The sequence below is a fragment of the Ischnura elegans genome, chromosome 4, assembly GCF_921293095.1.
Source record: "Ischnura elegans chromosome 4, ioIscEleg1.1, whole genome shotgun sequence".
NCBI classification, from domain to species: Eukaryota; Metazoa; Arthropoda; class Insecta; order Odonata; family Coenagrionidae; genus Ischnura; species Ischnura elegans.
Genome location: NC_060249.1, coordinates 13,026,744 through 13,098,832, shown reverse-complemented (window position 1 = coordinate 13,098,832; position 72,089 = coordinate 13,026,744). Strand labels below are relative to the sequence as shown.

Here is a 72,089-nt window from a genome sequence, read left to right as displayed (position 1 = left end):
CATTCAATTTGCGCGAGTTTTTGCAAACTGGAAGTCTCCTTGCGCCCCGCGATCGTCGTTTTTCCTCTTCCAGAGGCGAGGGCGGGTGGGAGGGACCAGTGGCAACAATACTCGCGCAAAAGGGAAGGGGGTTGTGCCAACTTCTCCCACCCCCGCCCCTCTACGCTTTCATTCCTACTATTCGCTCCATTTGTGCATTCATACGCCATGTACTTCTCTCTCCGTTTCGTTCCCCTATCCATGCGAGGCACTCGAAATCAGTTTTTGGCTTGTGAAGTAGCATGATAAAACTGACTGAGGAAGGCGAAATGCAGTGGAAAGAAGGAAATGATTGAAGAAAACAAGATAGCACTTTTTCCGCAAGTTTAACTCTGGTAAGAACGTTGGAACGAACCTTGTGGAAAAAGCGCTGCCTTGTTTTCTTCAACTAAGTTGTATGGTAATGAGTGGCAGTGAAAGACGAAGAATGTAAACCGTTATGTAGGCTGCCATTGCAGATAAGAGCTCAATGAAACTCGCTTCAATGGTGCATTGTGCTCTTTATGCTACCTTGTTGAAATCACAAGGAACTTGTAATCTATTGCATCTGAATGGCGAGATCATATGGCTGTAGTCAGTGTACTTGAAGACGGACAGGAAATCCAAGAGCCAGTTAAAGTTGGAATGAAAATATCTCCGAAACCATTTTTTCGATTGCCTTCAGCAATCATCATCATGCGGTAGGAGCACAGGTGTCAACCAACCGATGGCTAGGCTAAAAGTGTTGGGTTTGATTCCCGCCCGGGGAGGAAAACAGGTTCTCCCCCCGGTTCTCCAAGCCGGTGATGATTGCGGAAAACAATCAAAAGGCCAGTTTCGGAGATTCGAGTTGTATTCAGAAAATAATTAAGCCTTTCTAAAAAAATATTATTTATTCGCCTGCAGTAATGTTTTCGAATTCAAATTCTAGTCCCCATTAGATATTTTGCACTTGCGCCAGCGCTTCTTTAACTCCTCGATACGCTTCTCAAACTCGATTTTTGGGATAGCCTTTAGATCTATCAGCGACTTCTTTTAATGTCATCTATGCTTGTAAGACAGTCAGCCTTCATAGCGCTCTTATTTTTTGGAAATTAGAGAGATTGACACGGAGACGTTTGCGGCGAATATGTAGACTGGAGCATCGTTAAGGTATTACTCTGGACCAAACATTCACGAACAAGGACTTAATGAATACAGCTGACTATCGCGGAGCGAACACTAATCATGAAAACACGTCTAACCCTAGTGGCCACCACAGAAATGTCAACAATGAATGCAGCTGAAAATTTTATCATACTGGAGGGGAATGTAGACTAACATAATGAAAAGATTGACCGCCAGGTTCTCCAAATTTGCGAAAAATGTAAAAATTAAGTCCCGTTTTTTTGTGAAGAGATCTCATATATTTTCCAATATGCCTTAAAATGGCATTTGGATTTTCATATTTTAGGGCATAAAAACTTGAGGCAGTTATTTGTTCAAATTCATAATTCCATGCTTCTCTGGGAATCATTGAAATAAAAAAAGAGGTCCTCTATCGCATAAAGCGTGCCCTTTGTTGACCTTCTCCCCTTGCAAACCAACGGGCTCCCATTTGATGTTTTCGTCGCGAGGCATTTCCGCTGGGAGCCCGAGGTTTCTCTTTGCAGCGCTATCTGGGTCCTTAATCCGAATTTCCATCGGGGATTGGGCGAACGAAAACCTTTGAGCTAAGCCGAGGCGCTTTATCCGAGAATCGCCGATCCCTCGCGTGGGCCACCACATGAGGATTAGTCACTTACTCAGGATCAGTCGAGAAGAAGCATTCACGCTGTGTACCAGATAGAGAGGTACACAATGATAGGAATGGAGTACCCACATGTATATACTTCCCCCTTATGAGTTTCATCTGGAGAGTAGCGCGTTACAGTACGGAAACTGGACACTTCGGAAGGAGGACGAGAGAAGACAGGAGGCGTTCGAAATGCGCGTTCGGAGAAAAATAGAGAAGGTGAAGTGGTCGGAAAAGAGGAGGAACGACTAAGTACTATACATGGTGGGTGGGAGGAGCAACTTCTAGAGACAGAAGGTTTGGATGGAGGGAGTACTGAGAGGAAAGGGGATTTTGAAAACAGTGTTAGAGAGTAGAATGTTGGGTAATCGAAGGAGAGGAAGGAAGAGAATAGAAGTTTTACATAAAATAAAAGGAAATGTGTATTATTTTGAATGTAGCAGGGAAGTCAATGAAGTAGGAGAAGAATGCCAGAATACTTCTGAAAAACTACGTAGAAACCTGCCTTTGTCGGTAGAATACTTTGATGATAAAAATCTTCTGTCCCCCAAGCCACCTCAAAGGCGTGTAGCGCGGGGTGTTAGAACACCACTAGAAAACATAAAAGAAAAGAAGAGGAGTGTGTTTGAGATGTTTGATTGTTGATTCCCGCCAAAAATTGATTAGAGTGATTTAGTGTTTCAGAAAAAAAAACTAATACCTATGCCTCTCCGTCATGGCGTTAGCTGTATTGAAGCATATTAAATTTTGTTATCGGTTTCATGGCATCGTCTTGCGTATCTGAATATAGTAAGTCTGACTGAGGATTAGCAATCTTTCTATGCCGCGCCGGCATTACAGAGGCGACGGGTGGGAAGGAGGGGAATAAGATTTTGGATTGAATTTGAAACATATTCGTTCCTTCCTCGTTACTTATTCGTTTATTCCTTTTCCTCCAGCAAAAATTGAATAGAATCGATTTTATAGGAAACTGTATCTAAGTCTCAAATTTTTATTCACCACTTCAGTAACTTCCGCCAAAAAATGTTCTACTTATACAACTGTGCAAAAAAATCCACATTTTAATAAAAAAAAACGTTTCCTTGGCGGAAATTTTGTTGGCAACCTCGGAGTTAAGCAGCATTCAAAAATCATCTAGGTAACAAAAATTTCCTCTATATCGGAATTTAACAGCTACACGTTTATTTTTTTTAAGTCCTGGTTAAGGCTGTAGTAGTTTGGTATTCCGTGGCCGTGCACGCGTTGAGCCGAACGCTGTGTGTACGTAAGGAGTTCCCATTCGTGAGGGCAGTCGCCTCCTCCCCAAACTGTAGAAGTTTACCGAGATAAACGGAGGGTCATCCTCAGTGCCTTACCCATATCAAGTGATCACGATGGGAGAAGCCTCAATCAGAGCGTGCAAAGAATCTAATATTGGATACCTACTACTTCTCGTACTCACTGAGCGCCTTGGAAGCGATCACCTATAGCAGAGATTATCTGTGACTATCTCTAGAGGAGATTATGGAAGTTACGTCCATACAATGCACGTCACTTGCTTGCGTGTAATCGGCCATTCCATTAAATTTTATGCCGGTCCCTCCGACAAGTGCGGGCACAGCATCTTGGATATTTTTTTATAAAAAAAACTGTGCCCTACACGCATATGAATGATTTTAAATTGGGCACGTCTAACTTCCTAAGATAATTTTTCGTGAATTTTTCGGGTTTATAATATATACACAGAAAATGACCATTGTTAAGAGTTGAAGGAAAGCATTCAATCTTAAAATGTCTATTATTCGCTCTATAAAATTGCTAGAGTGCTGAAAATTTCTTAATTTTGAATTGTTTCTCCTTATTGAAATGTTTCTCCTTATTTTTTACTGTCATACTTCACTACTGCTATAAATTTTTATTGACCAATAGCTGTCTTTGAATATTAAATAAGAGATTTGAAAAACGGCATTCTTTGACAATTTTTTTCAGGCTTGGAAAGTTCGCGAAGAACAAAAATCTGAGTACAGCGCGTTAGCTCTGTTAGTACTATCCGAAACTATTTTGGCATCTTTATAAAGTAATGAATCTATGTTACTCTGAAGATCCCTCGCACACGATCAGAAAGATTTTAGATTTCCTTGGTGTAATTATTTGAGAAGTGTTTCTCAACTTTGTCAGGCAACCTGCATTGATTTTTTTTGGCATCAGAAAATTGCACCGGGTAGCTTTTTAGAGTTTAGTCCACTTGCCAATTCACTTCATAAAGTATTAATTTTCGAGTTACGATTTATTTTGTGGAATATGTATCTGTAATGTAGCTTCACGAACATCCATGCATATTACACATAAAATAATAGATGAAAAGAACTTTTTTCTCAAGTTCGAGATTATTTTAAGCATTTCTATCGCTCAAGTGATTTGTCTCTGTGAAAAAGGACCTTTGCTCTCTTGAACTCAGTTATGTCGAAAAAATGGGTCACATACGACACCCTTCCCAGTGATTATAGATCGTATTTTGCTCGTGCGGTCTCCATTGCAGCGATTCTTAAGTGCGATAAGCGTCGGTATGCTTTTCAGTGATGCAATTGTGGTCTCCGCCCTCCGCGTCGATAAGGGGTCGCTATGGTAACAGAACCCAACCCCCCATTCTCCTCTTGACCGACACATGGCTCTCACTTGCAATTTAATCACTCCTCCCCTGTCCGCAGGACCCCAATTGGCGCCACCAGTCTCCCTCCCACCCCCACTCCCTACTTCCTTCATTTCGGATTTTCTTGTCACCGCCTTCCCCTCCTTCATCTACGGGTGCTCATGTTATGGGTTGGGAGGTGCGTCAGAGGCGAAAAAAATCCCTTCCTTGTTTTTGCTATATCCTCTCCTCAACAACACTCCAATGCCACTCTAGGGAGGGAGGAGGATTCTTTCCATTCCTTCCTCTCCTATCCCCCCGCTGTTCGTCCTTTCTTATTGAAAACGCATTGAGGCGGTGGTATTAACAAGGTGGTGGTGGTGGGGTATCAATGGTCATGCAGTGGTATTAGTGTTGTGAATTTTCTCTTTAGCATAATTATGTTGAGATTCTAATCGCTTAAATTGAAAAGATCCGAATACAAGAAAATCGAAGTGCCTATCGTAGTTCGGAATAGTTAATATCTCCGGAACTGATTTTTCGGATGAATGAGGTTATCCTCTACGCGGATGAAAGCAATCCTCTCGCTCAAGGATAGATTAGGAGTGAAACGCGCGATTCTTTCCATTCCTTCCTCTCCTATCCCCCCGCGTTGTTCATCCTTTCTTATTGAAAACGCATTGAGGCGGTGGTATTAACAAGGTGGTGGTGGTGTGGTATCAATGGCATTATATTAGTCATGCGGTGGTATTAGTGTTGTGAATATTTCTCTTCAGAGTAATTATGTTGAGATTCTAATTGCTTAAATTGAAAAGATCCGAATACAAGAAAATCGAAGTGCCTATCGTAGTTCGGAATGGTTAATATCTCCGGAACTGATTTTTCGAATGACTGAGGTCATCCTCTACGCACACAAAAACAAGTGTTGACTCGCCGCAGGATAGGTTAGAAGTGAAACGCGGAACTCTTTGAGGGGACTCCTCCTCAATCGGAAAAGTCCAATCTCAACCCAGCCCTCAGTGGGTCTAAAACTTAACCTCCTCCCTATAGATGATGGCCCTAGTCAATCGAAACACAGGTTTCTAAAATAGTAATAATTCCTAACTGTAATTTGTGTTGGGATTTTCCATTCTACACCTCGTCTCGATAGTAGTAGGGTTTCCATTTAATGTTGTAGATATATTTCTCACTCCTGGGGTATTGGTGCTGTTAAAGTCTTTTATACATTTTCTGACTAAAATCTTATTTGGTGCGGAAACGTGGACACTCAGGAAAGAAGACGAGAGAAGGCATTCGAGATGTGGGTATGGAGAAGAATGGAGAGGGTGAAATGGACGGAGAGGAAAAGGAACGACGAAGTGCTGGAAATGGTTGGCGAGGAAAGGCAGCTTTTAGATGAGGTACGGTGGAGACAGAATGTGTGGATGGAACGAATACTTATCGGGCAGGAAATGTTGAAAAGGGTGTTAGAGGGTAGAATGTTTGGGAAACGAGGGAGGGGAAGGAAAAGAATAGGATTTTTAGATAGATTGAAAGGGAGTAGGCCTTACAGTGAATTAAAAAAGGCAGTGCTGGAAGGGAAGGGAGGCTCCCGGATCACTTCTATAGTACTCCATGGAAACCTACCTTAACCCTAGGAAGACTGAAAAAAAATTATCGCGTTGTAGCCTGACTGGGTCCAATGGACCCTTAAACATTTTTTCCACAATATTACCAGTTTATGATGAATTTAGGCTGAGTTAAGTGATGTTTTCCAACTTATTTACTTCCTCAACATATTTCTTCACGTCTTTATTATTATTAAATTATTTTGTTGGAAGCTAGTACTGCAGGAACCATATCCCTCTACCAGAAATATCACATCACATACCCCATTTTTATGAATATTCATTAGCACAATTACATTACCACAAATTACAAAATTGATTTTTTGTCAATGATAAATAAGATATGTAACAAATTTAATGAAACAAAAGTATGATGCATTTACAAATGTTTTAAAAAACTGCTATGCTACAACAAGCTTTGATTGCATAAAATTTCTGAATTCTCTTGGATTCCATGAGATTCATGAGATACCACTTTGTTAGGAAACCAAAATGGCAATTACAGACGTGAGCTCGAGTGGAATCCCTCGTTTATTTTACCTCATGATCTCTACAATCGCTAATTCTTTGGAAAGTAGTAGGCGGTCTACTTTCACATACTATGTTTCTGGCTGATTAGTCCCTCAACCATCCCTGTAACTAATCTTTTCCCTTGATTGACCTCTAACCTTTTATCAGAGTATCTACCTGTGCAGACTTGGATATTCCACTTGTATGAATCACTACTACCACTTGCAGCCGAAATTTTAATTTTATTCAAAATTTTAATTCCATACTTTCATGGTTTTCATGAAAAAAACTCTGTAAAGGTACAGCGCCCACGGAACATCAGTAACTGTTCGTCATCTGTCATCAGAATCCTGGCACGAATGCATATTTCAAATATTCATTCTGCCCATAAAATATCTCTCTAATAGTGTGCAACTTATCTTCACCTCTACTTTTCCTCATTTCTGTCGCATTATCAAATCGAATAACCCGCAGTATTATTTTGACTCTATAATACTGTTGAATAGTGGTCGCCCGTCTAGTTTACTCCAAAGTTGTGAAATATTTTCATTTTTGACTTGTAAAAACCATAAATATTAGCAATCCCAGAACCTTGTTTATTTCAGAGTCATTTTCTTAATTCTACAAAGCTTATGCCTTTCAATGGTGATCCATTTTCTAACAACATCAAAGATATTAGGACGCAAAATTAGCAAAAGAGGAGATGACAATAAATATTCCGCACGGCGTACAGGATATGACGCAAAATATTACGCCTTCGCATTCTACCCTTTTTAGTGGCATGAGGTTTTGTTTACCACTCCTCTTTCAGATTGCGTGAAGTAAAAATTTTCTCCCGATAGGAATTCCCCATTTTCGTATTTCTATCATCTTCTCAGAAAGATGAAGAAAAATCGCCCAAGGTTCAGTTCGTCTCCATCCTCATTCAACATTTTAGGCTTCATCTCCACCGGAGTCACTACTACCCTCCTCCTGTCAGCGCTGTATGTTTAGATACTGAACACGTCCTTCTGCAATCTTTAGATGAACGCACTCCAAATGTGTGTCACTATTAGCAAGCCTGTGGATAAAGTGGCAAAGAAATTGAGCGATTTTTCATTCCAAACTTCAATATAAATGGAAGATAACATTGTTCGTGCTACTCCTTAGTTATGAATTTAGGTAAACATTAGCAAAGCACTGTCTCATATTATGTTTCTGATATCATCAAGCAATTCAAAGAGCTCAATAATTTTACTAGAACAGCTAATTTTTACAATAATTATAAACAATCCTTTTTTATAATTACCTCAAAAATATCTTGATAGTTATTTTAACTGTAATATCCAAAGGGCGACGCCGACTTCTTAGCTCCTCAACTACACAGTAAGTATATATATAGTCCCTCTATGAATTCAGTCACATCAATACCTAACCACACAAAATTTGGTGCCACTAAGCATCCGGTAAAGGTAGGAATTATAAAATTGCTGTATATCATAGTAGATAAAAATCAATACACCACTAATATATATCTAACTAATCCATCTGAGGAGTAAACGATTTGGTAAATGAGGTAAATACTGAAATATTACATTAGAATGAAGGAGTAGAATGAATGGAGGAGAATGTTTTATATAATCCATAAAGGTTTTTACTTGCCATGTACGGCATCAAAACGCAATGATGGTATTCAAATTCTTCAATGCCTTCAGTTAGATAGTTGGAATGACAGCAAATGTAGGTAAGCAGCAAGACCACTCCAGCTTGCGAGCGTAACTTCTGAATTACCACCACGAAAGCACCGCAGACGCTAGATGAACGGTCTCTCATGTAAAACTAACAGATTTTGGGACTGAATGTAGATAATTCACGCTGTGTATGCGTCAAACCAGAGAAAGTTTCAAATACTACCCATGACGAAACTATGTGGATACATGTTTCTGACCGTATCACTCTTAATGTGGCATTGTAAGATCATATGAAAGGCTTCAAGCCAATCCATAAAAATTGCCCACTAATTGGTAATTGGTATCGCTAACGACTTTGTTTATAACTCCATAGACATTGAATCTCCCGAAAATACAAAGTAAATAAGAAAATTGCTGATAAGTTGAAATGAATTACCCGTAGCATTGAAAATAGTCGACTGGATCCAATGGACCCAGTCCGTCCACTATGTAACTTTGTAGTATACTATAAAATGTAATGAGCCCATTCTAGTTATTTCTTGCTATGTTTTAGAGGACATACATTTAGGAAAAGTCACGGCGTCAAAATGAGTTTCGTGCATTTTTGACATAATTATAAAATTTCAAAACTACCAACTGGGTCCATTGGACCCAGTCCGTCGTTCTAGGGTTAATTGGTAGAATGCTATAATAATAATAATCTTATTAGAATCTGCTCTTGGATTGAAATATCGCGATGTAAAAATGCCACTACTGCATAAAAGCGCTAATGTAAATTCATCCTGGGATAAATATAGCTTTCATCGTGGTTCGGCCGCTCTTTTTTTCCCTGAATTTCTGTTGAACGAAAATTTATTATTTATTTATAATTCATAAATTTAGTATAATAATTAGTAAATAATATTTTGAGAATTTTTCTTGGGATACCAGTACCAGTACCTTGATAAAGTTAGTGCCTATAATGTGGAATTAGCAAGAAAATAATAATGGGTTTGGTCGATTTTAAAGTAATGGGAAAATAAGCGTGAAACTTTCGAAAGCGGAGGGCGGTATCAAAAATTTTCACGCACTTGTCAATCGTCTTGTTTTCGTTGTAACCAAGGATCGTGGAAGAAGACACCTCGGTACGAAAAAAAATGCGGACATAATATGCAATAGAGATTTATTCGCCGGAAATGAAATATATGCGGATAAGAAATTGTTCAAATCAATGTTAATATTTTATATGCAGCAGTTCGCTGAGTAATGATAGATGGCATTCAGTCCTCGCTTATGTTTAATCTATGAATGCCGCAAAAAATTATCTTTGACTATGTTCACCCCCATCCGTCATGTGACAATACATTAACTTTTTATGTGCATTTGTTTGTGTTTTTTAATTAGTGTGTTGTTTGTGTTACCAGAAAATTAAAAATTAAACTTTATGCACGATGCATTATTTTGGCAATTGTAAGGCTATCGGCATGTTACATACAAGGTAAGTAAATTTATTTTATTTCTATTTTTTACCATTTATTCTTGAATTTTTTTGCTTATTTTGTTACCAGGTAACAATTTATAATTATGGTTACTTCTTTAATTAATATTTCAAACGCATTAAAAATATTCAATAAATGACATTATTGAAACTAGGAAGAACTCATAGGAGAGTAAATTAATGAGATTGTGTGGAGTGGAAACTGTGGGGTAAAAATTATCAGAGCTCATCCCTTACAATATTTTAATTACGTTGGTGGCGATTCTCTGTGCAGTACTTTCCTTGAAAACTGAAAAATCCCATTCCTTTGGAGATTTCGTCACGTTTGCATGCCTGTATCTTGACAACGTCAAATTCAAATGGCAGTTGGCATCCCATTCATTGATTTACAACTTTTTTTATTACTATTTCGTTGTGATTAAAGTTCTTACGTACCACGAAAAACGTCATTTTCTATTTTTTATTCCTTTTCGTATTTCAACTGGCTGTTACTCGCAGAGAAGACGCATTAAATAGGAGGGAGTAGTTTCTGCCATTTCCCTTAAGAGTCGCGGAGTTTAAAAATTCAATTTTTGGCCTTTTGTGGCAATGACTATCCTTCTAGTTGAAGGAAGTACTTTGATGAGTAATTCATTGAATTGGATCCATTTGCTAGTTAAAGTCAGGACCTTTTACCTGTACCTTTTACCTGTAGAATATTGCTTGACGTATATCTTCAAAGTAATAAAAAAAGTGGATATAATCCGCAAGTAATAAAGGTTTTGACTCTCTTTTTCGCTACATTATCATTATACATCATGGAATGAGGAACATATGTTCCCTTCAAGGTAAGTTCAGTTTTGGGCCAACCTACTCATTGCTCAAAAAAATGCATTGATTCCAAATCAAGTAAATAAATGTTGTCACCACACCCCTTATACGGCAAAGACTTGTTAAATTTAATAGTGGATATAAAATATATAGTAAAATAATTTGAAAATAAATAAAGAATGGCTGAATATATTGTAACACAAACGTCAGAACCTTCTAAAGATCACTATAATTTGCAAACCTTCCAGCAATTTGGATGTATGAGAGTGAAATAATAGCGATAGAACACGAATGACGAAGCATTTTGGCAATTTAAATAAAGGAAAACACTTGGAAATATTTTTTAATGACTTCAAGCACAAATTTTGCATGGATATATCCACTAAAATTATACGCATATATGCAAAAGAAGTAGCAACGGAAATATATATGTGAACGAGCCTAGAATTACTGTACTTGAAAGGACCCAGTTCATTTCGACAGTTTAATCATCCTTTTCTCTGCTCTGATGCTCCTTTAGAATTATTAAATGTACTGTTTGGGTACAGAAATGGAACATCTTTCATATTCCATCTCTTAAGCTTTCTCTCTGATTAAGCTCGACCAACTTCCTGATGAACGAGTCCAAGGTTGCAAGATTTTTCTTGGCAATTGCTCTGTTAATTATATCAATGGGTACCCCTTCATCGAAGAAGAAAAGAATTATATTTTATCAGTACGTTTAAGTAAACATGAATGATGGGCAAACGGAAAGGCAGAGCTTATTCAATTGCATAATTCAATTACAATGAACGTTCTTTTTCGGTGCCTTAGAGGAGAGATTATTTAAAGAAGACCTTCAGGAAGACACTGCGGGTACGACGTTAGATTTTTTCCTAGAAATGGATTCGTATTGTTTGAATTGCAAATGTAGGTTGGCGGTGGGATGTCTTCTCTCTCATTGAGTGGGGAGAGGCAGGTGGCCCACATTGCCTTGGGAGACGCAATTATCCGCGAAGATCAACAATGGAGATTTTTATCTCATTTCATCGCCTGTATTGACTCAGAAACCTCTCGATCTAATCAACGGCACTCGACTTGCCTCCATGATGACGATCTTCACCTGTTTCTTCACTTGCCGCCGCTCAACTGTTTCTCCTTCATTATGCGGATTGATTGTCGAGGGGAGAGAATCTTTGGGCTAGCGCCAAAGTTTCCACGAGTACCTCTTAACGAAGCACTTAATCAATTTCCCTCCTCCTAAATCTTGTGATGTGCATATCTGCTTACTACCATGGCCTAAAGAATGCCCGAAACTGCTCATTTCATGGTAAAATTATTTAACGTCTTTAGTTCCGGCACTGTCTCTCACAAAAGAACATATGCAGATTCTGCCATCAATAGTGCTTGATACGCGAGTTTGGTGGCAGTGAAATAGAATCCAGTGACAACAACTAGCCTCGGTGTTATGCGAAAAGTTCGAAAAATTAATAACGAGATTTTTCATTCCGCCGATGCTCTTTCCTCAAGTAAGTGCAGCTGATACCGTAATTACCTAAAGCTTGTTATTACATCCGTTTCCTCACCTCAAAAAGAAACGAGAATCAATCGCAGATTATACAGAATAGTGATTGAATTTTGGTAGATAAAAAATAATAACATATAAACATGGAAAATAATTATCCAAAATTAAGTTCTGAGATCATTGTGATATGAAACCAATGACATAATAAAGCCACATTATTAATAAAACCACGGTTTTGACGTAGGTATAACGTCATCATCGCCTAAAAAAAACCCACGGTAATACACAGACAAGTAACCCACGCAGGTTCCTCGTAATGAAGTATCTTTTCACCTCAAAAATTCACATTTATTGCACAGCGATACGTTGTTTATGACGACTTACACACTGTGTCAGTGAAGTTATAACAAATTATATAAAATTCAAAGCCCAAGTAGTTTTCACAGTCGTGACTAGCTGTAGGTGAAATTAGCAAGTCATTGTGATTGAAAAGCAAACATAATTTAGTTATGTATTCAGTTATGCGTCCATTGATTGCAGGTTTAAATACCTATGATTATTTAACCACATCGTCGTTTACCGAATGCTGACTTTATACATCGAAGTAATGGTCGTATAAATAAGTGCGGAACTATAATGTCGTTGCTTAACAATCACTAAGATTTTCAAATTTCACTTATCGCTAGTTACGCCAGTGACAACTGCTTGGGCGGTGAATTTTATTTCATTTGTTATAACTCCACTGACACCATGCGTGAGACGTAATAAACTGCGTATCGCTGTGCGAGAAATGTGAATTTTCGAGGTGAAAAGATACTTCATTATTAGGAATCGGTCTTCTCTCAGCTCAGGTTAATCGATTGAAGCCACTGGGCATTCCATCAGCTGCCGCCAATCCGCGGGAAGAGTGTGTGATGGATGTCTTTATGATGATGACGGTGGAATATGAATATGCGAGACGGTAACCGAATGAAATTAGTCATCCGCTGGGAAATGAAAAGCTCTCCCTCCAGATGGAATCTCGAAAAGTGTTGGAAAGATCATTCTGACTGTGGGAATGGGAATATATCCATCATTAACTGGAAACGGATACCAGATGGATGTGCTTTCGAAACCTCGGGGTGGATTTTTAAAATATCTCCTTGGGGGAAGTTTGGAGTAGTGACGATTGGGAATAACTTAGCGGGTCGGTGAAAAGTTTCTCAAACTTTAGAAGCGAGGAACTCGGCGAGACCCATTCCCTCATCTCTTTCAACTTCTGTTTCTCCTTTTCCCTCTATCACTCAAACTTAATATCTCAACCCAATGGTTTATATGCAGTGAAGAACATCATTCAATGTTCTCTGCTGAGGATAAGATGCGTGAACGCTCTTGGTTGCCATTGGATTTAGTGATTGTCCATTAGATGACAAAATGTTAATCTATTTATGAATTTCGTGTGCTTATTGATTAATTACAGATCACCGACCGGTAATGGCCACTTTAGGTTGTGCCCTATTATTTTTTCCACTTGTCAGCGTGTAAGTCTTTGATTTCTGCTCCTTGTTATTAACAATTTCAATAACTCTTGGTTTACTTTGTGGTATACCATTATAAGTTTTTCCTGGATATCAGACAATTACTTATACCACTTATTTTATATCAGAGCGCGACCCGGGTTTCAATGAATTATCATGATCTTCAGGCGCTAATTATGATTTGTTTATCTTATTGTTGCCTAGTTACTTGATGAATTTTAAAACGGACGCCAGAATAGGGAAAAAGGATGGGTAGAGATTTTCATTTATAATGGTACTGTCTTGACTTTCAATAATTTTTGAACATTACAATCAAACTCGATAAATGCCGGAATTCCTTCTCCATTTTTCGGAAACCCTGTTATACCGATCATGTCATCCCAGCAAGTTCAAGACACAATTACTCATACAAACTTATGGCTTTTCATTCCATGATTCATCGCCTGTTAAGCATACCACTTTCAAAAAAAGACTTTAAGAAAGAAACCATCACCATCAAACAAATTACTTCAGCCAACGGTTATTCTCAAAATTTAATAGATAAACCGATTTAAAAAAAACAGAGAAGATTGGCTATCGACCAAATGTTTTCGGCGGACGAGGATAAAAAGAAGCAGTGGTGCAAAGTTCTGTACCTCGATATACTTTCTCTGAAAATTGCTCACCATTTACCCAAGGACAAATTCCGCATGGCTTTTAAACCTTATGCCACTATAAGGAGACTGATCGTTAAATGTAAAGATCAGATAGACCAATTGGATAGATTTGGACTATATTCATTGAAATGCAGCGATTGCAATGTACGTGGGACAGACTGCAAGAAGTTTTGAAATCAGGAAGACAGAACATTTCAGTGCTTACAAATATAACAAAGATGAAAAAAGTAATTTTGCTAAACACTTAATATTCAACTGCCATAGGAGCGATTTTAAAATGAATATTTTAAAATTTTGCAATGACCGCCGTGAACTAGATTCTGGGGAACAGTTAGAAATTTAAAAAATAATAGAAAGTCAAGACAGTACTATTATAAATGAAAATCTCTACCCATCCTTTTTCCCTATTCTGGCGTCCGTTTTAAAATTCATCAAGTAACTAGGTAACAATAAGATAAACAAATCATAATTATTGCTTGAAGATGATGATAATTCAATGAAACCCGGGCCGCGCTCTGATAAAAATAAGTGGTAGATATATGTTATTGTGTATATTCAGGAAAAACTTATTAACTATTTCACCACATTTCAGCGAACATACAACATGCTTTATCCACCTCCTTCTGTAATCAGCCATTATCTCTTTTATAGATGACATACCATTCGCAGTACTGCGTACATATTTGCATATTTTATTTTCCCCTCTTCGTAGGAGCTGTTCAGCTGTGAAATAAGTTAATTTTGATGTTGATGACCATTTTTAATGAAATTATTTGATTTAGAAAGAGAAATTTACCTTTAACGAAAGACAAAAATAAATCCTAATAATCTATTATACATAAATGTGTAAACACTCACGTGTAGGTCATAGGATAAAAGGTAGGAATTTGTTTTCGAGTTACGATTGTATCGTTCGCTTCCGTTGGGTAAGAGAGTTGAGTTTTTGTGCACGTCACGGTTAATTGGGCAGTTCCTAGGTCGTGAATGCAGGAGAATGTCGCCGAGTCGTGCGCCAATTGAGGGAAAGGATACGATGGCGAACGGGTGCAATCGGGGGAGTGTTTATGGAGCAAGCATTGTGATCGATCGTCGCTGAGCAGACGGGGAGTGGGGTTGGTAGCAGAGGGTGGCTTTCACGTGACCCAATGCCCTCTCATCGGCGACCCAATCCATCCCAATTTCGGTGACAACAGGGTAGTTTCCTTCATCAAAGAAAACGAAATGCGTTGATTGCGATTCCTTACCCACCATTAGTGTATTCATAATGTACAAATTATTTGGTTTTAGAAATCCCAGTTAAGACGGATGTTAATAGTCAATTTTAGCCTCATTTGAAAAAGAGCAGATTGGCGCCCATGCGATTCCACTCCACATGACATCACAGGGACATAGTTTCTATACGAGTAGATGGGAGTTTTACATTGTGTGAGATTACCAATGCATGCATGAGACACAGAGCTCAGGGAAACACCTCTTAATAATCACCCATTAAAATTACCTAAGTTCGGAAAGTTTCCTTCGTTTGACAGGGTAATAATAATCCTTATTTATGCCAAGCGCTACCTGCGAGCAGGGTACTCTGCTACCTGCAAGCAGCCTGCGTCGTATCAGCGCTCATAGCCTCGCCCCAAGGTCACCTCACGCGATGACAGATGGAACCAGAAATACGTCACACGGAGTTTTCCCATCATTCCTACTTAGCCGTCGCGTTTTCGCGCACTTGAAAATTCTCACTTTTCATTTTTTCGCGAAAAATAGATATTGTCATTCAAAAATCGAAGAGCGTGAAGTGCGTACTCGAGGAGTAACGAGTAATGATATTTCGATTTAAGCAATAACAAAAAATAGGAAACCACCCTATTGTCGCACATACCACACTAAAACTGGAACCCGCTAACTGGAGAGATTGGTAAGAATTCGGTAAACAGAAATGAAAGAAAAATACGACGAAAGAAAATCTTCCTCAATTAGCCATGTGTTTATAACATTAAAATAATAAAACGTGAAAGTCGATTCCCATTTTTCGTGAGTTGGTAACGTGACATTTCATGATTTTCACCCCGTTTTCTTGTTCAGAAAGAGGCACTCAGGGAGGAAAGGAATTTTTCGCGGTCCTGTAAACACCAACAGGCTACATGTGGTCGATACCAGAGACCCAGGAGTAAATAAGGCATGTTGACCCGTTTGACAGGAGTCGGTGAAGTCATCAGCTAGTCATCGAAAGTTTTTATACCGATGATTTTCCATCGAAAATTACTCGAAAAGTTGGTGATGGATCGGTAAACGGAAAAATGTGGCCTCTTTGTTTTTTAAACGCTACTTCGGTTTACAATTATTAAGATATTGGTGAATGTGCCCATTAGCCAGTCAGAGGTCTTCTCTGGCACATAAAGGTTGCATATGGTGAAGCGGGGATCCCTTAGTTTCTTGTCCCTCCGCTAAAATCTAGATTTCACGCTCAGAAGCTGAAAATTGCTCTTTTATGTTATAGTATTGGGCTCGCTCACGTATTTGATGTCTAATGTAAATCTGCGGTGGTTGGGGTGTAATAATCCAAGTGAATGAAGTATTTCGGTAACGTGAGTAGAATCTGAGGTGAGATATGCGATGTCGAACTATTGCTGAGAAGAAATTTAGTGGACGGTTGACTAAAATTAATCAACCGTCCACTAAATTTCTTCTCAGCAATAGTGTGGCATCGCATACCTCACCTCAGATTCTACTCACGTTACCGAAATACTTCATTCACTTGGATTATTACACCACAACCACTGCAGATTGACATTAGGTATCAAATTTCTTTACCGCATCATGAATTGGTCCTTCAGATCCAGTGATCTCCTAAAATTCTTTTCACTACGCATTCCTGCTCGCAAAACCCGCAATACTGAAGCTCTACACCAGCCCAATTTCCGTCTCACAATATCTCATAGATCCCTCTTTTTCCGCCTACCTTCTATTTTCATTTCAATCTCCATTACTTCCTCCTCTCTTGACATCTTTACCTCCCGCTACAAATTTAAAAACCAAGTGAAAAGTCTATCATTTTGACACCGACCTTTTGTATGTATATTGTATGTTGAATATGGTTGTTATGCATGATATTATTTTTATGCATGTTTATTTACTATATTTGCATAATTTATTTTGTTTATAAACCCAATGTAAAGGCCTCAGTGCTGTTTTTGGTGTGATAAAAATAAATAAATAAATTTCATTTAATTTTCGGTTGTAATGGATTTGGAAAAATACAAATACCTGTTGTTGCGGTTTCCGATGCGTCACGTGATCTACTTCTTGAGATATTGCCCACAAGAATTCTCCGGTCTTAATTCTTTCATGGAAAAATTGATGACGTCTCGAACTCATGCCGAGCGGGTCGCTGTGTCACCGCTTCCGCTTGATCTTGCGAATCACGTGGTTCGTTATCGTTTGCTCTCGTTTGAATGATTCATTCCCTCGATGAAAAGCACAACCGAAACGTTCAAATGGATCAGATCTCGATGGACATGACCAACTCACGACAAGTGGCAGTAACTTAACCGTTTGACTCTTTTAAACTTACGTGGGTGTGTAAGTAGTGCTTTATATTTTCGTAGTCTCTCATTAGACTAGAATATTTTAATTGCGACTTCAATTTTGTGTGACCGACTTCATTCCATAGTCATGGACCAGACCGATAGTTAATTCGATTTCTTCACCTAGAGTGTGACGAATTTATGAAATGAAGTAAATTCACGCTTATAGTTATGAAAATGTAGAGAAATATACGAAGCTAATCCTCAGTTGACTAGTTAAAAGTCAAGGTAAAAACCGTTAATAAATGAAAAGAAAATATTCCTCATGGAAATTAACGAATGGGTGAGAAAATTAATGTCTTTCTGTTATATTGTGGATTGTATTTATTCGGCTTGTGTCGAAGGTGGTGTGATGTGTTTCAGAGAGATACGAACATTGTTCCTTAGTGTTGCGTGAAATTGACTCAGTTAATGTTAGCAAAAATATTAGTAAGTTTTTACAAGTTCTTACGCGTTTTGTGCAATAAATGTATTGTAATATTGTTTTCATTTCTTTTTAGGTATGTGTTTTAGCCGGCAGAAGAATGGAGGTAATCCACGGCTGTAAAGAGCTGAAATGCTTATCTAGATCTGCCGTTATTTATTGAGCTATCCTTTGGGTAAGTTTTCTGCAAATTTATGTTTATTTGAAATTCCTAACTTCTCATATATTTGCTGCTCATTACCATTTGTATGCAAAGTTCTGTGAAACAGTCGTACGGAACTCAAATAGTTAATTTACCATGCTAATTTTCTTTATCTTCTTGTTTTCTTTAATATTCATGCCTGTGAGTCATCACGAGAAACGCTCCTTGATATCGCATTTATCCAGAATGTTTCTCCTTAGAAATCGATTCTGGTTGGATCAGATGAAATTACGGAAACCAATTACAATCCAATTATTCATTCAGCGAACAATGAATATTCATAATCCTTCATTAACAGCCGAGGATCAAGGCTATTTTTCCTCTTTGAGGGTGATTTCAATATATTTACAAAGTTTAACTCCTCGAGAAAATGAAATTTGTTTAAATGTTTTGATGGTACAAATAGATTTCCGCGGAGTGACTTCTGATTTAACATTTTTGTTTTTGACGGCCAGAATTGCCGTAGACAACAGTTACACTAGTGATGATTGACCTGGTTTCTTCAGGTCGAATAACGGTATGAATAACCCACAAGCCGATGATACTATATGATATTAACCCTTTCATAAAAGATGATCAGCAGTTAGGAATATTTATTAGTATTTATCCCAAGTTGAAACTTTTGCTACATTGATGCTGCACTATTATTTAATGCACCAGGAAAAAGAAGTGAATATTAAAAAATGATCCGATCTAAATAAAAACCTCACTCACTTACTGACTTAAATATTTAAAGAAAAATGCACTTGTGTTGCTATAGAGAAGGGGACTGGTTGAAAAATGCGGGTTAAGCCTCAATCACACAATCATTTTTTTTATCCGTTTTAAGCTGTGACACCAGAGAGATCACTCGCAGATGATCGTTGCCAGCAATAGGGTAGTTTCCTTCATCAAAGAAAACGAAAGGCATTGATTGCGATTCATTACCCACCATTAGTGTATTCATTATATACAAATTAATTTGTTTTAGAAATACCGGTTTAGACGAATGGCAATGGTCAATTTTAACCGCATTTTAAAAAGGCCAGATTGGCGCCCATGCGATGCCACTCCACGTGACGTCACAGGGACCTAGTTTCTATACGAGTAGATAGGAGTTTTACATCGTCTGAGAGTACCGATACATGCATGATGCACAGAGCTCAGGGAAACAAGTCTTAATAATCACTTATGAAAACTGGCTAAGGTCGGAAAGTTTTCTTCGTTTGAAAAGGTATTTAATAATCCTTATTTAAGCCAAGCGCTACCAGCTAGCAGGGTACTCTGCTACCTGCTAGCAGCCTGCATATCAGCGGCGCACATATTCTCGCCCCAAGGTCACCTCACTCACCGGCAGCGGGAACCAGAATGACGTCAAACGAGCTTTTCCCATCATTCATACTCAGCCGTCGCGTTTTCGCGCGCTTGAAAATTTTCTCTTTTCATTTAATCGCGAAAAAGAGGTATCGTCATTTAAAAATCTAAAAGTGTGAAATGCGTACTCTAGGAGTAATAATCTTTCGATTTAGGCAATAAAAAAATAATGGGAAACCATCCTATTGTTTTTCGCAATCACTCTAATGATGAGGATACCCATCAATTTTTTCATCACTCGTCTGGTACCTGAAACCGTCGCTAAAACCCCATATCAGCCAATCAGAACGCATTCCCGTCCCAACGTTTGACAATCGTGGGAACGACTTAGATAAACAAACACGCTACGTATTTTCGTTATGCGGGTCCTATGACAATGAGCTGTGATATCATAGGTGATGCGAAAGGCGACGGCGGGAAAAGCGATCTCTTCATTGATCACTTTTCGCGACGAAAGAAAATGATCGTGATATTAAGGCTTTAGGGAAAAATGTGATAGAGAATATTTAAGAATGTAGCACCATGGCGAAATAGTTTGTGCTCTCCGCTAATTGCTGGCGAATGACTAGAATGGGGTTGTTCATCAAATTCTGTGGAAGATATGACAGTGTTAATATTGCATTAGACTATCCATCGATGCATCCTTCCAAGAATAGGTGCTGGGTATTCGCCGAATGGAGCCCCAATTCGTAGGATTGACCTGTGACCCAGTGAATGAAGACATTGCTCACTTTGCTGGAATGAAATTTATTGAAATACTTGTGTAGCTTTAAATTATTATGGATTTAACATCACTCACTCAGTCACACACTCATTCAATCCGAATGTTGAATAAATTAGTGACGGATGAGAAACATGGAGCTTGGATTGGTGAGGGCAGAGCTCACCCCAAGTGAATATCACAAATTCAGAGTAGGGAGACTTGTTTCTTTCCCCGGGCCATCTCGTGCTTGAAGGATTTTATTTGGGGGCGTTTAAAAATTTCTCACGGGATTTGAACTCGGGAACCCCAATCAGCAGCCAGGCTATACCTTCCACGCTAAGGCACGAGCACTCAGATACTTACTCTAAGTTATGGCTCATCTACATCCACATAATACCCCGCAAGCCGCCTAAAAGGCGTGTGGCAGGGGGTGTTAGGCTAGGTTACTCATGGTTAGGGTCGCACCCTCCATAAAATATCATATAGGTGTAATTTAAATGGCTAGTGAACATTTTTAAATCAATTAAAGACTGGTAGATAAGTTGCAGGAATAGTTCTCGGGTTTCCCACCGGGTATAGAGGTGCGTCACAGGTCCCAACGTTTCGATGACCAAGTCTGCCATCGTCTTCAACCCCTGTGGTGGGAAATCCGAGAAGTATTCCTGCAGAGCATATGCCGGGAAAAACCCAAATTCCACGTGAGAGATAAGTTCTCATTGGTAGCAGTGGCGCCGACTCCATGGGGCCTTAGGGAGCCCGAGCCCCCTCAAAAATTCGTTATGGGTGTGAGGAAAAAAGGTGTCAGGCTTGTCGATATGGGAGTGGGATATCAAGTGTCCAGATATCAAGATTTGAGTTATTAGGGTTCTGATGTTGATCATATGACTAAAATGCTTAAAAAAACTTAAAACTCACTAATTATAAAATTTCCTGAGGCAATATCCCCGGTTTGGGTCCCCCCAACATATTTTGTCAGAATCCCTGTTTGGTGGTGATATAGTCAGTAATTTTTTTCATTGTGAGTGATCAGTGATGTGTTCCAGGCTAAGAGTGTGTGATTTCGTGGTGTGTATGGAGCCGGGGCAAAGAATGCAATCCTGGTGAAAAGAGTTTTATAATGGATGTGTGGCTTCATCATACCATCTTCATCAGTCACCAATTCTAAGATTGCTATGATGCAGCTCTATACTCACTTCTCAACCCATATGATATAAATCACACAGTTGCTTTTTTAACATCCTTTTTTATCCATCCCTTTTTTTAAATCTCCCACTTGGCGTATCTCATCCGAGACATAGTTTTTTAATGCGCCGCAAAAACTTTGTTTGACTGAGAGGTATCGGCAGTTCATTATCTTCAACAGTCATCAATATTAAGACTTGTTTGACGCAGCAAATCACTCGGTTTACCTGTCGGCCAATATTCAAATACCTACATAATTATTTAGACAGAAAAAAATAGCGAGGAGTATCATATAAGGACAGACAAAATTATAGAAAGAAACAGTGACACGTCAGAAAAATCAATAGAAAACCACAGGTAGGGCAAGCAAGAAACGGTAAGACAGCCGCTGAAGAGTAAACATGAAATAATAAGAAAATAATGGATAAATTAAGATTTTATAGTAATGATGAAGGAAAGAAGAGTATTAAAAATGCGAGAAACGAAGACGGAAGAAAACAATATACTAGGGGAGAAAAAGAAAAATATTTGAGTATAATACGTGAAAAAATAGAGCTGAGCTGATAAAAAATGAGTCAGAAAAACAATATGGGAAGATGAAACAAATTTTCGGGGTGAAGAACGAAAAAACATGCGGAATGAAAGATGAGAATGGGCAATGCCTGTGTGAAGACGAGAGAGTTTTAAATAGATGGAAGGAATATCTTGAGAGACTTTTTTGAGATGAAAATATGAGCGAAGATGTATTGGAGGTAGGACACCATATTCTGCCTTTATAAGTCTGCCTTTATTATCTGCTTCAAACTGAGAAGAGAATAAAGTCAGTGAGAGCGTCGAAGTCAGCGGAAGAGGCTGCATTATTGCATTAGAAAACACTGTGCTTTTTCTCTCCTCTTTTGTTTTTTTCCGCAAGAGAAAGAGTGGGGATTATCGCCGGAAGGAGACGCGCCTCGCGTGGAATTGACCTTTGACCCAGGGGATAGAGACTCGCAGACTGAGCAATGGACGGGAGGGAGGGAGGGACCCCTGGAGGGTGGGAGGGAGTGTTGCCTTTGGAGGAGAAGGGAAAGGAGAAGAGACGATCCCCACGGGATATACCAAGGAGAGATAAAAAGAGAAATAGCCGCTCCTGGGCCTTCGATTCAATGGAACTCGCTCAGCATGATACCTTCTCTTCTATATTCGGATGAAAGACTTGCGTTTCCTTTATTCGACGGTCTCTTTAATCCAGTTTTTGAAAAACACGACAGTTCCTTTTATAGCTCAAAGTTTTGGTTCTCGGCAGCTTCAGCTTTTTAATTTTTAATCAATTGATGTTAAATTTAAGAATTGCGGAGCTGATGATAAAAGAAAATAGAATAGAACGACGTCACTATCAATGCTGAAACTGGTGAGCGAATCAAGACTGCTCTCCCTACCGCTTCCTCGCCATCGTTTATCTGCGCCCACCACTGCGCTTTCACGCGTCATTTGTCTCTCGCAGATTTTTAAAAATTATTATGTCCTTCGACCATGTGTACTCTTCCGCGGGGAGATCTTGTCCCGAGGCGATAAATTACTCCCCCTATTTCCGCATACGGTGGGATGGGAAGCCAGCTTCCCCTCCTCTCCCTTCCTCTATCGATTTGTAGGTCAGGATGGTGGCGCCTCCTTCGGCTCCCGCTCAAACTAGCGCTCCCCCTCCCAATCTCCCCTTGATCATGGCCATCTCCTCACCCTCCTGTTTTTCTCTCAAAGCGATAGACCCCTTCGCTCGCTGTAAGTACACCAATCACCGCCTCTCCCAGGGCGTCACCCTGTATTCCCTCAAGGGCCCAAGGACGTCCCCAAGGTCGGGAAAAAAGGCCCTTTCCCGCCACTGCGATGAGGAAAACAGACGGCTCTTGCTGGGGACCCCTGTGGATGACTGCGGACGAGGTCACGGAATAGTGGCCGCACTGCTGTGAGGCAGACACGCAGAGGTTCACGCCTTGTCGAGGATGGAGCGTCGTGCGGCATTATTATTTATTATTATTATAGTATTCTACCGATTAAGGTAGGTTTCCATAGAGTGTTCAAGAAGTGATCTGGAAGCCTCCCTTTCCTTCCAGCGCTGCCTTCTTCAATTGACTTTAAGGCACACTCCCTTTCAATCTATCTAAAAATCCTATTCTTTTCCTTCCGCTCCCTCGTTTCTCTAACATTCTACCCTCTAACACCATTTTCAACATTCCCTCCCCGCTAAGCAGTAACTCCATCCATACCTTCTGTCTCCTCCGTATATCATCTAAAAGCTGCCTCTCCTCACCCACCATGTCCAGCACTTCGTCGTTCCTTATCCTCTTCGTCCATTTCACCCTCTCCATTATTCTCCATACCCACATCTCGAATGCCTCCAATCTTCTCTCGCCTTCTTTCCCCGGTGTCCACGTTTCCGCACCGTGTAGAGCTATATGTACTCCAGATCAAACTCTTCACTAACCTTTTCTTTAAACTCTTACATAACTATCCTCTCAGAAGCTCCTTCCTATTCATGAGTTCGAATTGAGGGTTATTCTTTGAAATGAACTGATTGAAGGGAAGAAAATTCTAGGGAGGAAAATCATTTTCTTCGGCCGGGAATCGAACCCGGATCATCCGAATATGCTTTAGTTGTTTAATTTCTTTGAACTACCAAGGCATCTCACGCCCTTCGGAGTTGTGTAATCTTTAGACGAAAACAATGCGGTACTTCAAGTGGTAGAGTACCTGGCGCCAATTTTGGAGCTCTTGTGTTCGAATCCCGGTTAAGATAAATTATTTTCCCCTGTGGGATTTTCGCATATGCACTTCCGCGTAAAAATACATCACTTGCTACTGCTGGGTTATTTTATTATTAATTATTGAAGGGGGACTCAAGCTGAAAGTCATCGTACAAAAGACAGTTTTTTAACCACTAGATAGACTTTTGCTTAATCTAATTTGCTGTTGAGGTTCTGGACCGAGGAAGTGTCGTTAAGAAGGCATCATATAAGGGTTCTGGTTAAGTACTTTACTCGTATTAAAAAGTATGTATTACTTATGTTGGAATGTCATGGGGTAAATAAATTGAGAGGTAATAGACTTAACAACTTTTAGAATATTCTGATGTCCCTTTTTCCGGAGAAAACTAATTTCTGTATTAATGCGTACATTAGAAGAATAAATGGTTAGATAATAGAGCAATTGTGGGGGAAGATGATGAAAGATAAGCGGATGCAGCAAGTTAGAACTCATTCCGATGCAATTTTGCAAAAATCGAAGCCAAGTTTAGCATTTAATTCGTTTCGCGTTAGGCACGTTATGGCTCATCTCAATGCACGTCTGAACGTGGATTCAAAATGGGCCCTTTAAAGCCGTAAATATCCCCCTGATGGCAAAATTTTCCTTGCCCTAATTCTAAAATTACCGCATTCACAATTGAGAAAACGACGCGGATTTAAAATTCAGCAGTGTCGTTTCCCGTGTTGAACAAGCTGAGAAGATGCACGTGTTGCCAAGCAACGCATTAAACTTGGAGATGAATGAATCAGTCTTTGCCGCTGATTTGAATGTTACCCGGCCTAACTTTGATTCGCGCCCGTCTTCCTCTAATCCATGTGTCACTCCGCTAGATAAACGATGGATTCTTCTCACCACAAGGGGCATTTCTTCTGCTGTGGCTTCACCCGCCGCACACTTTAATGGGTTTGCCAAAGTCGCCACTCGCGTCGCTGCTGCGGAGAAAAACCAAATCTGAATTCGATATAATATATAATAAAACATCAAATCCATAGCTTCTAAGTGTCATTCATCGCGAGGGAAAATACTCTTTGTTAAATACAAGGAATAACTGGATTACTCTGCACACATATTCGCGCTGCAGGCATTCTTAAAACCAATGGAAATGTGCCCTAAGTGGAAACAGAAATCAAGCTCCTGCGGGACGGTTTTGCATCTCATCTCATTAGTCCTCTTGTGGGAAGCATATTTTGAATTAAAAACTAATTTTAACAAAAGAGATTGATTTAACCATATTTGTAGAGGTAGATTTCATTCAGATGAAAAATTTGCAAAATACTTGAATGGGGCCCTGCTTTATGGCACACGTGAAACTAAGAAATATGTTTTATCTTTACAGGAGTGAACGAGGGATTGCCTCGGCTTTGAATTTTGGGATGGCATTCTCTCATTTGAGACTAACAGGACTTGTAAGACATAGCAGTGGCGGTGCTCTTCTAGTCCCGGTGTCATATTAGCTGAATAATGATGGATATTACTGTGTGTTGGGTTTTATGGTCAATCAATCAATCTGGATTTTCTCAACGGGTTTTTTTAATTTGGTGAATAACGCAATGACTACACAATGACTATCCACGCGTCCGCCTTATATATCCTCGGCCGCCGGATACCTGGAATAAGAGGGAGGGAACCTTTCGTGGGAAGGAGGGGAAAAACCCAAGAAAGGGAAGTCAAAGAGGGAATGGGATGGGTTCCCCGATACTCCCTGTGCCTACCCCAACACCCTCCCTTTCTTAATCAAGACCACCGTCTTAGCCGCGCAAGTCCCGCAATCCTTCGGCGGTCTGATTATCCTCACATAGCGACTCCTTTGGACTCCTTCACTCCCCCCCACGTCGATTGCCGTCGACGACTGGCCCCCGTCTTTGGGTCGAACGTCTTCGCTGTAATGTTCTTTATTCGGGGCGAGGACAAGATATGCTCGATTCCTCCGGAACTCTCCCTCAGGTGTCCTGATGTCGTAGGATCGCGGCTCTGCTCTCTTTCTCACCACGGTCCCATTGCATATATACTAACCAAACTCGATCTCCGGGCAATAGATCTGCCAGCTCCCGAGTGCGATGGCGTAGATCGAATTGGTATTTTTCTTTTGTTTTCCTGGTCCGCCACTTCATCATCTGCTCTCTCAGGTCGGGCCATTTCGGTTCCAGCGCCTTTTTCACCATCGGGATATTTGTCCGGAGCGTACGCCCCATTACGTCTGTTTACGAGGATTTTCACGACTGGGGCGTTTCCTAGAGATATCCCTTTCCGGGGTAACATCTTTAGGGGGGTAAATCCTGTATTTCCGAGTTGGGCTCAAATTTGGATGGCGTCACAGATTTATCTAAACATGTGAATCGTTTGGTAGGTCCATAATTGACCACCCACTTGTGAGTGACGGTTAAATTCAACTGTTCACTTCCACAGGAATGGTTCATTCCCACCCTGTATTGTTGAAGCCTGTATTGCACGGTTCATTTGGATGTTCAGAGCTGTTCGAATGTGGTCAGTTTCATTCTTAAATATGGAATAACCCCCGAGGGCGGTGCTTATGAGGTAGATTACGAAAAGTTATTTCTTGTAAAGACCTTGTGAAGAAAACTGATCAAGTCACTCAGCTCCTTGCTCTGCTATTTACACCACGGACAATGAGACACGTTTGACAAAAAAATTCAAATCAGTCGGTGAATATGTCGGTTCTGAACGTTGCTGCACGTTTCTTTTATTTTTTAAGAGATTTGAAACCCAGCTGTCTTCTACTAATTCTTGAATCGTACAGATTCTTCAAAAACGGATCATTATCTCAACGCGGGGGATTTTCTCAAGTGAGGCTGCATCTGTGCCATTTGCCTTCTTTGTTGTCGAGACACGAAGACAGCTCTTCTATGCTCCTTGTCAGCAAACCATTCTCCCTCTCACGCTCCTCTTACAATCAAACCTCTCCAGTGTCCCTCTTCCACAAACCCACCTTCCATTCTCCCATGAATTGCCTCGTGCTTAATTAAAAATGGAGATGAAAAATGGACAACTGTAAATTTTTATAGCGCTCATTTTTTAATTATATTACGCGGTTTTATTTATTTTTTGATACCGAAATGAGGGCATGGTTATTTTATCCATGCCTTATTGTGGAGCAACGATGGAGTTTAAATCCCGAGTCTTATCTAACCCACTCTTTTCCTTTTCCCATCTCTCTTTCATTGCGTTACATTATTTATTACATTGCTTACCCACCCCCTGCCTCTCACTATCAACTGCCCTCTGTTTCACAAAGTGGGGGAGAGGGTATTTTGTGCACTTTCCCTCCGGAGTAATTATTCCAGACTCGCAATACCACATCTGCCCCACATTACCATTCCAATTTCCCCGACTACTCTTGTGCGCCTGCTAGCTCTGTCTTTTCAGATATATGGGCTTACGAAAATTTCATAATTAGATGTGGGGAAAATACTGCATTTAATTTAATAATTGCGTCGTCTTAAGTCATATTGTTCTCATCACAAATTAAACTTAAACAGTTCAATTTTTAAGTCTTACATTTCTTCAATAGTCATAGGTTTTTGCCACCAATATCTTAACCACCACTTTATAAAAAAAATCAATCCTCGGCACATGAAACATCATCTTTTTCTGATGAAGTTATAATTCATGGATAAAAATCTTCATAGATAAATTAATCCCCATAACACAAACCTTCAAAATAATTCCTATTTTTACCTAGTCAACTCTCCTCAGGAACACAACGTTATAAAATAATATACGGAAGTTTTCAATGATTTCATTGTAATAAGCTCCTTGACATTTTTTGAGTATTCGCCTCCCGGCACCAAGGGCCATAACACACACTTTAAAGCGTGCGACCTGAGACTTTAGCCTCCGAGCCTCGACGTTACATTGATATGAGTGTACTCGTGAAATTCTCAAGGTGACCACGTAAGTTTGAGAGGAGTAGTATGATTCTGAAAAGATAAAATTCGAGCGATCGAGAGGAATGGTTTGTCTTCTTAAGAATATTGACGTCTTCATTGAAGGATTTTTTTTCGGTGTGAATGCTTTGCATGAGTCCGCACTGTGACTAGGAGGCGCGGGCGATTGGAGGAAGGTGGGTCTCCCTTGCCTGTCTGTCGTCATAAACTTATGGATGTGCAGCGGCAAAGGACGAGAGAATAGACGGAGGAGCTAAGACGAATCGTTTCCCTGGAGACGTTGGAGGGGCGGAGGCGTGGGTGGGATGTTATTGTAAACCCCTTCCCTCGTATCCAAAATCTAATTCTGGGGGAGATTTGGCCGTCCACCTCCGCTATAATCACCCCTGAATGGACACTGCTGCCTAGGACACTGGTTTGTCTTAGGTCAGGTTATGTTTCCATCATGTCAGACAAGGGCACTCTATAATAGTCAAATATTTTAAAATAAAAGAAGTAATATCTATTATATGATGGATTGTCGCTGTATTTTTCGGCCTTGACTTCGCGCATAATGTAATAAACGAATTGACACTTCAGTACTTCATATTTTCCGTGTTTTCCTCATTACTTCATTCTGAAAATTCATCTAAAGAGCCGAGGAATTATTGTCATTTTTATAATGTTCTTCATAATATTATTTAGTAGTTATTTCACAGCTGTAGCCTTGCAATTACGCAATCATGAATGAGTGGTGTCTTTTAATTAATTAAATTACGGTATTAATTTTTAAAAATATGCGGTAAAATACGGGAAATCAATAATTATCATGCTATTAAATTTGTATAAATTTTCGTTCATATTTATTAATGTATTTAAATTTACTGATGTAGGTATTTCGTTTTGTAATATAAGTAGTTAAACTTGAGAGACGAGTGGAGATATTTAATACAAATATATGTTTGCCTAATGCGTGTTAGCAATAAATTATTTGTTTCAGTGGGTGTATGTTAACGTGATCGTAGTGTTTGATAAGTTATTGTAACTATATATTGCATACTCTGGGAGGTTTCTCTTTTCTATGCTTAAATATGTGCGTTACCTTCTTCTTTCCCTTTCTGACCGCCCAATAAACTCCCCTTTCACACCGATACCCCCTGTCGGTTAGAAACGGTCCCTCTTAGCAATTCACGAGGGTACATCCGAACTAGATTAAGATACACTCTGCTTGGAAGTATTTGATTTTATGGATCAAGTATATCGTCCGTTGAAAGCGCTTTGAGATCCATGCCTTTTTAATTCCTTTTGGGACTGCGAGGTTTAATATTTAACCGACGCGTCGTTTACGCTGGGAATCAGCACCACTCGCGGAAAAAATATTTTCCTTGCCTACACCCATCACACTATCTTCAATTTTAACATCTATAATATCTCCTTGTACTCACCCTCTCTTCATTCTCCTGTTCAATTCCTACATCTCTTAAGAGCGCGATACATAGATGTTGCGAAATATCACGATATTTGTATGTATACGGAACTCGATATTGAGTTTTAAAAATTGACGATAAATGATCATCCGATCTATTGGGCCCGATATATTTTCACTTCCCATCAAAATACCCTCTTGATAATTGCAACGATGTATCCTCCGATATAAATTCCGGTACCGATAAGGTGCCGAATACATTGATAAAATAAAAAATAATTATTATAATTTATATACAGAGGGGGAGAAGAGCAATAGAGCTTCATCTCCATGTATCGGTGTGGGGTAGAGGAAATTTTGTGTTCAATAAAATATCACGGTATGTATTCCGATATTGCCCGAATATTATGAATAATTGCCCGATTAAAATATCGGATTCGATTTTTAATTGGGTCTGATGTTTTATCGGGTTTGACCTTTATCGTCGCGGCACAAGCTATGGTTATCACCAATTATCGATGCAATAAATAATCGTTATCCGGTATTGAATTTTCAAAATCACTCGGGCCCTACACCCACGCCCTTTCCCCTCATCGTGGCCAACCCCGTCTGCTCTCCGACTTCCATTCCCTTTCGTGTGAGCCTCGCGGCCACTCACTCCTGTTCTGTATTTGTAGCATGAGAATTTCATTTCCACGCATTCCAGTCCAGAGGCGAAGGGAAAAATAAAATTTATTAGATTTTTTTTTCCTGTGCTCAATTTGATTATTTAAAAATGATAAACGTGGAAGAATTCCTCTCAATAGAAGATATTTCCAAATAGTGAGTCTTTCACTTCTTGATCCCGATCACAATACTTCACGTAAATATAGTTTAATGTGGAACATTTGCCAATGTTTGGACATTTTATTGTATGGAACTTTAACTTTTGGATTAGATATTTGATTTCCAGGTATAATGTAATCTAGTTTCTATTATTTTAAATTAGCATTCTAGCTTGCACGTATTCCTCTAAACATAATTTACACTAAATCAAAGGACGTTTGCTGGTGGAATTTATTAAAATTGAACCTTTTTTTTCAATTTTTTATCAAATAAATTATTTATGAGCGATCAAATATTTACTTACGTGTATTCACCAACTAGTGATATAAATTTCACATTCGAGGACTTTGCGACGTATGAGGCAGTAAATGATTTCCTTTCAATAGATGTTGTTAGGTAAATAACTTCTTGCAGGAGCTTATTTCCTGGACTGCATAACAATTATGAGCGAATTTGAAAATTACAGCTGTTACTACATACTTATAAATAGTTTTGGCATTCATAACCGCATAGGATTGGCCCGGAAAGCAATGTGCTATTTGAGAGAAAGAAGAATTTTATGGATTACTCCAATGTTACCCAACATTCCCCGTCTATACTTGTTATCAGTAATGAACAATGGAATGATCCCAGATTTCCTACCACTGGTAACTCCATAGTCCTCGGAAATTCATTCGGTCATAAGAATAGCAATCACGATTGAAATAAGGCTCACGATCCCGAAGAAAGTTTCATATCTTTTAATACCTGATTTTAACAATATGCTTTTATTATTTGCCTTTTGACTCGTCGGGTACCAAAGGGGATATGAGCAAAATCTATTCGGTACATTTTCTCTTCTTTATTTGTTCGTCATTTCAAATACTCGCTCTCTGATCTTTCTAAATGGCTGCGATGCTGAATCCCCTGGCGAAGAGCATCCAAATGATTTTATAGCTCTCAAAGGTGCCTTTTCCTTTGCCAGCAGGCCCATCATCCAAGGTTTGTATTTCATTTTCCGTTCCCATGGTAATATTTGTTTTCCATTGTATTTCTTTTCTCCCTTGAGGCGGGAGACGCATCGCACAAACTGACGGGACGGCCTACGCTGCCCTTTGCGCAACTATTTCCTTCTATAAAAATATAAAGAAACGTAAGGAAGGCCACATAAAGCGTCAAAACATCACATCGCGTTCTTTATCCACTCTATCCTCGAGAGAAAATTCTCCCGTGGGAGACCAAGAGGAGGAAAACAAAGCAAAATTGTGGTCCCTGCCAGACCTCGACTCTCAACTGTATCACCTACTCACATAGGAATCATCCACTCAGTCCTAAAATTGTTATTCCTGTGAAGAATTCGGTAGATGGAAGAGAGAGAGATAAGTTAAATAAAATGAAAAAGATTTCTTCATTCAGCCATTCTATTATTATTTTATGATGAAGAATGGCGAATGTTACCCCCCCCCCCCCCCCACTTTCCTGGAGGTAATGACGACATTTGATTTCGGCTCATTGAGGATAGAGTGGATAAAGAACGCGATGTGAAGTTTTGACGCTTTGTGTGGCCTTTCTTACGTTTCTTCATATTTTTATAGAAGGAAGACCCTGAGGTTCCGCGGGGAGCCCTGAATATCAGCAGACGGAGTCGAGGCCTCTTCATGTCACTAAAAAAATTGTTAGCAGATGTGCATGTGCAGGTCAAGAATTATTAAGCATTTTAATTATATTGTCTTCTGTCAAGAAATTTATTCGGAACCTATTAATTTGGAATCAACGTTCCTTAAAGCCGCTTTCGGGGAAGATTTTTTGTTTCCCCTTTTCTTACTTATCTCAGTGATTAATATTTTTGGCGTAGGTAGAATGATTACGATATAATATCTCAACCTCACCCCTCCTGTTATGCCATCCGACAGTGTGTTGCCAAATGCGATTACTACTGCAATTATCGGCGAAGTAAGTTTGCAGTAATCCCAGTTATTTTTGACATTGAATGCAGCGCAAAGGCAAACATCAGGCGGTCATTCTCTGCTGTGCGCCTTTCCATTTCACCAAACTAAGTCCTACTCCGCATAATAAGCGTGAAAATTGGGCGAATACGGCACATGATTTTTCCAACGGATAAAATCTTTCGGCCGGGAATGGGCTATCCGATTTTTCGGCTGCTAATGTTTTTCCACTGGCAATCGTAAACGTAAAAAGTGTCGAGTGGTAGCGTCGAAATTGTCTCATTCTCTCTCCGCCGGGGTGACTTCGGAAAGAGCGAGTTATCGCGTTCGCGGTTTTGAATAAAAAATGAAAAGGCCTCCCTCTGAGCCTGCCCGCGGGTGGGATCTATGCCCCCCCTCCCTTCACTACGCCTCCCCCTCCCCCCACAGACCATTCCCTCCCCCACCCCCTCACATTACACTCGACCAAAAACAACACTGGAGAAATAAGAACATGAAAAAATGGACAGTTAAAAATTATGAGAGAAAGTTTAGCAAAAAGTACAGGGAAAACATACTTGAATGTTGACTCAACCGCAATTATACGTATGAGCGTTAGGATTGCGAATGTTACAATGTTAGAGAATTCTTCTGTCGCCCATCGCCCCATGGAATGGATTAAAAATATGGCTATTCGCGGCGCTGACGGGAGAGTGATCCGAATTTAACGGAAAATGGGAAAAAATAGGATTATTTAAAATATTTTAGCAAAAATTTGTCTTCGCATTTATGAAATATGTCGTATTATTCAATTTTTTTACAGTAATTTTTCAACTTTTTTGCAGTAATTTCTCAACCTAATCTATTCGATTTTATTCTCTGCGATATCAAGTACTTAATTACAAAAAAGGAGAATAATTTGATCGCTAAGCATATCTCGCCGCGATGCAAAGTTCTTTGAAACACGATTGAAATGCCCCTTTGTGGATATAAATCGAGTTTATACGTGACCTATTGGAGCCTGTCAGTTGCCAGGACTTCCATGACGTCATCTGCCATCGAGCCCAACAAACTATAGTTACCCCGTATATCTGAAGTGGAGCTAGCCGTGTCAAGTGATACCTCCTCCGAGAGTGCTCAAATATGGGATGAGCATCCAGTTTACCCTAGCGCAAGCAACATGGCCACCATGCGCAACTACATTAACCTCTGCGGTGGCATGAAGTTCAGCACGAGCGTGCTCAAAGGCCGTGCCTTATCACTTTGTGGCGTGTCTTTCGTTCTTTATGTTGGGCGCGTGCTCTGAGGGTTGGTGGTGTTTACGGCCTGGGAATTGTGGGAAGGGAAGATGCTCTATTGCCTGAGAAAGAGTTGGGATGGGAGGGAAATTGGAGCGATAAATTGTTTATCCTCTTATGGCAGGCAGGGAAGCGAGGCTGGAATTTAAAAAAAAAAAGATCGCTCCAGTTATGTCCTAAGGCCTCATAATCTTATTCATGTAACCTGGAGATGTGAATCCAAATATTTCTTTGTACTCGAACCATAATCCTTCTTTTGGAGGGGCTTTCACTGCCAGGCGAAAATAACCGCTACGGAACATCATGATTTCCCATTGTGTTCACAGCTTTGTCCGTGATACAGTTAAATTTTTTAATGCATCCTATGGTAAGAACCAATTTTTACAGTCATTCGTGGACTATGTTCATTTTAGCGCAGAATGTTAGGAAAAATATGCATAAAACTAACGTTTACCCCAGTTTTACATTTATTCGTGTAGTTTCGACTGCAAAAATGATGATATAATATAATAAAGTAAGTGCAAAAAGCATAAATATCATGTGTTATCGAAGAGAATGTTGATATTCTACCTTGAAAGTGCGTAGAGGAAAATCTTCAATTGCCGTGTATTATAGTAATAATAAAATCATCGCAGGTACATTTCGTTTTGAATTAACCGGTGGAATTCTGAATGTTCCAGTGACGTATCTTTGTGTCTCATTTATTTCCATTCATAAGATTTATCACCTATGGGTTTACATTATTTATGTTATTAAAACATTAAAGTTTTTTTCTGGTAATGTAAAGTTCAATTTACAAGGAACCGCACTCATTTGAGGCACACATTGGAGGTTAAAGTCAAGGTTTCAATAATGTGCTACCCTGCACGGGTTTCTTGTAGTTCCACCTTTCCTCATTGCGGCAGTCTGCATTGAATCAGGGCTCTCCGTGCATAGTTTTATGGCGGGGTGGGTAAAACTATCTGAAAATAGTTTTAAAACTTCATTTAAAAAAGAAGGGTCTCTTTTGACTTATTCATGGCAATTGTCTTGACACACTGAACGAATAAGGCTGAGATTGAACGAATCATGTATAGTGCCTTCCTGCTCTTACCAGTAAAATGTATTTGCAGCCTTGGTTATTTTATTTGCATATGTTAATTTTCAAAACCGTTGATTATAATAAAAGCCTTAAATTTAAAATAAAAAATATATTAATAAAATATATGGGAACGCATATGGTTTAAAAAAAATAATTTTTGAGAAATATGTATGTGAAATTAAAAGTTTCAGTTATAACTTATGAATCTTTTTCATAAATTTACTCGAGAAACTATCAGTAATCGAACTTTGATAAGGAATTTTAGCAATCCCTCCGGCTAAATAATTTAATAATGCGGTTGAAGTAAATATGGCATATTACTCCGCCGAAATGCGCATATTACTCACAATTTCGGGCAATTTATACCCAATTCTTTAAAGGGACTGTTGGTGTGACTGAAGGCATGATCTTTCTCTAGTGATTTAATTTCGTGCAAATAAACTCCAATTACCCTCATCACCGTTCATCATTACATCTTGAATGTTTCACTGTGAGAGGGATCACGTGAAAAATCCAGCGTATATTGCCATGGAGCGGAGTCCTTGTTGCTTCCCCTTCCATCTATCGTCATGGAAACTGGTCCCTCGACTTTATTTCTTTAAAATCGCCACTAGCAATTGCTATTTCTTTTACTCTTAATGTTGACACGATTGTAGATTCACGGTTTTCACGTAGCACAAAAATTATTTACCTTGTAAACGTTATGAGGGCATTTTTTCCCTCGCACGATGCAATTATTTCAAGCTAACTCATCGTTAATGGCGGTGAATATGATGTCAACGTATACGAAATCGGGTATTCGAGGAAACAACAAGTGTAAATGGGGTATTTAACTTTATGTACGTTTCATTCCCGGGTCTATATACTGTCACTGTATTTCATTTATATTATGGATTCTCACCAATATATTAACAGGCTATGTTTTTTGTTTTTGACTCTTTTGTTCAGCTATTTTTTATTTTTAAGTGTAGTAGAGTGTTACTTTTGCTTTCATAAAATAAGATTCAATTTACGTAAGATTTGAAAAATATTTACGGGTATCCATATATTATAATAATTAGGAAGCTAGATATAATTAGCAATTGAGATTCACGAATAAATTTCATCATGCTCATGAACTTTATACATGCATTAAATAATTTCAAATTCATGTTTTCGTGATTTAGAAGGCACGATTCGTCGAACAAACACATTAGTATGTTTGATTTCAAAGTTGCGGAGACTTTTTGGAAATATACATTGGACCTCATAGAGCCGATGTATTACGGCAAGTTATTTTGTAACGAGGTAACAATTGGCTTTCTGTGTCGCAAAAGTATACGGAAACCGGCTTTCTCTTATAGATTTGACTTCAAATCAGTTTTTTTCTTCATTACTGTACCGTCGACGGGAATGTCAGTTACAACCTTGTCAAGCAAATGATCGGTAGGTAGTTGTAATCAGGAAGACAAAAGAAAGCCGATGGAACTCTAACCTCTATTTCCGCCGGGACTAAATGCATATCAGGCGCCATTCCGATTTCCATTTGATTTCGAGCATAAAATGCTTCGCTCTCTGTAATTTCAAATCTGAGTGCATTCTATAGAAATGACGACAGAGTTCAAGGCCAGAGTCGCGTTCTCTCATTTAATATCGATCCGTCGTTTGCGAAGGTAGAGGGGGGTAAACCTTTTTTTATCGAATAAAACCTTATTCAAGAACACTTAGGTTTGTATTTTTCCTTCGGTTGAGAGTGGAGGGCTGTGATGGATATAATTACGCCTTCGGCTTCTGCACCATTCGATGGATAATTCCATTTTTGATGTTTCCTATTGAAATAGATAGCTGTCTTTGTTTTGTCAAAATTTGAACTGACGCTATAATATTTTTGCAAAACGCGTATAAAATATTTAAATTTTTGGTTGAATCTAGCCATTAATTAATTTTATATTCTGATAAAATGTTTTCAATGCAGCATGCAACAAAGGTGTGATTATTTGCATTGAAAAAAGTTTCTGGAATAATCCCTGTCTGAAAGAATCTTTAAAAAATGTACAATTAAGCAAAATTTACATGTATATCTTTTTCCCATGGACAAGCAGGAAGGGGTTGGAGGGGAAATATCTAGCTGGCTGAAGGAAGTGGTGCGGGCTATACTTCAGAGGCGTGGCAGTGCAGGTCGGCGCTGTGTGGGATGAAACGGATCGGGGGACCATGTCTCAATGAAACATTGCCGCATGAATGGTCACGGATACATCAAAACAAACAAAATTTCGGTCAAATAGGGCATTAAGGTCAATTTTTTATCGTAAAAGAGTGTTTTCAGCCCAAAAAAGTCCAATTTCCGGTCCTAAGTGCTCTTGGTGAACGGGTTTTTGTTATTTTAAAGTAAATAAATATTGTAAATGAATATTACCTTCATTTCAGTAATTTTTAACGTAACAAATATCATCTAAGGAAAATGTAAGTTTTAGGACTTCAGATGCGTAAAAGATATTATGATGGACATTATCAAATGCTGGGCGAAATAGCGAACAAAGTAGGCTTTGTCGTAACGTACTATTTAAGAAAAAATCCCTTTGACACCAAATTTGGAATAAAATATAGTGACGATTTGATTATTGTCATAAAATTAGATACTCATTTATACACGTTGAATTTCTGATTAATGACCTGCAAGGAAATTTTAAACTTTGTGTAGACAATTTATTGAACTAAATCCAAATCAAATGAAGCGTTCGGTTACTCCGCGACACGGACCAGTGAGCCATTACCTGGGTAGCTGCCTTTGATCATTGCCTGTGACCCAGAATCGAATTGACTTTGTGCCCCGTGTCACCTATTGCAGCGTATCCCGGCGTCTGCCCCGCAAAGGAATTACTCCCGAACACCACTCATTCCGCCTCCGACCGTGCCACGCCACTGCAAATTATTCCTTCGCCCCGTCCCACCCCACATCCGTACCTTTAGGCGTGTTTACCATGTGCGCGGTTTTCAAGAGTGCCTATGAGACCATGTTGATCTAAGTTTATTCCCCTATTTTGAATGGTTAATAAGAAAGCGTGCTAATGAATATGGAATACAATAGGGTGGTTTACTATTATTTTTAATTGCCTAAATCGAAAGATTATTACTCCTGGAGTACGCATTTCACGCCCATAGATTTGTGAATGACGATATATATTTTTCGCGACTAAACGAACAGTGAAAATTTTCAAGCGTGCGAAAACGCGACGGCTAAGTACGAATGCTGGGAAAACTCCGTATGACGTCGTTCTAGTTCTCGCTGCCGCAAGTGAGGTGACCTTGGGGCGAGACTTTGAGCGCTGATACGACGCAGGATGCTAGCAGGTAGCAGAGTACCCTGCTAGCTGGTAGCGCTTGGCTTAAAGGATTACCTTATCAAACGAAGGAAACTTTCCGACCTTAGGCAGGTTTAATAGGTGATTATTAAGAGATGTTTCCCTGAGCTCTGTGCCTCATGCATGCATTGGTAATCTCAGACGATGTAAAACTCCTTTCGACTCGTATAGAAACTAGGCCCCTGTGACGTCACGTGGAGTGGCATCGCATGGGCGCCAATCTGGCCTTTTTCAAACGAGGTTAAAATTGTCCATTGCCATTCGTCAACTGGGATTTCTAAAACCAAATAATTTATATATTATGAATACACTAATGGTGAGTAAGGAATCGCAATCAATGCATTCTTTTCTTTGATGAAGGAAACTACCCTCTTGTGCAACTCATTTTGAAAGGGCCAAGAAAAAATCGCTTTGCACGTTCGACTCCGAATACTTCTTAATATCGACCTTGATTATAATACCGTGATGATGATGTAAAGTTATTGAAACTATGGTTGGTGTCAAGAAATACTGAGTGTGGAACATAAACTTTTTGTTTTATTTTCCTACATCGTCGTTCAAGAAAAGGAAACCGGAAACTTTACACAGTTTTGCAGTTGTCAGGCTCGTGTTTTAGGGTTTTGTGACTTTTTTATTTCGGATTTCACTAATCGTAGATATCGAGGCATTGAGTACATGGCGGTGGACTACACAGGAGTCATATATTATTTCTTATCTTGGGTTTTCCATGCTATGTGCCAAGCCTTCCACGTGACCGGAGGTGGAATTCACATTAATTGTCAGGGAGAAAATTTCCCTCAGCCGGAAATTGAACCACGGACTTTCGGTGCATCTAGTACCATAAGCCCCGGTACAACTTTCATGGGATGTGAGATACCTTGATGGCGCACACATCCACACTGTGACACGGATAAATTAAGGTCCCTGGAACAATCCGTGCCTGGAGGATATGGATTTAATGCGTTTTTAAACCTAATTTTCGCCCCAAGGACGTCTTGCGTGAGTACCTCGGCACCTAAAGAACCCAGTGTGGACACGGCGATGCCCGCACCCTCGTTCACCCCTAACCCCTTCCCCATAGAAGTCAAACAGAGTGTTTGAATTAATAAGTGAATGTCTGTTAATGATGAATGGTAACCTGCAAGAGAAAATATAAGAAATTGCCATCTCCTCAGTAACAATAATATCATTAAATAAAATATCAAAATCAGTGAAAAAACAATATAATTATTTTAGATTTCAAAGAAATTATAACGAACACGCACAATAACAAAGTGTTATGACAGAAACAAAACTAAATACTCAATTTCAGCAATGCAACAAATATAATTTACAGTTTTGAAGAAAATATAACGAAAACTTACAAAAATACAGGAACAAACTTGGTATAATGTTTTGTCTACACCAAAAAAGACAAAATGTAAACACACTTAAATCAGGGTCTTCAAATTATATTTATACGGCCTTTTTTTAAAAGGTTTGAAGGTTCTATGATTACTTATTATATGTCTGTGAGGGATATCAGAATCCCGAAGCGGTAAGTGGAATAGAGTTGACATATATTTGTGTATGGTGCAGGTTTGAGAAATTTGCGGAAGTATTGAGAGTGATCGGGTTCGGAAATGGAATGGAATGACTAGTGGTTTATTGGATGAAGGCGGAAATTGGAAATTCGCTGTATCCGATGAAGCCCTCAATGATGGACAAGAGCGGTGATTGGATTAACTGGGGCTGAGAATTTTATTGCACATTAACTTTGAATTTAAATCTGTGGAAAATGATTTCAGTCACTTTCAGTGATTCCAGTGACGGCAGATTCAGTGGAAGAGGCAACAATGGATTCACTAATGAAAATTACTCATCGAGGGGGTATTTTACTGATCTATAATGAACTTTCACCAATCTGAAACGAACCAAAAATCTAATTTATACGGACTTTGATTTTATATTCTGTAAATATAATGTAGGAGTTTATCAGTCATATCTTTACTTAGGAGGAAGGAGTATTTTCGTTCACTCAAGATCTGAAATCGCAAATTTTGAAAATAAATTGGTAGAGGGAACGGAAATATATGTTACAGCGAAAAAAACTTCTCTTTTTAGCCATACTCTCGTAATTTTTAATTATGAAAAGGTGAGAGTCGTCTCTACGTCGGCTGAAAGACGGCATCAGAGATAGTTTTTTTTCATCCTTATAGAGCTCCAAAGTTCGCTTCAATGGTGGCGGAATAATAAACTTTTCACGAGACCATTTTCCGCAGTACCTCCAGGGATGGAAATCCCATAACTTTTTCCATGACTTGGCGTATCTATTTTTCCGTCGCTGATGCCGTCTTTCAGGCGATTAGAACGGACGGTTGCCAGCAGCGCCTAGCCCCTCGTTTGGAAACGGAAGTTATAAATAGAATAGGAAACAAATTTATTGTTCAAAGCATAGCCTGTGGAACATACATCCAATACATAAGAAAAAGAACAAGCTCTGTAGTATTACAAGAGATATATGCAAGTCAATTTGCTATAACAACAGGATCGTTGAAACACAAACATAATATAAAATCAAATACAATGACAGAATTTAACAAAAAAATATCAAGCCAATTCAATAAAACAACATAACAACAAAAAAATCATACAAAAATCTTTAACGAAATTAACGTAGATTCTTTGAAAGGAAGAAAAAAAATCAATAAATGATTGGACGGTAGATGTACACGCTCAATCACCGTAACATTCATTAATCAGGTACGCAAGCATTTTTATTTTGAATTGATATCTAGTTTTAGCTTTCGATATGTAGTCTGGAATATCATTCCACGCCCTTATACATGAATTAACGGTGGACAATTGGTATACAGTTGTTCTACATTTAGGAACTTTAAATCGTTTTCTGACTCTAATAGATCTATTTAATACATTGCTTAGGTTTGCAATTACCTTTTCATAGAGGTAATCCGGTGCTTTACTAGATAAAATTTTATTCATGAAAACAGATAGTTGGTCTATCCTTCTGTGCTTTAATTTTAACCAGTTTAACTTAACATAGTACGGGGTCACATGGTCATAAGTATTAACATTGTATCTTACACCAGAATTTAACATAGTTTGTAATTTATGAAGTAATTCACCAGTTAGGTCAGAAAATAGAAGTGAGCAATAATCAATGTGTGGAATTAACAAAGAATTTACAAGCTGCATTCGTAACTCCTGTGGAATTAAAGATTTGAATTGTTTCATTTGCGCTAGTGTTTTGTATATCTTGTTTGAGATAGACAATACATTTTCATTCCAGGTAAGTGTGCTATTAATATGAACACCTGCACTAAGGTCTGCTTTTGTTGAATTGACCAAATACAGAAAGTGAGGGAATAAGTTTACTGATAAGTTTAAGATACAGTCCGTACAACTTTGGTTGGATTAGTATGGATACTGCACGGATGTCATATGTTAACGCTGACAATATTATCTGGTTGTCGTAGGGATATTGATTGCTGCTTGGGTGGTAATCGACGCATTTCACTCTTTGATTCAACCTAACATTGAATTCTATTGATAAGGGTAGGACTCACCCGAGACTAGTGCACAGGCGTGTGAATTTTACAAATTCCGGACAGAGAGGTCAGTTCATTTCCCTAAGTCACCTCAAACATCGAGGATTTATTTTGGGAGTGTCGAAAAGCTTCATTCACCATGGAGGAGTTTGCTTAGCATTTCTGAATTGTCTGTGACTGTGTGCACATGTCAAGATTCCGTACATATCTTATCAATTCACGCGTAGACCGATATGTTTATTCTATTATGTTATAAAAAATGTATCTATTCTATTTTTTATCGAATAATCATGTATTTGGATTCTTAAAATACTAATTAAAGTCCATTTTTAAAAGTTTTTTATTTTTTCAGCCGACTAAAACGAACGGTTGCCGTCAGCAATTGTGACGCCTCATTTGGCTTTTAATGAAAATTGTAAATGCGGAAGTTATAACTATAGAAAGTGATAGAGTAAGTTATGGAAAAAGGGACGGTTTGAATGACTGCGTGATTCAAAGAATGATGGATCTAGCTTTCGCATTTTAATCTCTGAAATGCTATCGCTTGAACATTCTCTCTGAGGAACGGGAAAAAATATTGTGTAATACAAGCTTAGAGTTCAACTTTTCGCGTGCCGTAACCACCATATTCCTCGAAAATTACAATTATAATTGCGTATCCTCACCCCCTTGCCTTGCGACTGTCATGTAAGCAGCGAGCCCCTCGGGATGAGTTCTTGATGAAATTTAACGGGATGCATTTTTTTGTTTGAGAAACAGCATATTGTGGGAAAAGTTCTTTTGTGATTAGGTACTCTGGTTTCATTTCAAGATGGTATCGCAAATGCCAAGTTGGTGATGCGTCACCAAAAAAAGCCAAACACGGCAGGTCGAGAGTGAAGGGATGCTTCGTCTTAAGGGTCGCTTTGTGGGTGGTCGGTATTTTTCGGAGGCGCCTCTGGTGGCGAGAGACGGAAACGAGAAATAAGAGCAGCGGCCAGTGAGTGATTCACGCAAGAAAAAAAAAGATGTGTAGGAAAGAGTGCGGGATTCCCTTCTCTCCACACCCCTCTTCCGCTGTTTGAGAGAGGAGGGATGGGGATGTGCGGTAGATGGCGTTGGCGGTGGTGAGTGTGGAGATGGAGGCAGAAGGAGAGATCGACTCAGGAGCCCACACTTTACTCCTCGAGACGTGACGTCCATTCAGACAATGGAGAGAGAGAGAAAGATACGCCGCCTGCTCCTTATTTTATTTACCCTCTTTCGGATACTCGCGGGTGTCTTAACCGTTTCCTTATCAATCTCTTCCCTTTCTTTTCTTTTCTGAGCTACGAAATTCCGTTCGCTTTTAAACTAGGTAGCGAATGGGCATGTAGTCAAATGTAGTATGTTTGAACTGTAACATAAGACTGAAATCTTTATATAAGACATGTATTCATTGTTTGTATTTTATCACATTCTACCCAGTAAGCAGACGATATCCATTGGACATGAAATTATTTTGATTTTTTCCAAAACGCATTGTTAATACACGATGAATATTTCGACTATGTTACATAGATATGATATTTGAAACATTCACGACCAGCCGTTGAAATAATGTTGCTTAGATATCCATGTTGTGATATCCGTGTTATTAAAAATTTGTTATTCCAAACAGTATCATTGATAGCATATATTCTGCATAGAATTGAAGAGCATAGATGTTTTGTTTGTGTGTCCAGGGATTACGAAAAACAATGATACGCACTCCTATTATCTACTCATTAGATGTTGTGAAGATATCTAAGAGACTTTGTAATACGAACCTCCATATCCCCTGTTGGCGGCAACGTTTTTTGCTGAGTCCTTTGGATGATTGACAGATGAAAATAAATTAGTGGAGTCAAGGGAAATATATGTTACAGCGAAAAATAATCCTCTCTTTTCAGCTATTCTCTCGTAGTTTTTAACTATAAAAAGGCGAGGGCTTTCTCTCCCTTTCTAAGATTTGTTGACGTAATTAAATACAATTCAGTAACTCGAGAGAATCTTCCAATACGGGAAGGACCGAATACCTCCAAAGAGTTTCAACCCTACAGCGTTAAACACTCTGCTCTTACTGAAAGTCGAATACTTTCTTGTAAAGCCTGATTCACATGATAGTTTTTTTCTCCTCTGCCTAGCAATGGCTCCTAATTTCGCGCAAATGATAACGAAATAATAACCTCTTCACTAGATCATTTTCCGCGGTACATCCAGGGGTGGAGTTCCTATAACTTTTTCCGTCACTTGACGTGCCTTTTTTTCCGTCTTTGATGCTCTCTTTCAACCGATGAGAACGGACGGCTGCTACCTGCGACTGTAGCGCATCGTTTGCATTTTAACGGAAACTGTAAATACGGAAGTTATACATACAGAAAGTGAGGGAATAAGTCAACTGATAAGTTTAAGATAAAGTCCGTACAACGCTAATGGGATTAAGATAGATATCGCACGGATGTCATATCCTGACGCAGACAATGTTGTCTGGATGTCGTAAGGATATTGATTGCAGCTTGGGTGGCGATCGACGCATTTCACCCTTTGATTCAACCTAAAGATTGGATTCTATTGGTAAGAGTAGGACTCACCCGAGACTAATCCACAGGCGTGAGAATTTTGCAAGCCAGTTTCTTTTCCTAAGCCACCTCAAACATCGAGGATTTATTTTGGAAGTGTCGAAAAGCTTCATTCACCATGGAGGAGTTTACTTAGCATTTCTGAATTGTCTGTGACTGTGTGCACATGTCAAGATTCCGTACATATCTTATCAATTCACGCATAGACCGATATGTTTGTTCAATTATGTTATAAGAAATGTGTCTATTCTATTTTTTATTGAATAATTATGCATTTCGATTCTTAAAATACTCATTAAAGTCATTGTTTGAAAGTTATTAACTATTTTCTCCACGCCTAGTGAAGGCTTGCAGACTTCACGACCGATTTTAAAAACTGCAAACCATAATATGAACATAGACGCTTACGTTTGCATGTGCGGAAATCAAGGAGCCGTGGTTATGATCCACGGGTTAGCCGGTGAGGGAATTTTCTGCAAAATCACTGGTTTGTTGGCAGAGTTCCCGAGGGGAGGTAACCTTGGCCGCTTGCACCCCACCCACTTCGTTGCCGAATGAACCTCCAATGCTCGCCACCAGAGGGATATAGTGTCTCCGCCACCCTCAGACACCCATTACACTTCCGCTTTAAGGGTTGTCCTTATTCCTCCCAATATCCACCCAGACCGGGGATCGGCGTGTTATCCCCCTTCTCCTCGGATCATTCTCGGCCGGTTGGTGACTAATGGCGGGTGAAATTTGGCACGATGGATGGTGTTTTCCCTGTTCCGGAACAGTTGACGAGCGTCTCCCGAAAATAATTCTTTTTCTTCACTTCGACACCTGGGCATGCGCAAAGATTTGAAGTGGATGGTTATTCCTCTCTGGTCCCCTGTGGATGTGAATTTTCCATCGCCTTCGATAATATTTAACCCTGAAGAGACAGCATAACCAAGAGATAAGTCTCTGTGCTAATCAACTGGCTACCTTAATTGCCATTTATTTCTTTCGTCTTGTTCTAGGTCATAAATACGATAAATAACATGTAACGACAAAATATTAATGAGAAATAATGTCTTATTTTATGACCTACATCAACAGACCTATAAACATGTGACATTATAGTATAATTTGTAATAATGTCGCTAAGAAAAAAAACGGTATAAAATAAAAACTACACTAAGGGGCGGTTTACCAGAATTTGTCACCTTAGCCCCGGGAGTGTAGTTTTTATTTCATACCGTTTTTTTCTTAGCGACATAATTATAAATTATACTATAGCGTCACATGTTTATAGGTTTGTTGATGAAGGTCATAAAATAAGACATTGTTTCTCATTCGTATTTTAATGTCGTTACCTGTTAGTTATCGTATTTATGACCTAGAACAAGACTATAGAAATAAATGGCAATTAAAAATAATAAAATCCCGTGGTGCGGTAAATGCCAGGTTAAGGTGGCAAATTCTGGTAAACCGCCGGACAGAGGGCTGAAATCGAAAAAAGCTGGACAAAAACTCAAAATCGATTTTTTTGAGTGCGGAAATCGAAACTTCACAGGGATGTTGTCAATACGTTTTGGCATTTTTTGACGCCAACCGTTTTTCAAAGGCAAATTTTTAAACAAATTGCTTGGTCTCAAAGTTGAACAAATTTCGAAAAAATTTCCCTCATTGAATTTTTTTCGAACCATTCAGCATGTTAAAACGAATGCCACAACTACAATATCATTATGCGGTTAATTATTGTTAATTCTAATTTAAAAAGTTAATAATAAGAAAAGGATCACCGAGTTACCTCGAGATATTAATGCGGGATATTCAGTCATAAAGAGAGTGAAATTGAATGAACCAAGATAATATTTCCTCCAAAAAGAGGTTCTTAACCATGACGAATAAGGTTGATGAGAAGAATCATCTGATGGGAGATATATATGTGAGGTGATCTATCGGGGAGAGCTCACCCTATTGGAAGCGGGTGTTCTTGTGCGCGACAGTTACGTTGACTCGGACGTCCGACAATGGCACTAGAGGGACCATGGACGAAGACTGACGGAGAGGGTTCTATTTGGGCCCTTTCGCTGCACTAGGAAGTCGTTTGAGTCAACTCCTCTTCGTCATGAAAGGGTGGATGGACCGTCACTTCCTAACTCCATCTCCCATTCCCTCCATAGGAACAGTGCGAACAAAGGGTAGTGGCTCCATCATTGTCTCCACTTTGTCTGTGTATGGATTCCATTATCGAGCAATTATAGTAAGGCCCACTTTGGGGTCGTCTGATCTCGTTCAGAAGCGCTAGTAACTCGCCCTCAGGATTTAAGTTTTAACTTAAGAGGACGCATTCCTCCATCTCGACCGGTGTTTATACAAGAATTGCCATGAGAAAAAATTCCCCTGGACCGGGAATCGAACCACGGACCTTTGGCTTTCCGGGGCCAATGCGCAGACCACTACGCTATCCAGGTGCTTTAATTCCCATGGCAATTATACCAAGGTCCGAAAAGCCAAAGGTCCGTGGTTTGATTCCCGGTCCAAGGGAATTTTTTCTCATGACAATTCTTGTATATTTCACCGCCGTTCACGCGGCAGGGTTAGAAATATTACATCGACCGGTGTTATTTTCTGTTTTTTGCTGGCTTACTACTACCTTGAAACCTACGATATCTTGCTTGCAGTAATTTCGAACAATTTGCGTATTGCGGGTGACTCCGTAAAAGTTATCAACGTGGCTAGTCCCGGTATACTTAAATAAGTCTAGAGCGAACACCTCTTCGTGTTCAAAGTTTGGGCTTTGCTCTTTGGCTATTGCGCCGTGCGCACGACTTGGACTGCTTGTGGCATCATATGCTCAGCAGTCCATACCACCCTGTCCGATATAGTCACAAATTTGCACAAGGGAGATTGACGCCTCGGTAGCTTAACTGGCTTGAGCACTCGGCCGGAAATCAGGGGATCCGGGTTCGTACCCCGGTCAAGGTTTTTGATTTTTCCTCTATGGATTTTACGCACAATTTGTGCAATGCGGGTGACTCCGTAAACGTTATCACCGTGGCTAGTCCCGGTATACTTAAATAAATATCTTCTACATTGATATACAATACTTATCATGGGTATTCAAGGAAACGAATAATAAAACAAGCGTTAGAATGAATAGTTCTTAATGAAAGGCCGACTAATAGTCAGAAATAGAAATAAATTGGCAATAAATTTATAGTCGTCTAGGCTTATGTACAAAACGTAACGTGTTCTTTATTCCAGCTTTATTTGCTCGTGTTTGTTTGCAGAACTAACAACAAACCGCCACAGTAAGGCCGTTTTCATACGTACCGGCAAAACCGGTGCCGTTACCGGCACCGGCGCCGGATGCAATGCAATCAAATGGAAGCCTACACACGTAGTCCGGTCCGGCATCATTGCCGGCGCCGTCACCGGCACCTTCGAGTGAAGCCGGCGATGAACTCGGCAAATCGGAAGCCGGCGCCGGCACCGGTTGTCGATTACAACGTTTCTTTACGTATGCTTGCCCACGTAGTTTTATTTTGCCGGTGCCGGAAGGGAGATGGTTTTCAGTCGTGCCGTTGCTCACGTCTTTCATAGTTCTGTAATCACTCTCATTTGTGGCTCTGTTTTGTTCCCGAAAATCCACATTTTTAAATATTATATAACAACCCTGATCGAAGTACTTAGTAGAGAGTGGGACAAGATTGCAGATTGCTTTAAAGAATAGCAGAAACAACAATAAGCATGGGGAGAAGCGTGGAAATTTTAAGATGATGATTTGATTATTGATGAGAAAGGATAACGTAAAGTGGGGAAGTCAATATTTTATAATGTACTTATATAATATTCAGGACTTATATATAATATTTTATTCCTTTTCCATGACAAAGCCCACTCAGGACCTACAAGTAGCCTGCTAAACGATCTCTTATGGTGACTGCTGTACTTGTCGGTCGGCAACATGGAAACCTGTTTACTTCATGCAATAACTGGGTAATGTACAATGTACATTTCTTCAGATCTGCGCTCATCTTTCAGTCACCCTGCATTATGAAGAATAACTCATGCCTTCAAGATGTCATTCGCGAATTGCTTCGACATATAACAGGGTCTATGGAAAATTGTCCATTTATTTCACGGAAAACCGAATGCACATTTATCGTTTCTTCGTGTTCGGCACCAGCATCAATTGAAAACCCGTTTTTTTTCGAAAGATTGCGTCCTGCATATGGTCGCATCATTTTCTGACAGGGAAAATTCTTCACTAATAACATGTAGAAATGGAAAATCTTCGCTACTAGTAGCGTTTCAGGGGAAGCGGGGGTGGAATATTCAATTTCTTGCTGACCATCAACTTCAAACAAAGTGGTTGATTGAAAAACGGATGAGTCGCCTTCTTTTCTACAGGCCCCTAACGTCAATACGTAACGATATACGTAAAAATGTAGTCTGAATCGGCTACTGCCATCATTAGAATGGAAAAGTAGACCTTGTCGATAAGGTTCATTGAGCCACCACGAGAAAATCTCATTACTAGTTCGTGCTTCCCATCGACCGCACCCATGCATTTGGGGAAGAGAGCGGCCTTTTTAATTCCATTTGCTATTTCTCGCTATTTCCCTTCTGTCGGTTGAGGAAAAAATTCAGATTTTAGCAAATACCACATGGCATTGTATAAGAAACGTACAGATCTACTTATTGTGCTTATTCCCAGCCTTTAGTTACATGTTTTGCATTTCATGATTAATATCAAGTTTCATATCCGTTTCCCCACCACTGCTCATTCTTTGAAAGAGTAACTAATTCAACACTATACTAATTTATATATTTCCACTAACCTCTGAGTCTCGGTTGGTCATAATTAAAATTCGCGCAAATCTTTCTTAAAACCCTGTAGGTGTTATAATAATACTGATTGTATTTATCCCTCGATATCGTTGACTGATAGCTCTACGATCCTACGACCAAGAAGTGTTTCTTTGTAAAATTTCGTTATGTGGTGCAGCTAGCGTTGGTAAAGTGCAGCAAGTTTAATTAATTGAATACGAAACAGTTTCTTTTCAATAAACCTTATGCTCTTGGATAAATATTGCCTGTTATTTTTCAACACGAACATTTTAGCTAAACTATGGGTTGACGAGGTACCTTTGTCGATCACAGGAGATAGTTACATTTACAACTTTTAATCTCTCTGAATCCTAAGATCGCTCGTTACGCGCTTGTCCTTTCATATCCTCGAATATATTACTATTTTTCGCCGGCCTCCAACACTATCGCTGCTAAAATCGCAATCCAATGTAATTTTTCGTCCTTTTTACGAAATGGCAGAATCGCATAAATTAATTAGTAAAATCACAAGGGAAGAGATCTGGTCAAAGTAATACGAAGAAATATACGTACCATGAAAACTTAAAATGTTTAACGGCAGTATGTCAAAAAGATGATACTGTATAAAGTCTAGAGGGGTCACAGGAGAAGGTGTCATATACTGAGGGACATTGAAGTAAAAATATAGGCACATGATGAGGAATCTTATGACCGGGACAAAGCCTGCCACTCACGGAAAAAAACTCAGGTGCCGAGAAGACGTAGACCAAGCACTTTGTCTATCCGTTGTACTCGCTGAGAGGAAAATAGGCGACGAGGAAAAAAAAATCAATTCCGTCTGGGTGTCCTAAAACTTATTAAAATAGGAAAACCATGAGATAAATCACCGGTCACAGAATTATCTCCTTCCCGTTCATCATCAGCTTCTCTGTCTTCCTCATCTTATGATCAGCGTCAATAACAGATTTCATGCAACAATCGTCTTCAGTAGACAATTATCATTGCCTCAACGTGAACAGCTGCAGTTCCCCTGTGACCCGCAAATCTAACCTTCAAACCCCTCCATTCGAGAACTTTTGTTTTTTTTTGTTACAAAATCTTATCAAATATTTCTCTGTACCTATTATAATTAAACGTTATAGTGGTGTATATCGGCGGTGTATATGCTCTATTTACTGCATCTTGGTACTGAATAGCTTATCCTATGCGTATGTGAGAAAATCATTCGTATGAAAACTCATACAAAAAAAAATAAGAGTCGTCCATTGTAAGTTTTTCATATGTAGAACAGAAACTTCCTCCCAAACATCCAACTTTCAAAAGTGGATGCACGGAGAACTATCTTTCTCGTCTCCTGTATTTCCGCTAAGGTAAAAATCAAGATCAAATGACCTCTCCTATCTTCAGACCACATCTTTCTTCTTACACGACCAGAATTTAACTGGTGACCGATCCCGGGGATGCCGGTGTGTGTGAAATGGCCTTCGGCCGGTGCCGGTGACGGCGCCGACACCGGCACCGGCTTTGCCGGTACGTGTGAAAACGGCCAAAAGATAAAAAAATTCAATTAAGTTGTTCCTTAGCCACAGAGATGTCTTCTCAAGAGTTTCATTCTCAATTCCATATTAAATTAAGTGTGATTGAATATCCAGAGTAAAAACACTATACCTTTGCCAAATTAGCTCATCAAAAGTCGGTATTCAATAGAAACACTTCATTGTAATGCTTGATTTTTTACTTCGTATCCTTGAATAATAGATGTAAAAAAATTCAACCACCGCGGAGGGGGTAGTAATGAAACAACACGGAATTCGTTGGTGTGGTTGGAAAAATTATATTTTGCATGAACTTCACACATTGAGGTATGGAATTGATATATGCACAGAATTCTTTTTCTTGAATATGAATTTAGAGCCTAAGGAACAACAAATGTGGAAATTAAGGAAAAAATTGAGATTAAGTTATGGTATTGGAATGGTAAAGCAAGTAACGGCGGTGTGTCAAGCAAGAATTCTGGGACTTCTCTAGTCTCCTTCCATGCCTCTTTGAGTCTATTTCACCCCTGAAATATATGCACTAAAGGTTTCCATAAAGTATAGCGGGTGAGCACCATTGTAGGATAACTCACAATCAAATCTAATTAATCCTTAAGGACAAACACCTCAATATTTCCTAAAACTGGAATTATTTATGTAAATTTAAAAAAATATATAAGTTGTATTTATTAATTCGCTAGGTTTATCAATATCGTGGAAAATTAATGTAATTGAAACAACTTCAGTATTAATTTTTAGTGAATATCTGGAGTATGCACAAAACGTAACGTGTTCATTACTCCAGCTTAATTTGCTTATCTTTGTTTGCAGAACTAACAACAAACCGCCTCACTAAAGATAAATAAATTCAATCAAGTTGTTCCTTAGCCACAGAGATGTCAATAACATTGACATAAGTGAGCATAAGCAAATAAAAAGTTGAGACTGTCATCTAGAAATGCCATGAAATTCTCTCGTATCCCAGTTTATTTTCCATGGAGATCTCATGAAGCGCACTTAGTGGTTGTGTTTATGTTTGTGAGACGTATTGGATCAGCTGATTATTCTCTCGTCGGAGTGGAAACACCAGTAGTTGCCCGTATTGATTCTTGAAATGGGAATTCAGCAGCGCGAGGTAAGTGAAGCAGATGAAAACGCGGTTTTTCGTGGTTCTTGCATTCGAGAAATCTTAACGAGGGCAGCCGTGCGCTCAAGCGGCCAAAAGGAAAACTAAACATGTATTCATCGCACCGGTCTTTGTTAAAACGTGCGAAAAAGTTTCTTCAGCCTCCCTTTGACCAAATTATTCTCTTCCAGCGATGTCTACTCACGTCAGCCTCATGTGACGGAAAAGAAATCCCCTCAGCTTCAGAGCCAGGTAATTTTTTGTGTTTCTTTTACGCTGTTTTGTCTAATTTCCTTCCCTAACGCTTTGATAAAGATATTTTTAGGCTTTCACGGTTGACGGAAAGGGAGAAAATCATGCTCGTTTCCATGGCTACTTTTCTTCTCTAGAAATTCAACTCTGTCTGGCCAACGCCACCCAAAGTAAAAGTTTAATCTAAGTGGCGTTGGTCTGACCCATTTATCTCAGATCCTCAACACTTGTACTTGATACCAGCATGTAAGATGGTATTTAAAAAAAATTTATTCATAAAGGCAATGAGTGCCTAACTATGTCAGTCATGCTAAAATGCATAAAACATTGACAAGTGGAATACGATTTTTGCGGCTATTGGAGGATTTTTCAAGTTATTTCTTCCATGCTACGGCTAAATAGCTTGATTTTCATATCTTTTATTTCGATTAACAATTTTAAATTTCCATTTAAGTTATAACTGGATAGGGAAGAAGTATCACGGTTCTTTTAAATCCCATTGGTGAGTCATTTCATTAGCTAAATTTTTTATTTCTCAGCATAAATGAAAACTGTAGTAAACGTTGATGGCTCAGGTTTTCATTGCTACGCAGACACCAAGAGAAAACTCTTGTATCTATGCTGTTTTTGTGCATTTTGATCACCCGCAGTGCATTCCAAATCCTCTTTTTTGGACGCTCGGAGCGTATATGCGTCACGGGAGGTCACGCGCGGCCGCGTCACGAAGGATGAGACGGAGCGTGACTGCGCGCGTGCCCTCCAGTGAAGAAGAGAACGGCCGCGAGAGGCGCCGCAGTCGGACGCCCGTGTGTGCGATCGCCACGTGTGGCCGTCACCACGCTTCGCTTCTAGTTCCATGCGAATTTATTTGTTTCCAATTTGCCTTGCCAATTATTCTCGAGTGCTTAAATCGAGAGAAATACTTAGAGGATCTCCCAGTTCGTGCCGGAAAAGCTTAACTTTCATTGCCACTTTGACGTATTTTTTTTTTTTTAAGTTTCGCAGCGCTGGTAAAGGTACTGAACGATGCATTTATTCGTAGGCTTTCACGGCGTATTGAATTGTGGAAGGTTACACGGGATTTCAGGTTCTCCAACTCCATCTCGGCCGACGGTTCGATGGGCGAGTTGTCCATCGTCTTCAGGGCATATCGAGTCTTGAAAATCGTCCTCCGGATGACGGCGGTATCAACCTGGGTAGGTGTAATGTGATTGGTCGAGAGCTTCCCGCCTTTTTCCTCGTTCCTCACGAATACTCCTCAGCTCTGGTTTCCATGAGGCGCTCAGAGTGTAGCCAGTGTCACGGTTCATGGTGGAAATGCGACGAATCTCAATGGCCTCCCTTGCCAGTCTTTCCCAAAAATTTTCTATGCGACAAAGGACCTTGGTCTTCTCCCAACAGATGGCGTGGTCGGAGGAAATGCTGTGTTGAAACGTCGGCCGAGATGGAATTGGAGAACCTGACTCGGTGGAAATCCCGTGTAACCTTCCACGATCAATTTATTCTCAATATTTGATACGCAGTATTAGCCAAAGCAAGGAAGCGTATTTTAAAGTTGTGAATGAGATATCAATCTCAAGAACATACATTTTACTTATTATCCGTGATTATAGCTTATTTTCCATTGTAATTAGGATCGCTCTGCTTTTAGCTGCGCGAGTCAGAGCTTTTAGGAAACCCATCCATGTGCGCGAGGTGTGATAACACGTCTAGTGGCCAAGTGGGAGTATCCTATTTTGTGATACTGGTGGCTTTTTTTATTCCGTGGCCATGCAATGCGATTCCAATTGTACTCTTTCCGCCGTGCATTCAGTTTTTGTGGGAGGGTGTGGAGTGGACCAGTCTCCCGTGAAACACCCCATTACCCCCTTCTCTTTCTCGGCTCACATTCCCCCAACCCCAACTCACGTGGATTCGCAATTGCATTATTCGAGTGAAGAGAGGGAGAGAAAAGGGATATCGGTTTGACTGAGTTTTTTTTTCTCTTTTGGCCTGATTTTGCCAATTGAGCGCGGTGACCATGCATGTTATGGCATTTGTGTAAAAAATTAATTAAGAAATAATTGCTCCGCGTAAATCGGCGAGCTCTCTCCCGGAAAATGCTTATTGCGAATAATTGATCATTTTTTAAATAATTCCCATTGGCTCACACCTCAATTTCTCCTCCCCTCCTGTCTCTTTCTCCCACTACTCCTGTTTTTCTCTATTTAATAATGGGCTAATTCATCAAAGTTATGTTTAATGCCAACTCTGATGGAGTTAAAAATGAAGAAATTCATATTTATGTCAATTTTCGATCCCTCAACTACCCCTTGAAGCATTCGTGGCGAAAAATCGATGGCTTTGAGTCTTTCGAGGATAAGTTAATGATATCACTTGCTTTTGCCAAACGGTTCAACGCTTCACCGATGCTCCTCACTACTTTTCTTCATTCCTGCTGTCCAGTGCTTCTCTTATCTTCGTTGTCCAAACTCTTTCTTTCTGGAGATGAGGAATCCTCCCTTCTTACCCGAACTAGTCCTTTCAATGATATGAGACTTGATGCATTCGTGGCGCACGATGTGGACGAATTCTTTGCGGGATCCCCACCACTTCAGCCAGAGGCTTCGATGGCAAACTCTGCCATTGTCCTCAGGGTGTTGACTCTACGCCCTGAGTTAGATGGCTGAGTTTTCCATTGAAACGTCGGCTCCAATAGAACAGTTAAACTTGTGGGAATTCCGTGAAACATCCACTCAGTCTATTCTAATATTTGGAGCGTTCCAGAAGTATCACTTGAAGTTGAACAATATTATCCGATTTCCTTGATGTGTGGTATTGAATAAAACGTGAATTTGCGATGATTATTTTTTTTAATCCTTGTTATTTTACTTTCTAGCCTTTTTATTCAACGAGCATGCTGCGCCCGCTCCCAGCGGGCTTCCCCCGCTCTTTTCAATGCAGGTCCACTGAGGGATAGGCGCGTTTCTAATTTTAAAATGTAGAAAAAAAGGCAGGGTCTTATGTACAAATTTAATTGGAATGTTCTTGTACAAATTGAGGTCAGAGGACCTCTTTAAACACAACATTGGAAGTAATTACACTATCCTCTGTTAAACGCACATGATGACTCATACTTACGTATCAACAGGAGACTTGAATGTGGAATCAGCAGCATTTTGATAAAAGTCATGTAAAGAATGCGAGAATTTGTTGTAAATGAACAAATATATCAGTTTGTCCGCCGTAAACGTCAGGAATATTTACAGGTTGTGGTTTTTTTATTATTTAAAAACCAATTTTAGGAAACAATAGCAATATTTAGGAAGTAAGATATGCCGTCGCATGTTCTCTGATAAATTCTGTGCATTTTGGTACCTCATTTGTAGAGTTTGGTTGCGTACAAATTGAGAAAAAGGTATCTATACAGTAGAAATAATGTAGAAGATTACCATAAGCTACATAAATCCATCATCAAATTGCCATTTCACTCCACGCGGAACCTCGAGGAAAGGTATGAGGGGATCTAGAGGATTTGATTAATTTTTTTCCTGTAGCTGGTCCAGATGAGGCCACAATTCGGCCCCTTCCTCCTCCAATCCGGCCCCCTCTTCACCTGTTTTCGAAATTGGTTCAGTTGCTGATTTTTCACGATCATCTAAAGTTGAACAGTTTGCCGGCTACTGTTGTCGTCGATCCAAGTCTACCCCTGGTTTCCCACAATCACCAACATTGCCCTTGATATCCACCCGGATAGTGCATCCTTTGATTTTTATTCATTTGTTTCTTTCACCAAATTGCCATTGTTTTCCACGCCGAACCTCCATGAAATGGTATGAAGGGATCCAGAAAATTTTATTTCTTTGTTTCATACAAAAACCGCGCTATACCTAGACGACGCAGCTATTATAGCGAGAAGTAAATGCCCTGATAAATCCATTGAATACTGCCAAGAAGCGTTTAGCGAAGTAATTAAATGGAATAGTAAATGAAGAATGCAAATCAACGCAGCTAAGACCAAAGCAGTTTAGGAAGCAGGCCACAATGGAAGATAACAGACGAGAGAGAATCAGAATAAAACAGCAACCCTTGTGCTGGGAAGAACACGTCACATATCTGGGCGTAGAATTTGATGGGAAAGTAAACATGAGCCGCCAACTAAATAATACATAAGCAAAATACATAGGCGCGAGGGTGTCTCTAAACCCCATATTAAAAAGCAACGCCACTCCGGTAGCAACAAAAACAATACTGTACAAATCATTCATACAATCATCATTACTGTATGCAGCACCGGCGTGATGGGGTTTACTAACAAAAGAAAAAATCGATAAAATCGATCGAATGGAGAGAAGACACCTTTGCTCTATTTTTAAAATAAGACAATGTTTGGGTAATGGAGCGGTGTACACGATTAGTCAAGTAACTGCAGCCAAAGAGGTGGTGCGAAAAATAGCTAAGAAGTATTTTGACTAACGGCAAGAAAAAGACGACGAAGCTGTTCAATAAATAATGTTATATTGAGACACCTTGAGAGATAAATTTCGAAGACCTGAGCAAATAATAAACATATAAACAATAAATAAAAACGAATGACGAACGCAAGGGCGTTATACTAATACGTCAGGGATGAAAAGAAGTCAGAAGACTTCAGTATCCGTTGAAACGAAGACCACATGCATTTATTTGTTTCTTTTACCTGGCCCAGATGAGGCCGCAATCCGGCGATGATGCGCTGATGCTTCTAAAAAAAGCATCATCAAAGATTGGGATTCCTTGAAGACGCATCCTTTCCGTTCCACTCGCTCTTTGTTACGCATTCCTCACTTAAAACTTAAACTATTACATTGATATTGTCAGGGTACCTATAAATAAAACGGTTATAATGTTCTACGTGCAACCATTATTCAATAGTTTATATGGCTGTTTGGTTTCATTTTGAGGTTTTCCATTTAGTTCTCTTTGTTCCATGCAAATTTCCTTAGGAAATATTTTTCCAGAACTTAAAAAAATAGCATTTGAATACTTCTGTTAGATTATTTTTCAGTACTATGTCCACGATGATACGGTGTCAACAAGCTCCTGGTCAACATTGTCTATATCTTATTTTCTACCTTAGTATTTCAAGGATACATGTCATACCTGATAAAAAGTAAATTTTAGAAAGTCTACAGTGCATGCTGGGAAAATTTTAACTAAATAGCTTAAGTTTTATAGGAGTTCCACGTATCCAAAAATGACCATTGACGATCTCTGGGTAGTTGGAATGCGTCCTCTTAAAGAATCTGCTACCTGCCCCTCAGATTCTCTTTCCTCATTCCAATAATTGCCGCAAAAAATGTAAAACTTACAATCTAGCTGCCACAGCTGGAGGGCTTTCCAAGTATTCATGCCCATCTCATACGTATTGAAATTATCCACACTATTTTGATGATTCAACCCCAATGGGTGGCTCTATACATCCGCAACGTATTTATTAGTATTCATACCTCGGAAAACAAAGAGAATATGAAAAATGAAGTGATATATACTGAATTTACACTGGTCAGCAAAAAAAACTTTTTTCTCTGTCCTAGACATGTTGTTGGGTGATCTGAGGGGTGTTTTCGGGATGATTCCGAATCTGGGCTCAGATATTTTCCATCTTATCTAGTTTTCTTAGGACAAGCGGATTAAATAAGGGCTAAAGAACGTCTCAGAAAATAAATCGATAACATGACATATTACCTTTCATTGGTTTACATTGTCACTTATTACTTTAAATTTGTATATGAATAGCCGCTTGCCGAATATATTTTTATTGATGGGGGTCCTTCTTCTCCGTTAAGAGTATTCCACATCCTTAAAGCTATTATATGAAACGATTTAGCATGTATTATACAGTGAAAATTCGACGAATCGATAAGATATAACAATAGATTATCACGTCCGTCTATGTTCTAGATAGGGAGAGGGCTACCCAGGTGGGATTTGAACTCGCGACCTTCGGCTTGGAGAGCAAGGATTGTACCCCTCATCAAACAAGGCCGGAAATATCGCGACTCCTTGGGGAGTCTGTCTGTCTCCAACCTACACCTGCCTCTTCCTCTAGCCGCTCATACATATCTCTTTCCCTCAACACGATCCACCTACCATGCGGCCAATAAAAATGGGAGAATACGATAGCAGAAAGAGAAAGAGACCCCCCACGCTCCGAGTCCCCATTCAAATATTCCGTTTTATTTGACGTTTTATCTGCCGCCGCAAAAAAAGGCTCCCTTATCATCCGCGTCAGCCGCTCCCTGCAGCCGATTCGACACCTCAGCCATGCCTTACTGTAGCGGAGAGATTTGAGTGCAGATATAAGGCGATAGGCATCGGAATATGTGTACGCCAGCTCCCAGAAATACTCGAAACGATATTCATTCAATGCTTACCATAATTGCTCAGCCGGATGTTTCCTAATTCCTTCTGTTTGTGTAATTGATAGAGATTGTTAAAATTTGAACCGCTCCTGATAATTCATTATTCCGCAGTTTTGTAACTTCTGTTGCTCTTGACTAACTCCTAATAATAAAAGTAGTAATATCGCATTAAAATAGAAAACAATAATCAATGTGAGTCATTATGAGTTTATTACAATTTTTTTCTTGGAGATATCGGAATCAGTTCTCGAAATTGCTAAATTCAACATAAAATTCTGTCTTTTATAGAACATAGATTTAACATGATTAGACCAGCTTAGAGTAAAATTAAGAGTTACACTAAGACTCGTGACTGTATTTGAATAATCAATTTCAACACCGTGAACACATAGTTTTGGTTGCATGTGGATTCCTATTGAGTTCATATGCTTCGACTTATCAATTATGATGGCTTTAGCCTTTTTTAGCGTTTACTGTGAGGTGGTTTTCAGAAATTCATTTGTACATTGCATGTATGTGTTTGTTAACTACATATTTTATATTTTCCATACCGTATTTAATTTGAATAACAGTGTTAGTTTATTTGCAAATCATCCGAATAAAAGTGGCATTGGGAATTTGATAGCACATGAGGCAAGGTTCTTATGGAGGTCGTAAACAACTGCAGATCGAGAATCGATCCCTGTTGTACGCCACCTGCAACGGAGGTGGAGGAAGATTTCTTTTCGTGAGGAATTTTATTTCTGGCCGGTGATGAGAGGAATATTATTTGAACCATAACAAGGCGAACTGCGGAAGTGTAATTTTTTATAGCCAAAGTATAAATGAGTCAACATTTCCTGGATCAAATGCTTTAGAAAAGTCAATAAGTGCCACAAATGTGACTCTACAATCTACATAGATCAATTCATGTGCTAATGCTGTAATTTTAATGAGGAATGATTATTCGCCTGACTTGCTGAAAGTTAACTTTGGCTTTGTCTTTAAAATGGTAAGAAGAAGGTGTGGTTTTCTGATTTAACCGGCATATACGGGTTGGAATTGCCGCTACGGCGACAAATACAATAAATTTTATCTTCCCAACTCCCAAATTTGGGTTTAAGATTGATCGAGTGGTTTTACTAGATGCAATTTACAGTGGCCTCAATAACCACTGTACATAATTACTACGTATTACTATCTGTTGAATTATTGATTTTCATTCACATAATCCTCAAAGATTCATTTTTATTTGAAATTCTTGCTTATATCCTTTTATTTCTATCTATTGCCGGTAATCTCCACGCTTTTTCAACCATGGGGATGTGATAAGATGACAGCATTGGAGATTATCACCGAGCCTACCATTTCTCTGGTAAATTTGGTAAAGCGAGAGGCAAATTTCCTACAGATATTTTATTCCAGTGGAGAAATTTAGTGAAATCATTGTGATATTGAGTATGCCATGAGACAACGCCGGGTGTTCATTATTAATAGGAATCATTTGATCGCTGGGGATGTTTTTGACCACCATCTCCCTAGAGGACGCATCATTACCGTTTGGTCAGTCGTTAATCGTGCCAATCGCTAATTTGAAACCAATGCCATGAACATATGCTATTCATCTTGAAACTTTTAAGGGGCATAAAATGGGCTCTTGTAAACATATGCTTGTCTCTCTAAACATCAAGATGATAGTGTAAGTTTTTGAAAACGTAATGAATTGCAAAATAAGACAAACTACTCACTGTGAAAAAGGAGGAATGCCTTCTTAAGAACACGGTCGTTTGTACTGGAGGTATCGTGGCTGTGAATATCCACTCGAGTGGGATCTTCGATCTGAGATACCCTCGGGGATGTTTCCTTCTCGTCTGAGGGCGCTCCATTCCACCTCGAAGGGGGCGTGGCTGGCAGTTGGTTTGGAGGGAGAAAGAAAGGTCCTAATGTATGTCCCTCTTAGGCGCCTCTCAAGGGGTATTAATAATAATACTCACTATCAAATGCCTGGTTAAAAAGAGGTGATCTATATAAGGAAACGGAGGGGACAATGATAGCTATTCAAGACTGAGTAATTGGTACGAAGAACTATAGGAAATATATAATCAAAGACGGAAGCATATCAAATAACCTATGCCGTAAATGTAATGCAAAGAGTGAGACGATAGAGCACATAATTAACGAATGTACGAATCTAGTTGGTAATGAATACACCAAAAGACACAATAACCTCTGCAAAATTATTTATTTAGAAATAGCATATGCTACCGGGTTAAAATTGGATCATGTACCATATTATCTGTTCACCCCTGGTACAGTCCTGGAAAATGAAAATTACAAATTATACTGGGACAACACAATTTACACAGACAAACCTGTTCAGCATATCAGACCGGACATAATCTGGATTAAAAAAAAAGAAAAGCAGACCTTTATAATAGAAATAGCAGTTCCAGCTGACCACAACCTTAAGAAGAAATACGAGGAAAAGAAACAAAAATATCAAGACCTCGCAAGGCAAATAAAAACTATCTGGAAACAGGACGTGGTCACCATCATCAGCGGACAATTTTGAAAATCGATACAAAATCCGCCAATACGACAGCATCAATGAAGCTAATGATGTTGGGACTGGTGCCTCTTCCATACTGTCCGCTTGCTCAATTCTTTTGAAAATTTTGAAAGCCAATAGAAATGAAGTGGCAGCATGAATAAAACTTTTACGGAACGGGCTAGAACCTTCTCTTTTCAGGCTCATTGTTAAGGTCAGGTGCACCTTCGACCAGTCGCAACCCCGATATTTGTACCGAATTAGCGATCACTTTAGCTGAGATTTTGATGTGCTTATAGTCGATTATTAATATCTGTGGCCATTGAGTATTATTTCAAATTAATACATTCCTTTATTTTTGCCTATATATGGTTTCGGTCTCCGTTATATTGAATAAAACGGATGTTTTCACCCGAAGATAAAAGTATTTTTTTGCATTATATATGCTTAGGTGTTCCGTTTTTCCTTAAAACGTGGTGCATAAATTTCACCTTCTCTTTTTCTTTGACGACTGATATAATCCATTTAAAAGGAAAATTATCAACGAAATTACCAATCACAGTCTAGTTGTTACCATCATCGCTAGAGAAAGAGAGGTAATATACAAATGATATCAGAGAAATTCGGGAGTCATAGGAGAATAATACTCTTGTAAAAAGAGTAAAGCCAATAGAAATGATATGCTACTAGATTGTTTATGCTAGTCAAAACCTTCTGCCAAAGCCTTCGTCGAAGTCCTTTAGAATGGTATAGTGAGAAACGTTCACACCGTAGCCAGTATTTACAAGTTTTTTTTTCAATGATTCGGGACAAGCATACTAGACATCATCACTCCTAATTCCAGTTCATCATTGCATTATATCCACTCCCAAAGTTTAATACAATCAAGCAAAGGAATGATTTATTCTGTGAAAATCACTTGTCACACCTGCTGCGAATTCCACTGTATCCGCTCTCGAAAAACATTCTCTGAATACCTACCCTTCTCTATGCGGTGAGCTAAAAGGAAATAGCCTGAAGCAGAAACAGTGTGTCACCTCTAATCCGTTTGTATACCACTGAGTGAGCAAGGGCCGCTGATTGTTTTCACACACCTTTCACAGGGTGCTCAGATCACTGATTTGTATTCTGAGCTGTTGTGAAGACTCTTTCCTCTACCTCTCTCCCGCTAGTCAAATATTATATATTCCGCGCGTGTTTTACTGTCACCGGAAGATCGTTCCACCCAATGAATAAGAGAGAGATGGGAAGCATCTGGCTCGCTTGCTTTCAACTCCTCCCTACCACCACTCAACCGCATTCCCGCTTTGCATCTATTTCATTGAGTGGTCGCGATGCGGCTGACGCCATATTGCCTAGAACTTGCGCAGCTATGTCCGAAGGGTGTTTGAGCAACCGAATAATTCATCTCTCTCTCATAAAGCATGGGCGCACACGCAAATTTCTTACTATCGTCGATTGTGATAGAGTTTGAGAAATTGAGTGACTATTAACCCCTTTGAGTGCAATCCGATTTCCTAGGTACTATGCCAAAAGTGCCGAGGCATTTTTGCTGATTTTGCAGTAGGTTAGGGGAAAAAATTAGGTCTCAAAAACAACTAAAGGTATATATTCAAAAACTTTAGGAAATCTTTATTATATGTGGTTTCATCTTTTTATTATATTATTTGACGAATTTTTGGTAATATGAGTTTATTTTTATAATCTGAAGAAAATAGTTAATGTTAAAATAGAATGAATATTGACAATTGTATGATTAGTTAATTATCGGCATCTAAGAGTGACATTGCATGAGGAGCACGATAGCGCTCCTTGCACTTTACGCGAGAGATAGGAGGATCGCGATAGCACTCCCCGGCACTCTAAGGGTTAAGTTAGGTATCCAGAGACTGGCCACGGGGGAAAATTCACACAGTCATCCGCAATGCACACATTTTGCGAAAATTTCACTGAAGAAAAAATTCATTCGCTTCGATCAGGATTCGATCCCAGATTCGAGAATTTCCGATCGAGTGGTTAAGCCAGTTAAGCAACCGAGGCGACAAATTTCCAACGAGGGGAATGACGTCTTGGTAGCGTAACTGGCAAAGGCATTTGACCCGAAATCAGGAGTCCGGTTTCAAGTCCCGGTCAAGGCGTATGATATTTTCTCTGTCGAATTTTTGCGTAAAATAAAGAGACTGTTAGGGAATGTTCTATGGAGATTTTTTTCTGATTTTTGATCTGCCCGTTACTTCTCGAGGTGTTCGTAACGGAAAAATTGACGGGCTTAAACCTTCCACAGGCAATGTGATGAAGTCACTGACTCTAGCCGACTGGTTTACTGGATTTCCGCCTACCCCTCGGCCTTGAACATTGGAATCGCGTGGTTTTTTATTATAATAAGACGAATGAGCGATTTTTTCCATCAAAGATCGGGGATCTCTGAACGATGTACTGAGCCAAAATTTACGTAAGTTACTTCACCAACTCATAAAAAGTGGCCACAATTTCCGTATTCTTATTTGGCCACATGCATCGCAGGGGAATCAAACGTGTTAGCTAATTGCCATTAGATATAAGGATCGAGAATCCATTGTACACATTTTTTCTCTCCTTCATTCACACGAAAATATGTACAAACGTGTTTCTCTGCGGTCACTACGAAGTGCTGGATACCTATGGTTGGCGAGGAGAGGCAGCTTTTAGATGAGGCACGGAGGAGACAGAAGGTATGGATGGAGTTTGTGCTTAGCGGGGAGGGGATGTTGAAAATGGTGTTAGAGGGTAGAATGTTAGAGAAACGAGGGTGGGGAAGGAAAAGAATGGGATTTTTAGATAGATTGAAAGGGAGTAGGCCTTACAGTGAATTGAAGAAGGTAGCGTTGGAAGGAAAGGGAGGCTCCCAGATCACTTCATTAGTACTCCATGGAAACTTACCTTAATCGGTAGAATACTGTAATAATACTTTGACTGCGGTAACCAAAGTGTGGTTAACATGGCTCTGGAAACAGGCGGTGCCGATAATCTTGAACCATTTTCACTCCGCTTCTGCTCCAAATGCTCCAGAGATGGAATTTATAACTGGAAACTTTAAGATTAAGTGGTGCAACAACTTTTACTTACCAGGGAGAGCATTATTAGGAGTTACATGCAAAATATCAGTACCATCGGGCTTTGAGAAATCTGTGGAAAATAATTATACAATTGGAATGGAATCTTACTGGCGAACGTTTTTTTATCAAGTAAACATTTTTCTCGCACTGAAAACCGATGAATTCTTCAATTCGAGTTAATAAGTTTAACGAAAAGTTATTATAACCTATTTTGCTTTGTTATAAGTTAGAAATATTTTAATCCTAAGATTGCAGCTGATTCATAATCTAGTGAATGCGTACCAGACATTGTATAACCAGCCCTAAAGTAATAAGTGATGGGTTTTTCTTCTGGAGAGAGATGGAAACAAAGTTCAGTGAAATGAACGGGAAAAAAAATCAATTGAAAAAAATCAATTTTGTTGCCAGGCGTCAGAAATTATAGTGGTGAACTCTTCAAGAGAATTCATTCAGTTTGTCTAGTCCTTTTTCGTTACATTTTGATTTCCAGTCTCTTTAGGGGCCTGGATGCTGTGAAATTTCTTAGATCATAACTAGTTTAGGTCCTTAAGTCCTCAATTCTTTTGTCTCAGAGCTATCAAAATGTTTCAGTAGTTTGGTGACTGCCTCTAGCGCATGTTTCTACTCACATGTCTATCGAATGTTGAAACTACAATTTAAATCGGATTTCATTCGGCGTCTTAGCGCATAGGAAAATCGTTTATGTACATCTTATGGCGCTTATTGCGTACCTCGCTCTGACCCCTAGGTGATGGAAGAGACCTCTAGAACAAGTTTTTTTGTACGTATAGTGGTTAGAGAGCTCAACGGCTTTCAAGTCCGAGTGCTGTGAAAACGAAAAGCCCGTTTTTTTTATTCGATGTCTTTTAAACGAATTCAATCGCCGGAAGAGGTGGCCCTAACAAAAGACCCAACATAGTATTATTCATGATAAATTACCTAGATTTCACATTAACATATAGTACCAGTCTTCATATCTATTGTAGACAGTAATGATACCAACAGCTGTAGTAATTTTATAATATTTTATTCGCTCAATCGGTTTCAAGGTTTACGCCATTATCAATAATCCTTTAGAATAACGTCTAAACTTTGAAACCAGTTCAGCAAATAAAAATAGTGTGGAAAATCACCTCAGCTGGTTGTATCATTACTATCGATGAATTTTCACGAACTAAACTCGTTAACGATCGTTATAGAATAAAATAAAATAACTTTGTTTTTATTCCACAATTTATTTTAAATAGCACGACCCGGGATTCAGCATCTAGTGCTATCATCAGGTGCAATTCGATGGGTGGCCTGCTCTTGAATAGGTAACCGTGGGTGGAGGTGGGGGGAACCGAAAAAAAGGTGGGGTGGGAAGGAACATTGATGACGGCGGACCCACCTTTTTCGGCCCCCCCCCTCCACCCACGGTTACGTATTTAAGAGCATGCCACCCATAGAATTGCACCTGGTGATAGCATTAGATGCTGAAACCCGGGTCGTGCTATTTAAAATAAAGTGTGGAATAAGAACAAAGTTAAATTATTTTATTCTATAATAAAGCAATTCCACAAAATAACGCCTGAGACCGTGTCTTATATCGTTAAAGATCTATCTGATCTGTTGTAGACTGCCAGTATGGTTGGTGACTGCCAAAGAATAAACGGGCGTTAAACTTGGGGTCATCCTGGTCGAAAGATTTTATACATTGATCACTCATCGTCAAGTTTCCACCGTCTCGACTGTACCATTAGTAAGCCACTCAACGCACTTTCTTGAGTTCTCCGCGCGGCGGCGTCTCATGAATAATTCTCGTTGTTGAAACATCCGTGAAATATCTCGGTGAAGTAAGGTGCGTGGCTAGGCGTATGATAAACTCTATTTGCAGCTTTTTTTTACATCTTCCTTCAGAGAAGGCACTTAGTGAAAGTGCGGCGTTGTGTTAAGTATTTCACTGCAGTTTTTCGGTGGATTAAACGGCAATTTATTTGTTTTCATATTCGCATTCTTGGAACACGGAATTAAATTTGTCTGAATGTTTTCGGGAATGTATGTAGTCAAATATATATAAGCCACTCGTATTCCATGGAAACCGACAATGCCATTTCTACTTTATCCTTATTCATCGCTCAAAATCCTCTCCTGGAGGTTGCTCCGCCTGTTAAGATTCTTATCTCCGTCTTGTACGTGGAAAATTGGAAAAGTTGGCCGTGTAGCTCAACTGATTAAACGAAAGAAATTCACGTAAATTCCGGAAATTCCGCGTACGTTCGCGGAAATTCACGTAATCTCCTCAACACTCGTGCAATCTCACGGCGTAATTGTCTGCACAGTCTTTCCGGAGGGTGCTTTATATGCCATTTCTCAACAGATCTCTCCACGTTATGTTGCCTGAAGTGTCTTCAGTCGAATCACTACGCCTAATTTTCCCCTTTACTTACATGTTATCTCATTGCTCTCGAGTAGATCTTCTCACCAGAAAACATTCACGCAGCATTATTGCGCTATTAGGACGCACATAACATTTTTACCAATTTACTGCAGGTTCATACGGCAAGCATCTGTTTTTCATTTTCTTTTTCCCAAGGCGAAGGTTTGCTAATTTGTGTAGATGGCATTTATATCGATGATGTTATTTATTTTAGCGTATCTAATGGAATCTCTTTTTTTAAATTGGCATTGCGATCAGCGCATCCAAGAACCTTAGATATATTTACCATATTCTGAATAGATCTTTAGTGAAATGTACATACAGTTCGGCTAAATTGGAAAAATATCCGCATCTACAGGAAGGACATATGACTTGTGTGGATCACTTTCATACAGTACCCTTGAAATAGGTTGCGTATGGCAATTCATTAATTACTATGCAAACTATGGGGCCAAATACTCTCTTTGTCTTTACTGCTGTCGGCGTCTCAGAGGTAAAATTGAGTGCGCTTCATTGGATTTATGTTTAAAGCCATCAAGAGCATTCTTTATTCACAACTGGTTTATAAGTTCGAATTACATTTGTACCTAAGAATCGCTTCCTAAATGCTTTATATTAGGTACGGTAAGGTGGGGTAAGTGCGACCCCTAAATAGCATACATCAACTTTAACTAGCTTAGGAAAATTTTCTAGGATAGCTAAAAACAGGAGATTCAATGTCTTATATGTATGTGAATCACTGAAAATGATAATTAGATTAAAAATCCTCTCTCTGTAAAGTTGTAATTTTTATAAATTTTTACTTACATTCTTGTAGAGGGATCGCACTTACCCCGTACATGGGGCAAGTGCGTCCCATGGCTGTTGTGCAATATATTTATACATTACGCGGCGCATGGGGTAAGTGTGATTTGCCCAGAAATTCAGCTGTACATTGCTTTTTAAAGTACCAAATTATGTTTAACCATTCTTGAGAAATCAACTTTTATCTTAGGTAATGTAAGTAGATTTTTTTTCGCGTTTTTTGGTTAATTGTGGCACATAATGGAATTGTTGTTTAATGTGTTTTTTAATGATAGTAACAGTATTCAACTGTTACACATTAATTCAAAAGTGTATTTAAAATATCTAGTGTGCATAGAAGTCGAATAAATAAAAAAAATTTAAAAAATTATAAATCTTGCATATGACAACAAATCTGAATACAAACTAGATTGTAATGAACAAAGTATTTCTTCTCTAATGTAATTTACGTTATTAATATAAAAAATCAAAATGAAGAAAAACTTATGGTCTTCAACCAATTGAACATTGAATATTTATTTGTTTATTTTAAGTTTTACCCCGAGAAAGATAGGCAAAACGTTAACTTTCCTCGACGGCCGACAGAGGGTATCGGTTATATTTTTACAACATCTTCTCTGTGTCTGTGCCCATCTGGAAGGGTAAAGACGACGTCGCAGAATACTCCAACTACCGCCCGATCCGGCTTTTCTGCCACGCCATGAAAATATTCGAAAGAGTGATTGATGCTAGGCTCAGACACATTGTTCACATCACACCCAACCAGTGTGGATTTGTAAAGGGGAGTGGCACAACAGACGCAATACACGCAGCTAGGATGCTCTTGGAGAGGCACCGAGAGAAGAACAAGCCAGCGCATATGTCTTTTCTTGATCTGGAGAAGGCCTTCGATCGCGTGCCACACGACCTTATGTGGCATGCCTTCGGATCTCACGACGTCCCTGAAGTCTACGTGCCATTGGTGAAGCTTCTCTACACCAACGTCACCAGCGCGGTCCGTTGCCCATCAGGAATATCACCGCCTTTCCCAATCACTGTTGGCGTCCACCAAGGATCGGCCCTCTCTCCGCTCCTTTTCATCCTGTGCATGGACACACTCACGGCCTGTCTCCAAGAATCACATCCTTGGTCACTACTGTTCGCCGATGATGTCTTCCTTGCCAGCACCACCAGACCCGAATTACAGCAGCGAACTCAACTATGGAAGGTACGACTCGACAACTATGGGTTGCGATTAAACACCAAGAAGACTGAGTACATGGAGTGTGGACCTCAAACCGATGGCACGATAAGCATCGACGGCGAGGACCTTGAAAAGGTCGAGAAGTTGAAATATTTGGGCTCTGTCATCAGCAACGATGGAAGCACAACCGCCAACACACGAGCTCGAATTAATGCAACATGGCTGAAATGGCGCCAAGTGACTGGCGTATTGTGTGACCGTCGAACGCCCGAACGGTTCAGGGCCAAAGTATACAAGACCGTAGTCCGCCCAGTGGCCCTATATGGAGCAGAATGTTGGCCAGCCACAGAAAATCAAGAACAGGCCATGCAAGTCATGGAAACGAGGATGCTGCGATGGATCCTAGGCATCTCCCGCCTGGATCACATCAGGAATGAAGACATTCGGAAAAGAATGGGAGTTGCACCGATCACAGACAAGATGCGGGAGGCTCGACTGCGGTGGTATGGGCATGTGGTGCGTAGTGATGAGAACTCCGTGGCCAAAACAGTAATGTAGCTGAGTATTGAAGGACGCCGACCACGAGGACGACCAAAGATGCGCTGGCTCGACAAAATTAAGGCGGACATGAAGACCATCAACGCCACGCCAGTAGACGCCCTGGATTGAGCCAAGTGGAGAAGACTTTGCTGAACAGCGGACCCTGCAATAGCGCGGGACAAACGCTAGGATGAAGAAGAAGAAGAGATCTTCCCTAGGTATTTCGCTGGAGTCCTCATTCCGTGGACAGGTGAAACTTAATTCAGTTCCAAAAAATATCCTCATAAAGAAAACCACGGCATCACCTTATTCATTAATCTCCAGAATTTTCCCTACATAGTGAGCAACTGACTTTTTCCTGCTGAATCTAGCCAGAATCCAATCTCCACTTTGAATGTTAGTCACCGAATTTGTTAAGCTTTTCGACTCATGCTATCTTGTTTCTGGCATTAATACCATGTCGTCTACATCCTCCTCGTCAAAAGACATGATATCCAATGCCCTATCATAATCAATCAACAAACTGAAGTAAGCTATCTTTATCAGATAAACCTTCAAAATAAAAGTTGATGAGAGGACTCTAATTAAAAGACCTAGTTTTATAATCTTCGGCGTTTTGCAACATTTGTTTAAGAAAGTTTAACGCAAGAACTGCCAGGCAGAAACTAAAAGTTTAACGCAAGAACTGTTAGTCAGAAACTAAAAATTAAATCCATACTTCAACCTCGTAGTCTGGGGTAAGTGCGACAGGGGGTCGCACTTACCCCAGGCAACGGGGTCGCACTTGCCCCGGAAGGTAGGAATGGATGATTACGACGGGGAAAGTGCGACCCCCCATCTAAACTAAATATAACGACCCGAGTTCCTAAATTTAAAGTAAAGCAAGGATAACCAATCCATGAAGAAGAGAAAACAAGTTATAGTTCTTACCTAACACCTCCGATACGTTGATTCAGAGGGAACTGCGGTATAGCCTCTCCTCACAACCAACTAAGACTACGAGATGAACGGACGGTTATATTTCCTAAGCATGTGGAACGAGAAATTAAGGGATAAGTATCACAAAGTCGTTGGCTCTGGTTTCATTACTATGTGTAGAATATGTTTCACGACCGCCACCTGCTTCGAGAACGGAAATACGATTTTCCTGAAGGGGGGTCGCACTTACCCCGCAGTCGCACTTACCCCACCTCACCTTACGTACTATTTAGGTTTTAGCCCGTTGTTGACATACCCGCTTACAGTTGGGATGCATAACTCAAAAAATACTTAATAGTAAGCGGGAACCGCCATAGTGTGGGGACGAGAAGTCTTAGAATCTCACAAACGAAAATCGCCGAAGTGAAAAGTAGCCCAGGAAAAGGGACTGCCCCCCCCCCTACCCTGATTTCTTGAAGTTCACATGCCTGCGCCTATAGGCGGATTTACGGGGAAACGTGCCCCTCCAAGACGCTTGAAAAATAGGCAAATATTTTAATAAAAAATGGATAAATTTCATATTTTAATTCAAATGTTATAATTATTATTTATTTTATACTATTATACCCAAATATTATTTATGAAAACATTTATAATAACTTTTATTTTTAAAATAAGAGTGTATTTCGTATAGTAATTGCTGCCTGTAGTATTTAATCCCAAATGTGAGAATACCGTTTGCCGGTCAGACCCTTGATCCCCCCTCAGAAAAAATCCTGGATCCACCCTTGCCGGTGGCATATTTTGGGGTGAGTGCTATCCTCACGTAACCAAAACAACCCTCGCGATGAATTACTATGATTTGAGCGAATGGTTGCGATTGCATATCACACAGAGTCCAAATTTGCCGTAAGAAAGTTGTTTGGTCATTGGTCCTCCTGAGGAGAACACCAGCCCAAGGGAAAACGTCCTCTGATACTCCATTTTTCGATGAAGTTACATTTCGTGACGACTACGAATAACTTACGATGAATTAAACTTTCAGCATCACCAACTACCTTAAAATTTCAATGAAAGACTTAGGATTTCTACTTCTCCTTCTTTGGCTAAGTAGTTTTTTCATTCAGAGATACGTTTTTACACAAAACTGCTCACAATAGTTTTTGAAGGTGATAGTCTACTTAATGTCCTCGGCCAAGATTGAATGTTAATCAACGAAAAAGTGATTTAGAAATCCTTTCGTTTGTTCGCGTGAAACTGTGAGCCGGAAAAAAGGCATGCGAGGCAGGAGAACCATTTAATGTGGGCGCAAAAGAAGCGCCGGATTATTATTAAATACGCAATTCCTTTCCACTTCCGCGAAAGCGAACAGAGGTCGTTGAGGACGGGAAAGGTCACACAAAGTAGAGCTCTTATACAGCGGCTTCAGCGGAGGACACAGGGAGGGTGAAGGTTAGGAGGAGGAGGGGTGAAAGCAAGAGAGGAAAGTGAGCTATTTTTCACAAAGAAACCGCTTCTGCTGAGAGCGGGAACTCAAAGGAGAAGACGACTGCATTCATTACACTAGGCACGTAGCCACGGAGACTCAGCCGAGAGGTTTACGGGACATGCACTGCGTGTGTCCATCTTTATAGACAACGGTGTTTCTGGTATTGTAGCTAGATTCTTCAGGTTAATGAAGAAAAAGGGAGATTGTTTAGACCGTCTTTTATACACATCCGTCCATATTTGGCCAGGCCTTGCCCCATCTGTCCAGGCTGCGCGCTATGCTTAGATTGCTTGAACAATTGATAATGGATATCTTTAAGAGCGACACAAAGAATATAATATTAGAGCCACACTATATTTTAAGGTCCGATAGTAGCGATAAGTTAAGAGAGGTGTTTTGCCAAACGGAGAGATATGGAATTTTTATTTTTTTTCCCCGTACCACAAAGGACTTTAATAAACGCTAGTCCCAACTTCGTTAGAGCATTTCATTTTTTATGTGTATATGGCTGGTGTCCTAAAACCCCCTGCCACACAGGCGGCTCGCGGGGTGCTATGTGGATGTAGATATTTGCTCCATTTAGGAGGCCGGAGAGTTCTCATTGGTCCGTCATCCATCGCGTTTTCCTTTGTCTTTTTCTCCCGAGTTTTTTTTCTTGTGCTGGTTGGTTTAAACTAAACTCGGAATAAAATAAAAATAAAAATGAAAACGTCAGGGAAAGAAGAAAGAATCAGAAATCTCCGGCCTCCTATATG

General features: G+C 39.6%; 1 non-coding gene across 1 annotated transcript; it reads right to left on the bottom strand.

Moving 5' to 3' along the window:
• Nucleotides 1–46,627: 46,627 nt before the first annotated feature.
• Trnap-cgg lies at nucleotides 46,628–46,701 on the bottom strand. The gene has a single exon. It is a non-coding gene; the product is annotated as a tRNA-Pro (tRNA).
• Between the last annotated feature and the right edge of the window lie 25,388 nt (nucleotides 46,702–72,089).